Genomic DNA, 60,616 nt, shown 5'->3' with positions numbered 1-60,616 from the left:
GGTGAGTAGAACCATCCATCACATCAGCAACTTTTTTCTTTTTGCTGCTCCTCGGCTTTGTGTTTTGCACATCTTTGGATGGTACATTCTCCATGTTATGGTCAGTAAAACCATCCATTGCATCTGCAACTTTTTTCTTTCTGCTGCTCCTGGGCTTTGTGTTTTCCACATCTTTGGATGGTACATTCTCCTTCTCATGGTAAGTAGAACCATCCATCACATCAGCAACTTTTTTCTTTTTGCTGCTCCTCGGCTTTATTTTTTGCGCATCTTCCGATATGTCCTTGAAGGAACCTTTGCAAAATGATCCAACTTCATTTGCTGTACCATCCTTATTAGCACTCTGGACATCCTTATCCGCCATTGCCTTGCCAGCATTTGTGGAGCACTCTGCAGCCCTCTTTATTGTGTCAACTTCAGCTTCAGATGGGAAGACACCACCAGTGTTGCAAGGTTCACTACCAGATACATACTGTTGTGTGGCAGAAATTTTCCTCTTCGCAACTGCTTTGCGCACTCTGTTCTTTGGCACTCTATCAGGAGCGCATGTTTCATGATTATCAGCACTTGCAGTGCTTGAAAGCTTTTCAGTGGAAGCTTGGGGAACTGCATCACAAAAATTCGACTTTAAAGATACTGCCTCGGCTTTATCAGCGGTTGATGCATCAGCCATCTTTACGTCAGCAGGCTGGGAAACTTCTGGAACAGCACTCCTTGCTATGGCATATGCCCCCTTCTCAGATGAACCTCTTTGAAATTGATCATCAGTTGTGCCGCCTGGAAGTTTTTCAGGGTTACTTCCCTTTGAAATCACATTAGCAAACTCCATCTTTGAAGCCGCTAGCACATCATTCATCTCACTGTTGGCATTCAGTGAGTTCTTGGCAATTGTGTCTGCTCTACTTCTCAGGATTTCTTCAGGAAAGGATGTTCCACATTCAGCAGCATTCACACTGGTACAATTATTTCCTTTTTCTGCTTCTACGTTTTCATGAGAAAGAACTGCCTCGATACCATGCTTAGACTTGGACTCACTTTTAGAACATGCAGATGATGGGAGTCTACCATTTGTAGCACTCCGAAGCCTCTTAGCACCAGCGTTCTTCACTCTAGAAGTCGATACTTTCCTAGCACCTGCTTCCATGGTTGCATGAGAAACCTCCTTGTCATGCTGCGAGTCCGTAGCTACCGCTTCAATGCTATTAGCCTGTGATGCATTGCTCACTGCTACATTCTGATCTTGACGAGAGAAACTTGAAATTGTTTTTTCAACTTCAATAGAAGGGCTTATGGCACGTTCCTTCTCTGCTGCTGCTTCATGCTGTGTCAGTTCCTTTGCTTTGGCTGGTAACTCTACCTTCGTCTCATTATCAAAAATTTCAGGAAGTTTTTCTGCTTCAGAAGACCTTGCAAGCTTCAAAGAAGTCCTCCTATAGCTCAACAGCTTCTTTCTAGAAGAGTCAGACTTCTGCCTCTCCGTAAGGTTCACAATAACATCACTGTTTACTTTACCATTAGCTTTAATGGGTCGAGATCCAGTGGAATTTTCCCCCAGATCAGAAACTGTTGCTGCATCAGATGCGATTCCCCTGCTTGAGAAAGGACTATTTGCAGTTCCAGTTGCTGAGTCTGTGCCTCCATTTAGCAGTTTTGGACTGGCTGAAGAAAGCCTGCGCTTCGTCTGAGCAACTACAGAGTCTGGTCTATTCACATGTTTTATTGCTTCGTCTCTCAGGCTTTTGGCATCAGCAAGCTCGCTAATTTTATCATTGCTCTTCATTGATGCAGAGATATTAAACTCGACATTTGGTGTATTTCTCTCAAAACTTTGGGGAGATGCTGTTTGGTCAACCGAATTTAAATTAGTTCCCGGTGAAACTGACTTCCGAGAACGCTTTCTGGAGTAGCTTAAGATCGGTGTAGTCTTCGACGCAGAATTGCCAGGTGATACCAAATTAGCCTTAAGCAAGGCTGCAGTTCCTTCTATGTTTGCTTGACCAACTTTGGCAGTAAGATCAGCTACAGGTCCATCATCCTTATGATTGACGTTTCCACTCATACGTGACGAGTGCAATGTTTTCTTCAAGAGACTCTCTGCAGAAGATGTTAGTAAACTAACATTGTTGCCAGTGAACTGACAGGGATTGTCCAAATATTCTCCATCAATGTTGTGTTTGTTGATTACTGAAATAGGTGATACCATAGTTGCTTGATGTACAAGATGATCAGCACAATCTGTGAGCCCATTTGTGTTGAGAGTAGAAGCAGCAAGTGGCCTTTTATCACCATCTTTTGTTTCATCTCTGGTAATGTGATCTCCAGGAGCCTTTTCATTGCCACTGGAGTTAATAGGAGGAAGGATAGAATCATGTGCCTCAGGATCAGCAGAATTTGTCACACCATTTGTGTTATGAGTGCTTTGTATGTCAGCTCTAACATCAAGGGGCCTTATGCATACATCTTCACTACCCTGTTCTGAAGTGCCCAGGTGTCTTCCTTCAGTAATCTCGGTATTGCCAGGGGAGACAGTAATACCGTGAACGGATGCGCGGACATCAGGATCAACATGAGTTCCCATTCTGATCCCTGTAACAGAAACACTTCTGGCAATGCTTCTGCTGTGAGATAAACCTCTGCCAGCATCTTCTGCTTCATCTTCGGAGTCCTGAACTTGTACCTCCATCATCTCTTGTTCCCAACCACTGCATAAATAAGTGACCAAATTACTGGATTTAGTACCCACGAAGTGCATGATATACATTGCATATTCTTATGAGAAAATTAACCAGGCATATAAACCCGATGGCTAAAATGAAAGGGGGGAAACATTAAAGAGAATAGCAAGGTGGTTTGGTGCCACACTCACCTTCTGTTATAATTATCAATTGGAAGAATTTCCCAGGCCTTTAAGCTGCAGTAAAATCATATCTGGTGTTTCAGCAGAAATAACCATGACATGACACAATAACTTATTTACAAGACTGGTTAGTAAATACACATACCAATCTTCCAACCATTGGTGATTAACAAGATTGATATTCACCATTTTTGCAAGTTCATACTTCTCACCTGATAGAAAAAGGGATGAGAAAAACTGAGAGTGAACACTAACTGTAAAAAGTGTAAACTGTATGGAAATTTATGAAGAAAACAACATACCTTCAAATTTGTAGCAAATGAGATGGGTGACTTTGTGTGCTATCAAAGGCTTAGAAAACTGTGCTCCCATTAAAGTGACCATTTTCTATATTCAGTAGTGAAATCAATGGTCAGAAACATGTTTCCGCAAACACACATCGTTGTATATTAGAAGACTAACATCAAAGAAGGCGTCAAGTACAAACCAAACCAAATGGTGCAAAAGCTCCAAACCAAACAGCAATAGCCAAGCTTTTTTTTTTTGAACCGGGCGGATCCCCTTTCCATTACTTGAACAAGCAATAGCCAAGCTAAACTAACATAGCTAAAAACTGACAAAAAAGACTAAGCTGCCTAAGCAGCTACAGCTTTAGGATGAGAACTCCAAAAACAAAATGAAGCGTTCAAACCCAAGTGTGAGAAACTACAAGTCCTTACAAGGAAGGAGGTGAAAATGTGTTAACTGCTAAAGGTGGATCTATGTCGGTAGCATTCTGAATCTTGGCTATGCAGAAGAAATGTTGGTTTCTAACATGTTTGGTGTTCGCAAACTGATTCAGCTGTTTAAGTGTATATAACTAACAGCAAACTTGGCACAACAACAAAAAACAATTTGCTGGAATCAAAGGTATGACAATAAGCTATCCAAACCAGGAACCAAAACTTAAAAACCAAGTATCATCAGTCTATCAACTGAAGGAAACATAACTGTCCTGATCGATAACAAAATGATATTGTCCATATACTATATGTTATTGGCTTTATGAATTAACAATCATAGACCTCTAGGCTAGGAGGTATACAGATAAAAGCAGCAGTATTACCATGATGTCTTCACGCCCATTCTTTTGGTACCCTGTCAGGCAAATGTTCAGCGATTGACTGCCCGGTATGCCATCCAGATCTCTCACTGGCTTATACAATACCTAATCAAATCAAACGGAGTTCAAGTCACCAACTAATCAGCAGAAATAAGATAGCTTCAAAGGGGACTAACTAAAGGGTACTCGGTTAAGACAACGGCTCGCTGAACTTATTTAGAACACACATCTTAATTCGGGTACAGTTAGTACAGTAGCAGAACTGACCCGGTCGGCATCGGCAATCACTCCGGCATCCAGGCTATCGTCCACCCACAGCTCATTCACAACCTTCTTCCCGCCCTCCCGCGCCGCCACGCACACTGGATCATCCTGCATACATTTCGGTTCAAGCACAAGCACAACTGTATTAAGCCACAGGAGAAACGCACCCGACGAAACCACTGGAAGAGCAGAGGAAGCGGAAACTCACGTAGACGAGGCCGAAGACGACGACGTGGGTGCACCCCGCCGCGCCGTGCCCGCCGGCGTCGGCGCCGCCGCGCCGCACCATCTCGGACCGGTACTGCCAAACGCAGAGCCCTCATCCGGTGAGACGGGCCGAATCGGGCCAACCAGAACGGAACCGAAAAGGGGAGTGTGGGAACCGCGTCGAGGCGGCCGGGCGCACCTGGGACTCGGAGGCGGGGTCGAAGCCGACGAGCGCGAAGCGGACGCCCGCCAAGAGGCGGTCGTCGCCGTCGCCGTCGCCGACGCCATCGTCGTCGCCGTCGTGCGGGAGCATGGAGGGGGGTCCGGGTCGGAGGGACGGGACGGCGGGTAGGGTTCGAGGATTTGGGATTGGGACGGCGGACGGGACGGCGCGCGAGGTTGGAATGGGGAGGACGAGAGAGGGGAGAGGGGGGAATTTTGTTGCCTTTGGTCCGGGAGGGAAAGTTCGAGATCGTAATTTGGTTTCCGCCGGGTACGCGCGGTTTGCAAGGGGAATGGGTCGTACGGGCCAGTTTGAGAAATTTGGATTCGGCTTGCCAGCTCCCTTCTTGTGCTTCCATTTATGCTCCCACTTAATTTTATGGTTGTTTTTTTTTCTTTTTTCTTTTTAATTTAATCATCTCTTCTCCTGATTTTAAAAGGGTGGGGTCGGGCTTTATTTTGTTCTAATCAAATCAAGCCACGTAGATAGAAGCACGGACAGGCACACGATGGAGGAGCAGGCAAGTTTCGTCCAGTTTAAGAGTAGGAGCCGAGAGTCTTTTTGCCCATGACCCATGAGCTGTTTGTCTCAAAAAAAATCTATCTGCATCAACCGTTTTCTCAAAAAAAAAAAAACTCATCTACATCTACCTAAAAAAACATATCTATATCTACCTCAAAAAAATCTATCTACATCTACATCTCTACTTCTCTCTCTATAAAAAAAATTACTAGCAAATATGCCCGTGCGTTGCAACGGGAAGCAAAAAATTATACGCAAGCTAAATAAGTATGACTCAATACCCTGACATATAAGCGTCTTTTTTTAACACGGTGGCTCACCATGTTGCCACTTATTTTTCTTCCTGCCCTCGCTGATGATGTCGCGATGTCTATGTGATCACAATGCGTCCGGCGTGCTAAATCCTCAGGCTGTGAGCTTGCCACTGCACGCCACATTTGTCATTATGTTGCGCAAGGGAATGTTTAAAACTTTAGAAACAAATCTCATCGACCACTAACTACTCCCAACGCCCAGACATATAAAGACTTTCAAAAAATCAATCAAATCCTGGACATAAAAGACTTTTGAATCGGTGACAGTTTTTCGAATCGACCAGCTTTTTTTGAAAATTTTGATTTACTCAAAAAATTCATGAACATTATTTTTGTTTACGAACATTTTTTGAAATGCATGAACAGTTTTCGAATTCATGAGCAATTTTTTACTCAACAAACATTTTTTGAAACTATGAGGCTTTTTTAAAATTAGGGAATAAATTTTAAAATTTTAAATTTCTGTGAACATTTTTTCTGATTACCGAATATATTTTGAATACACAGCCATTTTTTCAAAATCATGAACATGATTTTATTTCCCAACCATTTTTTCCAAATCATGAATATTTTTTATAATTCACGAACAGCTTTGCAAAACCACCAACATTTTTTGAATCCGCGAAAAAATTATGATTTCCTAAACATTTTATGATTTCTCGAACATGTTTTTCAAAACTCACTACTTATAAAACTGAAAATCCCGAATTGGTTTAAAGAAGGAAGAAAACATAATGAGAAAGGAAAATACAAAAAATAAAATGAAAAAAAATAGAGGAGTCAAGCCCCACACATGGGCCAGCCCATAAACGCATACGTGGGGGAGAGTACTTGCGATAGAAAAGGGAGGGGGAAATGAGGATGTTGGGTGGCTAGTAGAGCTAGGCGTTAGCCACTGTGTTGCTTTGTGCGTCTGTTATTTCTATTGGTATCACATCTATAAAACATGAAATGCGACGGCGACTTTGGAAAGAAAAAATGAATTGTTTTCTTCACTTATGGGTGGCATAGTGGGTAATTTATAGCAACTTCGGGGGTGTTTTTTTGAATGGACGGGCGGAAGCAATAACCCCTTTATTATTAGGTAGAGATATATATTTTTAAAATTTTGTAAGTTTTCATATTTCACTTTTCTTCTCACCATCTTTCAGCAAACCTTCCTCGGATGATAATCAATCACATTAGTTTATTTACCTTCTAAATTAATTTCACTTTACTTTACTTACCAAACTTTTCATCAAAATATAAGGTAAATCACGGATGGAATTTGATAATCATTTATTTACACATTCTCATTAATATAGACAGGTAAAACACAAACTAACATATTAGTAAAATACAATATTTAGTAGGACAATGCATGTGCGTTGCAACAGGCGACATACAAGTAAATAAATCATATAGATGATTATGCAATATGTTAAAGTACTTTGAATATACATATATTATAGTGATTGCCCATACATTGCAAGGGAGCCATATATACTTCGGCGATTCAACAAAAATCGCGTCTAACATATACTCCATCTATTTCTTTACGTAAGGTGCACATTTTTTCGCCACGGTCTCCAATGCATGGAATTATATAGAATTTGGGACAAAATAACAATTGGCTAATCCGTTGTTTACCGGCAAAGTAAATCGATTAAGATGGAAAAGAAAGAGATTCAGCCAATCGAGAGAGAGATATACTTTTCTTTTATGTCTATAGGAGATATGCATGCACTCACGAAAGATATAATTTCATATTTTTTCTGGATGGCTGAAAAAAGAATTACGAGGAACTAAAAGACACACAACGATCTCACAGTAGATCAACCTGTAACCGCTACTCCAATGAAATCAATACTATCAAAGTAGGATGTAGGGTAATATCTTTTCGTGAGAGCCCGAATCTGGGTAAATCACAGTGTCCCCTGTTACCGTCGCACCAAGGCTACCTGTTAGGGGCCCCTATCCGACATGTGCTAGATTTGACTCGATCAGGTGGAGGAAGAGGGCGAACGCGGATGAGGGAGAAGAGATGAGTGGAAAAGTGCTCGTCGGGCATGCGCCTGGATTTCCTCATATTCGCCCACATATATGTTGGATATATGAGTGCTGATCAGCCCAGACGTATTAGGCTGGTTTGAGATACCGTATGGGTCATGATTTCCGCTCGAACATATACGGGATGTTTGAGGTGCCTGGCTCTAAATGCTCTTAGGTCCCATGGGTTTTGTCTCAGGTGATTTTTTTTTTAATTAGTAGTGAACACTGATTTTGTAGGCTTTGATTTAGCGGTTTTGCTTTGTGCTTCAAGAAGTTTCACGTCCATCCCTTCTTTAAAAAAAAAACTTGTTTTAGGCCAGAAACATGCTAGCTTTATGAATTGGTTCCTTCCAGATTTGCTTGTCGGATGAACGAAACGAAAATCTATCTTATAGAAAATTGCTTTGTTAGACCATACATGAATCAAACTAGAAGGTTTGTATGCGCTTTGCTGCGCCGTTGGTGCTGTTGGGTTTTTTAGAAAAATTACTCACTCATTTTCAAAATATAAGATGTATGAAAAGTCAAACCTTTTAAGTTTGATCAAATTTGTAGAGAAATATATCAAAATTCATAATGTAAAATCAGTATGATATAGATTCATCATCAAATGGATTTTCATACATTTTATTTAATATTATGGATGTCCATGTTTTTTGCTCTGAATTTGGTCAAAGTTATAGAAATTTGACTTTTCAAAAAACTAATACTCCTTATATTTTGAAGTTGTTAGAATATTTAGTTTGGCGGATGGGGAAGATGATGGAGTGTGCTTTATTTTAATTTATAATGCGGTGATTTGGTGGGCCTTTCGAGGTGTGATTATGTGTTATCCGCAACCAACCTATATTTATGGGGGATTTTTTTTCATCGGTGGCTGCATGTACTATATTGATGCTACAGTGCCACATGGTGGCACTTCTTTTTTCTAGGTGGTGGTAGGGTGCCAGTGGGGGAGGTGATATGTTTTTTTCATTGTAGTTATCATCATTGAAATGATGCACAACTTTCAATCCCTATGAATCTATCTAGCAATCATGGAATCAATATTCTATTTACTGGATGGCATTAAATTCTAGGGAACTCCACATACTCCCCCGTCCTTTTTAGTCTGCATATTGTTAGATTGGATTGGTAAAGCGTTCCTACTCCTCCGTAGAGGAGCCGTGGGTATATATTGATTCGGGGCAGGAATAACCCCTGCCGTGGTTTACAAGGAATCCACCGATCGCTAGGATACAGCGGGATAACGATAGGAAGTTAAACGGGAGAGGATAGAGCAAGTAGTTAAGATTACATGAGAGCAAATATCTCTAAGTCTAACACCCTCCCTTAATCTGAACTACCTATCCTAAATTAAGATTATTCTTGAATGCTTCAAATGGCTTGTATGGTAGAGCTTTAGTGAACCCATCAGCCACTTGATCTCTGGAAGGAATAAACCTTATCTCCAATTTCTTCTCTGCAACTCTTTCTCGTACAAAGTGAAAGTCTATCTCAATATGCTTGGTTCTGGCATGGAAAACAGGATTAGCACTTAAATAAGTAGCACCCAAGTTATCACACCATAAACATGAAACACGATGTTGCTTCACACCCAATTCCTCTAGCAACGATTCAAGCCAAATAATTTCAGCAGTAGCATTTGCCAATGATTTGTACTCAGCTTCAGTACTTGACCTTGACACTATTGCTTGTTTCCTGGCACTCCATGAAATAAGATTAGAGCCAAAGAAAACAGCAAAACCACCTGTTGATTTTCTATCATCACTGCAGCCTGCCTAGTCTGCATCAGAGAAGGCACTAACAAGTGTAGAACTGGAACGTCTAAACTGTAGTCCCAAACCAATAGTGTGCTTGACATACCGTATGATCCTTTTTACAGCTGTCCAATGAGCAGAAGTAGGAGCATGCAAATATTGACATACCTTATTAACAGCAAATGAAATATCTGGTCGTGTCAAGGTTAAGTATTGCAAAGCTCCAACAGCACTTCTGTATCTAGTACTTTCTTCCTCCTTAAGTGGCTCCCCTTCATATGCTGGCAATTGTTCTGATGAGGATAATGGTGTGGGTGAAGGCTTGCAATCCTTCATTCCCATCCGAGCCAAGAGTTCAGTGGCATATTTTTCCTGTTTCAACACTATACCATCCTGAACCTTCTTAACTTCAATGCCTAAAAGAAACTCAGATCACCAAGATCCTTCAAGGCAAATTCTGAGCTTAGATCATGCAGAAGGGCATCAGTAGCATTCTGAGAAGAACTTGCAACTATAATGTCATCAACATAAATGAGCACAAAGATAACAGTGTTTGCTTTATTGTATATGAAGAGGGATGTATCAGCCTTTGATGCAGTAAACCCAAGACGTTTCAACTGCATACTTAACCTGGAGTACCATGCTCTAGGTGCTTGTTTCAAACCATAAAGAGCCTTGTCAAGTTTGCACACATGATAAGTTTTTTGTTTGTTTTCATAACCTGGTGGTTGCCTCATATAGACCTCCTCTTCCAGAACACCATGCAAAAACGCGTTCTGTACGTCTAGCTGTCTTAGGCTCCATCCCCTAGACACAGCAATAGCTAGCACGAGTCTTATGGTTGCAGCTTTTACCACAGGACTAAATGTATCCTCATAATCGATGCCATAGCGTTGCTTGAAACCTTTATCCACAAGACGTGCTTTATACCTGTCAATGGAGCCATCTGCCCTTTTTTGATTCTATACACCCACTTACAATCAATGATATTTTTACCTTTCCGATTTGGCACCAAGTGCCATGTTTTATTTCTCATTAGAGCCGTATATTCCTCATCCATAGCCTTTTTCCACTTCTGATCTCCAAGTGCATCATCCAATTTTGTTGGCTCCCCTGAAATACACAGCATGTCGTGCGATATAGTGCCATCAGTTCTTATTTTTGGATTCTTAATACCTTTTTCGTAGCCGCGTTGTAACCCTTGATGTGGCTGGTGGAGGTTGCTGTACACGCGGACGCACGGCATCGCTGGTTGCAGAAGATCCCGGAGAGGAGCCAGGAGATGCCACATCAGATCCAGTGGCCGCGGATGTGGCTTGCTCATTCACGGCCACACCGTCCATTGCCACAGTCGATCCTGCGCCAGGCAAGCCTGTTGGCCGTATGCGCGAGCCACGCCTCGTAGTTGGTTGCTTGCGCGGGCCGGCACTCGAGGAGGATTCCCCGTGTGGGGACGTGGTGGTCGCTGGTTGCGTCGCCCGATCCTGGCCGACCGGCTCGCGATCCGGGGCGAATATTCGCGCCCGATCCGAGGAGGATTGACGCGAAGGTGTGCCAGGCGCCGCCAGATCATCTTCGTGTTGGAAATATGCCCTAGAGGCAATAATAAATTAGTTATTATTATATTTCCTTGTTCATTATAATCGTTTATTATCCATGCTATAATTGTATTGATAGGAAACTCAGATACATGTGTGGATACATAGACAACACCATGTCCCTAGTAAGCCTCTAGTTGACTAGCTCGTTGATCAATAGATGGTTACGGTTTCCTGACCATGGACATTGGATGTCATTGATAACGAGATCACATCATTAGGGGAATGATGTGATGGACAAGACCCAATCCTAAGCCTAGCACAAGATCATGTAGTTCGTATGCTAAAACTTTTCTAATGTCAAGTATCATTTCCTTAGACCATGAGATTGTGCAACTCCCGGATACCGTAGGAGTGCTTTGGGTGTGCCAAACGTCACAACGTAACTGGGTGGCTATAAAGGTACACTACGGGTATCTCCGAAAGTGTCTGTTGGGTTGGCACGAATCGAGACTGGGATTTGTCACTCCGTGTGACGGAGAGGTATCTCTGGGCCCACTCGGTAGGACATCATCATAATGTGCACAATGTGATCAAGGAGTTGATCACGGGATGATGTGTTGCGGAACGAGTAAAGAGACTTGCCGGTAACGAGATTGAACAAGGTATAGGGATACCGACGATCGAATCTCTGGCAAGTACAATACCGCTAGACAAAGGGAATTGTATACGGGATTGATTAAGTCCTTGACATCGTGGTTCATCCAATGAGATCATCGTGGAACATGTGGGAGCCAACATGGGTATCCAGATCCCGCTGTTAGTTATTGACCGAAGAACGTCTCGGTCATGTCTGCATGCTTCCCGAACCCGTAGGGTCTACACACTTAAGGTTCAGTGACGCTAGGGTTATAGAGATATTAGTATGCGGTAACCCGAAAGTTGTTCGGAGTCCCGGATGAGATCCCGGACGTCACGAGGAGTTCCGGAATGGTCCGGAGGTAAAGAATTATATATAGGAAGTGCTATTTCGGCCATCGGAACAAGTTTCGGGGTCACCGGTATTGTACCGGGACCACCGGAAGGGTCCCGGGGGTCCACCGGGTGGGGCCACCTTCCCCGGGGGGCCACATGGGCTGTAGGGGGTGTGCCTTGGCCTATATGGGCCAAGGGCACCAGCCCCAAGAGGCCCATGCGCCAAGAGAGAGAAAAAGGGGAGAGTCCTAAAGGGGGAAGGCACCTCCGAGGTGCCTTGGGGAGGATGGACTCCTCCCCACCCTTGGCCGCACCCTTCCTTGGAGGAAGGGGCAAGGGCTGCGCCTCCCCCTCTCCCTTGGCCCTATATATAGTGGGGAAAAGGAGGAGCAACGATACCTAAGGCCTGGCGCCTCCCTCTCCCTCCCGTGACACATCTCCCTCCTCCCGCAGCGCTTAGCGAAGCCCTGTTGGAATCCCGCTACTTCCACCACGCCGTCGTGCTGCTGGATCTCCATCAACCTCCCCCTCCTCCTTGCTGGATCAAGGCGTGGGAGACGTCTCCGTTCCGTACGTGTGTTGAACGTGGAGGTGCCGTCCGTTCGGCGCTAGGATCATCGGTGATTTGAATCACGACGAGTACGACTCCATCAACCCCGTTCACTTGAACGCTTCCGCTTAGCGATCTACAAGGGTATGTAGATGCAACTCTCCTTCCCCTCGTTGCTGGTCTCTCCATAGATAGATCTTGGTGACACGTAGGAAAATTTTGAATTTCTGCTACGTTCCCAACAGTGGTATCAGAGCCAGGTCTATTGCGTAGATTCTATGCACGAGTAGAACACAAAGTAGTTGTGGGTGTTGATTTTGTTCAATATGCTTGCCGTTACTAGTCTTATCTTGATTCGGCGGCATCGTGGGATGAAGCGGCCCGGACCAACCTTACACATACTCTTACGTGAGACCGGTTCCACCGACAAACATGCACTAGTTGCATAAGGTGGCTGGCGGGTGTCTGTCTCTCCCACTTTAGTCGGATCGGATTCGATGAAAAGGGTCCTTATGAAGGGTAAATAGCAATTGGCATATCACGTTGTGGTTTTGCGTAGGTAAGAAACGTTCTTGCTAGAAACCCATAGCAGCCACGTAAAACATGCAACAACAATTAGAGGACGTCTAACTTGTTTTTGCAGGGTATGCTATGTGATGTCATATGGCCAAAGGATGTGATGAATGATATATGAGATGTATGAGATTGATCATGTTCTTGTAATAGGAATCACGACTTGCATGTCGATGAGTATGACAACCGGCAGGAGCCATAGGAGTTGTCTTAATTTATTTATGACCTGTGTGTCAACATAAACGTCATGTAATTACTTTACTTTATTGCTAACCGTTAGCTGTAGTAGTAGAAGTAATAGATGACGTGACAACTTCATGGAGACACGATGATGGAGATCATGGTGTCATGCCGGTGACGATGATGATCATGGAGCCCCAAGATGGAGATCAAAGGAGCTATATGATATTGGCCATATCATGTCACTATTATTTGATTGCATGTGATGTTTATCATGTTTATACATCTTATTTGCTTAGAACGACGGTAGTAAATAAGATGATCTCTCATTAAAATTTCAAGAAGTGTTCTCCCCTAACTGTGCACCGTTGCTACAGTTCGTCGTTTCTAAGCACGCCGTGATGATCGGGTGTGATGGATCCTTACGTTCACATACAACGGGTGTTGACGAGCCTAGCATGTACAGACATGGCCTCGGAACACATGCAAAACACTTAGGGTTAACTTGACGAGCCTAGCATGTACAGACATGGCCTCGGAGCACAGAAGACCGAAAGGTCGAGCATGAGTCGTATAGAAGATACGATCAACATAAAGATGTTCACCGATGTTGACTAGTCCGTCTCACGTGATGATCGGACACGGCCTAGTTGACTCGGATCATGTAATCACTTAGATGACTAGAGGGATGTCTATCTAAGTGGGAGTTCATAAGATGAACTTAATTATCCTGAACATAGTCAAAAGGATTTTGCAAATTATGTCGTAGCTCATGCTATAGTTCTACTGTTTAGATATGTTCCTAGAGAAAAAATTAGTTGAAAGTTGATAGTAGCAATTATGCGGACTAGGTCCGTAAACTGAGGATTGTCCCCATTGCTTCTTAGAAGGCTTATGTCCTTAATGCACCGCTCAGTGTGCTGAACCTCGAACGTTGTCTGTGGATGTTGCGAACATCTGACATACACGTTTTGATAACTACGTGATAGTTCAGTTAAACGGTTTAGAGTTGAGGCACCGAAGACGTTTTTTGAAACGTCGCGAAACATATGAGATGTTTCGAGGGCTGAAATTGGGATTTCAGGCTCGTGCCCACGTCAAGAGGTATAAGACCTCCGACGATTTTCTTAGCCTGCAAACTAAGGGAGAAAAGCTCAATTGTTGAGCTTGTGCTCAGATTGTCTGAGTACAACAATCATTTGAATCAAGTGGGAGTTGATCTTCCAGATGAGATAGTGATGTTTCTCCGAAGTCATTACCACCAAGCTGCTAGAGCTTCGTGATGAACTATAATATATCAGGGACATATATGATGATCCTTGAGCTATTCGCAATGTTTGACACCACGAAAGTAGAAATCAAGAAGGAGCATCAATTGTTGATGGTTGGTGAAACCACTAGTTTCAAGAAGGGCAAGGGCAAGAAGGGATACTTCATGAAACGGCAATTCAGCTGCTGCTCTAGTGAAGAAACCCAAGGTTGAACCCAAACCCGAGACTAAGTGCTTCTGTAATAAGGGGAACAGCCACTGGAGCAGAATTACCCTAGATACTTGGTAGATGAGAAGGCTGGCAAGGTCGATAGAAGTATATTGGATATACATTGTGTTGATGTGTACTTTACTAGTACTCCTAGTAGCACCAGGGTATTAGATACCGGTTCGGTTGCTAAGTGTTAGTAACTCGAAATAAACGGAGACTAGCTAAAGGTGAGCTGACGATATGTGTTGGAAGTGTTTCCAATGTTGATATGATCAAGCATCGCACGCTCCCTCTACCATCGAGATTGGTGTTTGCGTTGAGCATAGACATGATTGGATTATGTCTATCGCAATACGGTTATTCATTTAAGGAGAATGACGGTTACTCTGTTTATTTGAATAATACCTTCAAATGGTCTTACACCTGAAATGAATGGTTTATTGAATCTCGATCGTAGTGATACACATGTTCATGCCAAAAGATATAGGATAGTAATGATAGTACCACCTACTTGTGGCACTGCCACGTAAGTCATATCGGTATAAAACGCATGAAGAAGCTCCATGTTGATGGATCTTTGGGCTCACTCATTTTTGAAAGGTTTGAGACATGCGAACCATGTCTATTGGTGTATATGCATGAAGAAACTCCATGCAAATGGACCGTTTGAAATCACTTGATTTTGAATCACTTGAGACATGCTAATCATACCACATGGGCAAGATGACTGAAAGCCTCGGTTTCAGTAAAGTGGAACAAGAAAGCAATTTGCTGGAAGTAATACATTTTGATGTGTGTAGTCCATTGAGTGCTGAGGCATGTAGTGGATATCGTTATGTTCTTACTTCACAGATGATTTGAGTAGATGTTGAGTACATTTATTTGATAAATCACGAGTCTGAATTATTGAAAGGTTCAAGTAATTTCAGGGTGAAGTTGAAAGATCGTCATGACAAGAGGATAAAAGATCTATGATATGATCATAGAGATGAATATCTGAATTACGAGTTTGGCACAGAATTAAGACATTGTGGAAATTGTTTCACAACTAATACAGCCTGGAACACCATAGTGTGATGGTGTGTCCGAACATCATAACTGCACCCTATTGGATATGATGCATACCATGATGTCTCTTATCGAATTACCACAATAGTTTATGGGTTAGGCATTAGAGACAACCACATTCACTTTAAAAAGGGGCACCACGTAATTCCGATGAGGTGACACCGTATGAACTATGGTTTAGAGAAACCTAAGCTGTCATTTCTTAAAAGTTTGGGGCTGCGACGCTTATATGAAAAAGTTTCAGGCCGATAAGCTCGAACCCAAAGCGGATAAATGCATCTTCATAGGACAACCCAAAAAACGGTTGGGTATACCTCCTGTCTCAGATCCGAAAGCAATAAGGGATTGTTTCTAGAATCGGGTCCTTTCTCGAGGAAAAGTTTCTCTCGAAAGAATTGAGTGGGAGGATGGTGGAGACTTGATGAGGTTTTTGAACCGTCTCTTCAACTAGTGTGTGGCAGGGCACAGGAAGTTGTTCCTGTGGCACCTACACCAATTGAAGTGGAAGCTTATGATAGTGATCATGAAACTTCAGATCAAGTCACTACCAAACCTCTTGGGATGACAAGGATGCGTACTACTTCAGAGTGGTACGTAATCCTGTCTTGGAAGTCATGTTGCTAGACAACAATGAACCTACGAGCTATGAAGAAGCGATGATGGGCCCGGATTCCGATAAATGGCTTGAGGCCATATAATCCGAGAGAGGATCCATGTATGAAAACAAAGTGTAGACTTTGGAAGAACTACTTGATGGTCGTAAGGCTGTTGAGTGTAGATGGATTTTAAAAGGAAGATGGACAATGATGGTAAATGTCACCATTAAGAAAGCTCGACTTGTCGTTAAGATGTTTTCTGACAAGTTCAAGGAGTTGACTACGGTGAGATTTTCTCACTCATAGCGATGCTAAGAGTCTGTTGAAATTATATTAGCAGTCACTGCATTATTTATGAAATCTTGCAGATAGGATGTCAAAACATTGTTTCCTCGACGATTTTCTTGAGGAAAGGTTGTATGTGATACAACCGGAAGGTTTTGTCAATCCTAAAAGATGCTAATAAGTATGCAAAGCTCCAGCTGTCCTTCTAAGGACTGGAGTAAGCATCTCGGAGTTGGAATGTATGCTTTGATGATGATCAAAGATTTTGGGTTTATACAAAGTTTATGAGAAACTTGTATTTCCAAAGAAGTGAGTGGGAGCACTATAGAATTTCTGATAAGTATATGTTTTAACATATTGTTGATCGGAAATGACGTAGAATTTCTGGAAAGCATATAGGGTTATTTGGAAAGTGTTTTCAATGGAAAACCTGGATTAAGCTACTTGAGCATTGAGCATCAAGATCTATAAGGATAGATCAAAACGCTTAATGGTACTTTCAAATGAGCACATACCTTGACATGATCTTGAAGTTGTTCGAGGTGGATCTGTCAAAGAAGGAGTTCTTGCCTGAGTTGTAAGGTATGAAGTTAAGACTTAAAGCTCGACCACGACAGAATAGAGAGAAAGGACGAAGGTCGTCCCCTATGCTTAAGACATAGGCTCTACAGTATGCTATGCTGTGTGCCGCACCTGAAGTGTGCCTTGCCATGAGTCAGTCAAGGGGTACAAGAGTGATCCAAGAACGGATCAGAGGACAGTGGTCAAAGTTATCCTTAGTAACTAGTGGACTAAGGAATTTTCTCGATTATGGAGGTGATAAAGAGTTCGTCGTAAAGGGTTACGCCGATGCAAACTTTGACACTAATCCAGATTATTCTAAGTAGTAAACTGGATTCGTATAGTAGAACAGTTATTTGGAATAGCTCCAAATAGAGCGTGGTAACTGCATCTAGGAGATGACATAGAGATTTGTAAAGCACACACGGATCTGAAAGGTTCAGACCCGTTGACTAAAACCTCTCTCACAAGCAACATGATCAAACCCAGAACTCATTGAGTGTTAATCACATAGTGATGTGAACTAGATTATTGACTCTAGTAAACTCTTTGGATGTTGGTTACATGGCGATGTGACCTGTGAGTATTAATCACATGGCGATGTGAACTAGATTATTGACTCTAGTGCAAGTGGGAGACTATTGGAAATATGCCCTAGAGGCAATAATAAATTAGTTATTATTATATTTCCTTGTTCATGATAATCGTTTATTATCCATGCTATAATTGTATTGATAGGAAACTCAGATACATGTGTGGATACATAGACAACACCATGTCCCTAGTAAGCCTCTAGTTGACTAGCTCGTTGATCAATAGATGGTTACGGTTTCCTGACCATGGACATTGGATGTCATTGATAACGAGATCACATCATTAGGGGAATGATGTGATGGACAAGACCCAATCCTAAGCCTAGCACAAGATCATGTAGTTCGTATGCTAAAGCTTTTCTAATGTCAAGTATCATTTCCTTAGACCATGAGATTGTGCAACTCCCGGATATCGTAGGAGTGCTTTTGGTGTGCCAAACGTCACAACGTAACTAGGTGGCTATAAAGGTACACTACGGGTATCTCCGAAAGTGTCTGTTGGGTTGGCACGAATCGAGACTGGGATTTGTCACTCCGTGTGACGGAGAGGTATCTCTGGGCCCACTCGGTAGGACATCATCATAATGTGCACAATGTGATCAAGGAGTTGATCACGGGATGATGTGTTGCGGAACGAGTAAAGAGACTTGCCGGTAACGAGATTGAACAAGGTATAGGGATACCGACGATCGAATCTCGGACAAGTACAATACCGCTAGACAAAGGGAATTGTATACGGGATTGATTAAGTCCTTGACATCGTGGTTCATCCAATGAGATCATCGTGGAACATGTGGGAGCCAACATGGGTATCCAGATCCCGCTGTTAGTTATTGACCGGAGAACGTCTCGGTCATGTCTGCATGCTTCCCGAACCCGTAGGGTCTACACACTTAAGGTTCGGTGACGCTAGGGTTATAGAGATATTAGTATGCGGTAACCCGAAAGTTGTTCGGAGTCCCGGATGAGATCCCGGACGTCACGAGGAGTTCCGGAATGGTCCGGAGGTAAAGAATTATATATAGGAAGTGCTATTTCGGCCATCGGAACAAGTTTCGGGGTCACCGGTATTGTACCGGGACCACCGGAAGGGTCCCGGGGGTCCACCGGGTGGGGCCACCTTCCCCGGGGGGGCACATGGGCTGTAGGGGGTGTGCCTTGGCCTATATGGGCCAAGGGCACCAGCCCCAAGAGGCCCATGCGCCAAGAGAGAGAAAAAGGGGAGAGTCCTAAAGGGGGAAGGCACCTCCGAGGTGCCTTGGGGAGGATGGACTCCTCCCCACCCTTGGCCGCACCCTTCCTTGGAGGAAGGGGCAAGGGCTGCGCCTCCCCCTCTCCCTTGGCCCTATATATAGTGGGGAAAAGGAGGAGCAACGATACCTAAGGCCTGGTGCCTCCCTCTCCCTCCCGTGACACATCTCCCTCCTCCCGCAGCGCTTAGCGAAGCCCTGTTGGAATCCCGCTACTTCCACCACGCCGTCGTGCTGCTGGATCTCCATCAACCTCCCCCTCCTCCTTGCTGGATCAAGGCGTGGGAGACGTCTCCGTTCCGTACGTGTGTTGAACGCGGAGGTGCCGTCCGTTCGGCGCTAGGATCATCGGTGATTTGAATCACGACGAGTACGACTCCATCAACCCCGTTCACTTGAACGCTTCCGCTTAGCGATCTACAAGGGTATGTAGATGCAACTCTCCTTCCCCTCGTTGCTGGTCTCTCCATAGATAGATCTTGGTGACACGTAGGAAAATTTTGAATTTCTGCTACGTTCCCCAACACTTCGTACGTCGCGCCAACTTCATCTTCTTCTTCCACATGCAATATAGCTTCGTTTTGAACGGGATTTTGATCGTTTTGAACTCCATTTTCTTCAGAAACCTGCACACACGGAAACAAGGACTGGTTCCAGTAGGAGTATTATCATCATGTTGGTTAGTGAAATTGTTTCCCCCGTGATCAAAATCTCGAAGTGTAGATGGAAGAAGAAGAATCTCTTTACGGAGAAGAGCACCGGCATTAGGATGAAGAGATTCAAAAGGGAAAACTGATTCATCAAACACAACATCTCAAGAGATATAGACTCGGCATGTGGGAACATCGTGGCACTTAACTCCTTTGTGCATGGGGCTATATCCCAAAAACACACATTTTTTTGAACGAAATGCAAGTTTGCGTGTGTTGTATGGTCTTAGGTTTGGCCAACATGCACAACCAAAAACTCGAAGAGATTTGAAGTCTGGTTTGGTGCCAAAGAGACGTGTGATGGGACTCTCGAATTTGATAACTTTGCTTGGTCAAATATTTATGAGGTATGTGGCAGTGAGAAAGGCTTCATCCCAGAATTTGAAGGGCATGGAAGCGTTGGCTAACAAAGCTAGTCCTACCTCAGCAACATGGCGATGTTTGCGTTCAGCCGACCCGTTTTTTTGGTGAGCATAGGGGCAAGAGACATGGTGAGAAATTCCAATTTTTTGGAAAAGGGAATTTAGTTTTTCATACTCACCACCCCAGTCGGTTTGCATAGCAAGAATCTTTGAGTCTAGTTGGCGTTCTACGAGGTTTTGGAAGTTAAGAAACACTTGAAAGACATCAGATCGTTTCTTTAGCAGACAAATCCAAGTGAACTTGCTATAATCATCAATGAAACTAACATAATAAGAAAATCTGCCCACTGATGTGGGAGCTGGTCCCCATACATCTGAAAAAACTAACTGCAATGGAGCAGTGGATACACTCGTAGATATAGGATAAGGTAGCTGATGACTCTTAGCTTGCTGGCAAGCATCACAAATTGACTCAACACTAGACTCATAGGGAAGATTATTCTTGCTAAGAACATGTTGAACTATAACTGAAGAAGGATGACCGAGACGACTATGCCACCTTGCCGAGGAAGGTTTGGTGACACTCCAAGCTTGCTTATTCGACCATGATGGAGATGTAGATGATATGAGTGGATACAAGCCTCCCTCACACTTTCCTCTAAGGATGACTCTCCTCGTTGCCAAGTCCTTAATCACAAAAGAGTAGGTATAAAAGATTATGAGAACATTGTTGTCAAGTGCAAAATGATGAATAGAAACAAGATTCTTGGAAGCATGTGGAACATGTAAGACATTATTGAGGTGTAAATCTTTTACGGGGTTTTTAACAATTGATTTGCCAACATGAGTAATGTCCATACTGATGAAGCTATGTACCTAGGGTAGGGCCATGGACCTGTCCAAACTGACCTACCCAAGGACACCTCCAGAAGAAATCACATTTCAATGGACTTGGCGGTGTTTCACTCGACGGACTCGAAGACACTCGACCAAGAAGCAACCACTCGACCAAGATCCAACCACCCGACGGCCAGGAGACCTAAAGTCACTCCGCACGCTAACGGTCGGTCATTAAGTAGATTTTATGGTCATCATAGCACTTTATTAGGGGCGTTACCAGTAACGCCCGACCTTAATGTACTTAAAACCCTGCATAACTGAGGGCCGGAGGGGTCTAGCGGACTCTATATAAGCCACCCCCTCCTCAGTGTAAAGGGTTCGCACCCCTGTAATTCATACTCTCATAATCCAGTCGACCGCCTCCGGGCTCCGAGACGTAGGGCTATTACTTCCTCTGAGAAGGGCCTGAACTCGTAAACCTTGCGTTCTTACAACTTCTCCATAGCTAAGATCTTGCCTCTCCATACTTACCCCCCTACACTACTGTCAGACTTGGAACCACGACAGTTGGCGCCCACCGTGGGGTTGGTGTTTTAGCATTTGTTGGAGGAGTTGCGACCTTTTCCGACCTGAATCATCATGGTTTTCGGCGGAGTTTTGGTGGAGGGCCGCGAGATCCGTCTCGGTGCGCTCACGTTCATCGTCGACGACTCTGCTTGGCTCCAGGAGGCTCCGCTCGACGTGGATGCACTCCCTGTTCGCAGGGCAACGCACTTTAGCGCGTGCGTCCACGGCGTTCTCCTGCGGCAACCATCGACCCCCTACCGATCGGCTCCTGTGTTGTCCTCCCTCCCCGTTTCCCACCGGCGCAAGCGCTCCGGTCGGTCGAGACTTCAGCGGTGGGTGAGACACGCGGTGGCACGTCAGTCGGCCACCCCGCAAGTCGCGGCGATCGAGCCCGACGAATCCCTCTACGGCCTGTTCGACCTGTCGACTGGCTCCGCAGAGACCGCATCCGAGTGCGATAGCAGCGATCCGGCGGCGGAGGTTCTGATGGTCGATGGACCGCCCAGTCCTCCCGGTTTTCCCCGCACCGACGGAGGCACGGGTGGAGGCGACCCGTCACGTCCCCATGAGGAGTATCTTCCCGAGCCTCTCACGTCGCTACAGAGAGAAGAACTTCACCGTCGGAACGTGGATGCACTGCACACTCCTATCGTTGGAGAAACCCCCGAGGCTCGCGCCTTGGAAGACGCGCGCCTGGCAAACTTGGCCGAGCGCACTCGACTGGAGAACCTCCAGCGAGCACTTGACGAGCGTGCGCGACAACGGGTTCCCGAATCCAGTCGACGTCAGCTCTTCCCGCCCCCACAGGTATATCGAACTCCGATTCAGAATTTAGCAGCTGCGGCCCGTATAGCGGAGTCGATTCAGCCTTCCCAGTCGGAGGCTGGCAGAGGCTTGCTGCAGATCAGAGCGTTACTCCGGGTAGCAGGAGACCAGAATCCCGCTGTTTCTCAGACGCGGAACAGGATTCACAGCAGATCCGTTGCAGCGGACACAGTCGAGTCGGCTCATAGCCCGAGATCGCCCCCGAGGCGTGAGGGACGTGGAGACCGGCGTGACCAGTATGGGAACCATGAGCAGTATGATCACCGAGTCGATCGTGACGGTCGACGTCGAGTGCCCACGCCTCCCCCGAGGAGCGGGTCGTATGTGCCTCGCCAGCAGGATGATAGGCGCCCTCATAGTGGTGGGCGAAGGATTCTAGTCGACCCCAGAGTGCCAGGCTTTGATGCGAGATCCATTCTCGTCCAAGGTTTGGTCAACATGAACATGGCTTACCGAGAAGGTCACGACAGAGATGCACCTACCAGCAGCAGAGTACATGTTTCGGGGCCAGAGTGCTTTAGTAGAGCCATCAGGGCCGCTGTGATTCCTCCCAACTTCAGGTTGGCGACTAGAGTCAGTAAGTTCACTGGCGAGTCCAAGCCCGATACTTGGCTTGAGGACTACCGAGTGGCCGTCCAGATTGGCGGCGGCAAGGATGAAATGGCCATGAAGCACCTGCCTCTCATGTTGGAGGGCTCGGCCAGAGCATGGCTGAACCAGTTAGTGCCTAGCAGCATGTACACTTGGGAAGATCTCTCCCGAGTGTTCGTCACCACATTTGAAGGCACATGCAAGCGACCGGCAGGGCTGACGGAACTGCGGTCTTGCGTGCAGAAGCCGAATGAAACTTTGAGGGATTACATCCAGAGGTGGATCATGTTACATCACTCGGTGGAGAATGTGCCTGACCACCAAGCAGTTTGTACCTTCAAGGAAGGCGTCAAGTACAGAGAACTGAATTTGAAATTCGGTCGAACCGGAGATATGTCCCTGAATCGGATGATGGAGATTGTCACCAAGTACGCTAATGGTGAAGATGAGGATCGACTCAGGAGTGGCAAGCTCAAGTCAGTCGCCCAAGAAACTGGAGGAAATTCCAATCGGAAACAGAAGCGGAAAGCCAAGCCAGCGGCTCCCGGGGAAGCCTTGGCTTTAACCCAAGGAAAGTTTAAAGGGAAACCTAAAGGACCTTGGAACCCCAAAAAGGTTAAAGACCAGGACGGAAATGATGTGTTGGACTTACCATGTCTCGTCCACACAAAGAAAGATGAAGAGGGTAATTTCATTTACCCGAAACATACCACTCGACAGTGTCGACTCTTGATCCAGCAGTTCCAGGGCAAGCAGTCCAAAGGTAAGGAAAAGGAGTCAGACAAGGTCGAGGACAAAGAACACAGTGACGACGGATACCCTCAGGTCAATTCCACTCTGATGATTTTTGCCGATGTTGAAAGCAAAAGTCGACTGAAAGTTATTAACCGAGAGGTGAATATGGCCGCTCCGGCGACACCTAGTTACCTGAAATGGTCTCAGACTGCCATAACATTCGACCAGTCTGACCACCCAACGCACATCGCCACCCCTGGGAGGCAAGCTTTGGTGGTCGACCCAGTTGTTGAAGGCACTCGACTGACCAAAGTCCTGATGGATGGTGGCAGTGGTTTGAACATATTGTATGCTGAGACGTTGAAAGGGATGGGCATTCCAATGTCCAGACTCAGTGCCAGCAACATGAGTTTCCATGGAGTCATTCCTGGGAAGAAGGCTGAATCACTCGGCCAGATTGCTCTTGATGTGGTTTTCGGTGATTCCAAAAATTACCGCAAAGAAAAGTTGACATTCGAAGTTGTAGACTTCCAGAGTGCCTACCACGCTATTTTGGGGAGGCCGGCTTATGCACGCTTCATGGCCCAACCATGTTACGTGTACCTCAAATTGAAGATGTCTGGCCCCAAAGGGGTGTGATTGCTATTACGGGCAATCGGAAGAAAGCGGAAGAATGTTTTCAGAAAGGTTCGAAGATCGCTGATGCTCAGATGGCAGTAGTGGAGTTGCAGGAATACCAGAACACTGCAGACCTGAGTGATTTGTTGCGAGCCAAGAAGCCCGCTACAGAGTCAGCTTTTCAGTCGACTGGCGATACGAAGACAGCTCACATCCACCCGACCGACCCCAGCACTGCTCCAACTCATATCTCGACAACACTCGACTCCAAATAGGAAGAAGCGCTCATCCAGTTCCTCCGTGAGAACTGGGACATTTTTGCATGGAAGCCCTCTGACATGCCGGGTGTTCCCAGGGAGCTGGCTGAGCACCGCCTAAGAGTCGACTCAAAAGTAAAACCTGTCAAGGAACATCTCCGACGGTCCGCCGTCCAGAAGAGAAAGGCCATTGGCGAAGAGGTGGCTCGGCTCTTAGCGGCGGAGTTCATCCGAGAAATCTACCACTCCGAGTGGCTCGCCAATGTTGTCATGGTTCCCAAGAAGGACAAGTCACTTCGCATGTGCATTGACTTTAAACATATCAATCGGGCCTGCCCGAAAGATCATTTTCCTCTCCCCCGCATCGACCAGATAGTCGACTCGACTGCGGGATATGAGCGACTGTCTTTTTTAGATGCCTATTCCGGGTACCATCAGATCCGTCTGTATGGACCTGACTAGATCAAAACAGCTTTCATCACTCCATTCGGGTGCTTCTGTTATGTTACCATGCCATTCGGCCTCAAGAATGCCGGAGCCACATTCATGAGGATGATTCAGAAGTGTTTGCTCACCCAAATCAGTCAGAATGTGGAGGCGTACATGGATGATATTGTGGTCAAGTCACGGAAGGGCTCCGACCTGCTGACTGACCTTGCTGAAACCTTTGCCAACCTCAGAAGGTTTGATATCAAGCTTAATCCATCAAAATGCACATTCGGGGTTCCTGGCGGAAAGTTACTCGGTTTTCTCGTTTCCGAACGGGGAATCGACGCCAATCTAGAAAAAGTCGGTACTATACTCCGAATGAAAAGTCCTGTGCGAGTGCATGATGTTCAGAAGCTTACTGGTTGCTTGGCCGCCCTAAGTCGATTCATATCTCGTCTCGGTGAAAAGGCATTGCCTCTTTACCGATTGATGAAGAAGTCTGACAAGTTCGAGTAGACTCCTGAAGCTGACGCAACGTTCGCAGAGCTCAAAGCTCTGCTCTCCACCTAGCCGGTGCTTGCTGCCCCAATCAGCAAGGAGCCTTTGCTGCTTTACATTGCAGCCACAGGACAAGTCGTCAGTACGGTACTTACGGTCGAGTGGGAAGAAGAAGGGAAAACCTTCAAAGTTCAGCGCCCAGTGTATTATATTTCTGAAGTCTTGACCCCATCGAAGCAAAGATATCCTCATTATCAGAAGCTCGTATATGGGATTTATATGACCACAAAGAAAGTTGCCCACTACTTCTCTGATCATTCCATTACAGTCGTCAGCGACGCTCCGTTGTTAGAGATCTTGCATAACAGGGACGCAACTGGTCGAGTGGCAAAATGGGCGATTGAACTCCTTCCTCTAGATATCAAGTTTGAGGCAAAGAAAGCTATCAAGTCCCAGGCAATCGCGGATTTCGTCGTCGAGTGGATTGAACAGCAACTGCCGACTCAGGTTCACTCAAAGCATTGGACCATGTTCTTCGACGGTTCCAAGATGCTAAATGGTTCCGGCGCCGGAGTGGTGTTGGTCTCCCCCGGAGGAGATAAACTCAGATATGTTCTTCAAATCCACTTTGATTCCTCTAACAACGAGGTAGAATACGAAGCACTTTTATATGGGTTGCGCATGGCCATTTCACTCGGCGTCCGTCGCCTCATGGTCTATGGCGACTCAGATTTGGTGGTTAATCAAGTGATGAAGGAATGGGACGTCAGAAGTCCAGCCATGACTGGTTATTGCAATGCAGTGAGAACGCTGGAGAAGAAATTCGAGGGGTTAGAGCTTCATCACATACCCCGACTGAAAAATCAAGCAGCTGATGATCTGGCAAAAATAGGTTCCAAAAGAGAAGCCATTCCCAGCAATGTGTTTTTGGAACACATCCACACACCATCAGTCCAGGAGGATCCCTTCACTGAAGAGGCCCCGCAGCCAAAAAGCGCCACGGATCCGACTGAAGTTGAAGTTCCAGCTGTGGTCGACCTGATCATGGAAGTCTTGGTTATCACTCCTGTCTGGACAGAACTGTAAATCGCGTACATACTAAGGAAAGAACTCCCAGAAGACGAAGAAGAGGCTCGACAGATCGTCCGTCGATCCAAAGCCTTTACAGTCATAAAGGGACAGTTATATAGAGAAAGCGCGACTGGGGTCGGCCAGAAGTGTATTACACCAGAAGAAGGTCAGATGATCCTTAACAATATCCACTCGGGGACCTGTGGTCATCATGCGTCCTCTCGGACCATTGTGGCTAAAGCATACCGAGCGGGGTTCTACTGGCCAAGAGCCAATGAGATGGCAAAAGAGATAGTCAACAAATGTGAAGGATGTCAGTATTACTCCAATATGCCGCACAAGCCCGCGTCAGCCCTGAAAACCATTCCACTCATCTGGCCCTTCGCTGTTTGGGGGCTGGACATGGTTGGACCACTGAGAACAGGCAGGAGCGGCTTCACTCATGTGCTGGTAGCAGTCGACAAGTTCACCAAATGGATTGAAGCCAAGCCTATCAAGAATCTTGATGCTTGCACCGCTATCAGTTTCATCAGAGAGTTGATATTCAGATATGGAGTTCCACACGGCATCATCACCGACAACGGGTCAAACTTCGATTCCGACAAATTCAGGGCCTTTTGCGCCTCTCAGGGCACTCGAGTCGACTATGCTTCGGTCGCTCACCCCCAGTCGAATGGGCAAGCAGAAAGGGCGAATGGCCTGATTCTCAAAGGACTGAAACCCCGATTGATGCGCGATCTCAAGCACGCAGCAGGTGCATGGGTCGACGAGCTTCCATCAGTCCTTTGGGGATTAAGAACAACCCCAAATCGATCGACCGGAAGAACCCCATTCTTTCTGGTCTACGGAGCCGAGGCAGTCTTACCGAGTGACCTGCTTCACAACGCTCCCTGAGTCGAGCTCTACTCTGAAGATGAAGCAGAACAAGCCCGACAGGACGCAGTCGACCTCCTAGAAGAAGAAAGAGAAATGGCCTTGATTCGATCGACCATCTATCAGCAAGACTTGCGTCGATTCCATGCCAGAAACGTGAAGAGCCGAGCCTTCCAAGAAGGAGACTTAGTCCTCCGAGTGGATCAGCAGAAACCACACAAGCTCGCTCCTACTTGGGAAGGCCCCTTCATAGTCACCAGAGTCCTACACAATGGAGCATACCACCTCTACAATGTCGATCGCCAGATTGATGAGCCACGAGCCTAGAATGTGGAGCTACTCCGCCCCTTTTATACTTGAGTTATCATTCAGATAAGATGTAATAAGAAAAAACTCCTGTAGTTTATTTATCAAAGACAAGAACATTATAATTTTCCCAGTGATTATTATTGTTTTTGTTTACGTAAGAAATCCCCCAGTGGGTGGCTTAGCTGCGAATCCGCTTCGCCTAAGTTTATAAAAACGATTTCCTACCGAGTGGCGAGCCAGCCTCCCACTCGGAGTCTTAGCTGCGAATCCGTTTCGCCTAAGTTTGAAAAAAAATCCTACCGAGTGGAGAGCAGCCCTCCCACTCGGGGGCTTAGCTGCAGTCCAGTACTCGCCTAAGTTCTCTCGCTTGAGGACTTAGCTGCAGTCAGGCACTCGCCTAAGTTTGAAAAAATCCTACCGAGTGGAGAGCAGCCCTCCCACTCGGGGGCTTAGCTGCAGTCCAGTACTCGCCTAAGTTCTCTCGCTTGAGGACTTAGCTGCAGTCAGGCACTCGCCTAAGTTTGAAAAAAATCCTACCAAGTGGAGAGCAGCCCTCCCACTCGGGGGCTTAGCTGCAGTCCAGTACTCGCCTAAGTTCTCTCGCTTGAGGACTTAGCTGCAGTCAGGCACTCGCCTAAGTTTGAAAAAAATCCTACCGAGTGGAGAGCAGCCCTCCCACTCGGGGGCTTAGCTGCAGTCCAGTACTCGCCTAAGTTCTCTCGCTTGAGGACTTAGCTGCAGTCAGGCACTCGCCTAAGTTTGAAAAAATCCTACCGAGTGGAGAGCAGCCCTCCCACTCGGGGGCTTAGCTGCAGTCCAGTACTCTCCTAAGTTCTATCTCTTGAGGACTTAGCTGCAGTCAGGCACTCGCCTAAGTTTGAAAAAATCCTACCGAGTGGAGAGCATCCCTCCCACTCGGGGGCTTAGCTGCAGTCCAGTACTCGCCTAAGTTCTCTCTCTTGAGGACTCAGCTGCAGTCAGACACTCGCCTAAGTTTGAAAAACAAAAAATCCTACCGAGTGGAGAGCAGCCCTCCCACTCGGAGGCTTAGCTGCAGTCCAGTACTCGCCTAAGTTCTCTCGCTTGAGGACTTAGCTGCAGTCACGCACTCACCTAAGTTTGAAAAATCCTACCGAGTGGAGAGCAGTCCTCCCACTTGGGGGCTTAGCTGTAGTCCGGTACTTGCCTAAGTTTTCTCGTTTGAAGACTTAGCTGCGGTCGGGTACTCGCCTAAGTACGAAACACATCCCGCTCTGCAGTAACAAGCTGCACATCGACGGCCACCTCCTCCTTGGAGAGCTTCGCCACAAATACAACATGCACTCCATCCTGCTCTGCAGTAACAAGGTGCAGGTCGACTGCTACCTTCCCCTTCGGAGCCGCGCCACAAGTACAAAAAAGTTGTCTCGAAAGAAGAACTATTTCCACTCGACGGGGGATTCATAAAGATATTCAACGATAAACCGAGTTCAGATAAATCCTAAAGGGTCCGGACCACAGGTCAAAGTGCTCAGGCATTCAGCCCGAAAGAGTTTAACGGTTACAAAAACCACTCGGCATTCCGAGGCAAATTTAAGGTGGGGCATAAAAGTTTGTTCACTCCGCAGGAGGAGGGCTGGCAGGCTCGACGAACTCGTCCAGGTCGACGCCATCGACAATCCGAGTGGCGGCAGCAATGAAAGTCTCCATAAAAGTTTGGAAGTCGTGCTTTTGGGTGTTGGCGACCTTGATTGCGGCCAGCTTATCTTGTCGCACCTCCTTGCAGTGGACACGAACCAAAGACAGAGCCACATCAGCGCCACACCGAGCAGAAGACTTCTTCCACTCCTGCACTCGGTCAGGGATTCCGTTAAGTCGAGTCATTAGAGACTCAAGATCGTTTTGGAGTGTGGCCTCTGGCCAAAGTGCCGGGTCGATCCGTGACATGGCGACCTTCAGTCGAGCCAAGTAGTCCACGACACCATCGATGCGAGATTCCAGTCGGAGCAGATTCATGGCAGTTTCATCTTTCACGGGAGAGTTGATTGGATCTAAACCTGGTTCGATCCGCCCAGTCTCCTCTTCAAAGTTCTGGCAAAACTCTGCATTCATGATCCGAGGATAAGTCAATTTTCGTACACTGAGTCAACACCAAAAAAAAATCAGTCGGAACAGAATGTGCACCTTCAAGCTTGATGAACAACTTCTTGGCAAGACTTCTCAGATAGCTCTCCAGATCATCCCTCCTGCGAGCAATGCTTTCCATTTTCTCGCCCTGGACGAGATTCGCCTTCTTCCAGTGCGAGCACTCCTTGTTGGAGTCATTCAGAGCAGACTTCAGCCTGGTATTCTCTTCTTCCAACTGGCCGACCGAAGCCAGCTTCTGTTCGGCCAGAGCGACTCTATCGTCAGCTTCCTTTCAGGCAGCAGCCAGATCCTGGTCCTTCTTTGCCAGAGCTTCTCTCAGCTTTTCTGCGAAGAAATGGTGCTTGATTCAGAAAGAGCAGAAGGGTACTCAAGCCCAAGGCAAACCAGTCGACAAACTCGTCTTACCATTGGCACCATCCTTAGCCTTTTGCAGCTCTGTCTTGGCCAGCTCCAAGTCAAGGTTCAGCTGGATCTGCTGTTTCTCCAAATCAGCAAAGCGAGCTCCCAGATCACAAGATTTCTGCAATCAAAGAGGAGAAATTATTTTACAGTGAAAAACAACAAAGGCAATAAATACTAAGACTACAATCGACTGCCCGCAGTCCACCATAGTCTCGGGGACTACACCCAGTGGGTGCACTTTGCGTGCCCCCACCGGTTCTGATCCCACTCGATCGGCCCGCCGAAGTCGAGTCCAGGAAGTAAAAAAAAGGCAGAAAGAGAGAAAGTAGAACTCAGACTACAGTCGACTGCCAGCAGTCCACCGTAGTCTCGGGGACTACACCCAGTGGGTGCACTTTGCGTGCCCCCACCGGTTCTGATCCCACTCAACCAGACCGAGTGGAAGAGACAAACTACTAGTTTGGTTTATACATTCGAAAAAATACAACGACTACAGTCGACTGCCAGCAGTCCACCGTAGTCTCGGGGACTACACCCGGTGGGTGCACTCAGCGTGCCCCCACCGGTTCAAAAATTTCAATCGACGCACCTAGTGGGTGTACAGATGCAAAGATTTTCGGAAAAGAGTCTTCAGATAACATATCCTAACAAAACAAGCAGTGACCAATTAACCTGAACATTGCTTTGGAGGGCCGAGCTGGCGTCGTAGGCAGCCTGACTGGCGTCCCGCACCATCCTCATCTTCTCCATCATGATGCCCGCCTGACGTATGGCTTCCTTGGCAGCATTCGCTTCGTCCTCTGGGACATGATGGGTCGCAAAAACTGAAGGTGGGTCGACGGGAGCCTGAGAAGTCGACGAAGAGGGCAAGGCACTCGACAGTGGCACAGCAAAGGTAACAGAACCCCAATTGGCGTCGCCAGTGTCCTGAACGACTGGTTCCATCCTTGGCGTCGACTGTGGCGCCTCGCTTGTAGGAGCCTGCCTATTTTTCCTTGTCAAAGGCCTCTTGGGCTCTTCATCATCATCAGGGAGGTCAATAACGTTGGGAGCTATGCAAAGTTCAATCGTCAAAATCACATCACCCAATGGTACACGTTGCAGCTGAATCGACCAAAATAAAGACAGTATGGCAGGAGTCATACCCAGTTTTGACGTGACCGCATCCTCCATCACCTCATCATCATCCCTGTAAGCTGAGGTCCTAGAAGTGGCAGCGCTGGCAGTTCCAAAGTTCGTCCGGTTAAAACAAGAAAAACAAACGGCGCTGAGCGTCGAGTGTATACAGAGGAAGACACTTACGCAGAAGCGACGGGGATGTCAATCTTAATCTTCGGCAACGCCTTCCGGATTTTCGGCTCTGCAACTTGTTGGAAATATGCCCTAGAGGCAATAATAAATTAGTTATTATTATATTTCCTTGTTCATGATAATCGTTTATTATCCATGCTAGAATTGTACTGATAGGAAACTCAGATACATGTGTGGATACATAGACAACACCATGTCCCTAGTAAGCCTCTAGTTGACTAGCTCGTTGATCAATAGATGGTTACGGTTTCCTGACCATGGACATTGGATGTCATTGATAACGGGATCACATCATTAGGAGAATGATGTGATGGACAAGACCCAATCCTAAGCCTAGCACAAGATCATGTAGTTCGTATGCTAAAGTTTTTCTAATGTCAAGTATCATTTCCTTAGACCATGAGATTGTGCAACTCCCGGATACCGTAGGAGTGCTTTGGGTGTGCCAAATGTCACAACGTAACTGGGTGACTATAAAGGTGCACTACGGGTATCTCTGAAAGTGTCTGTTGGGTTGGCACGAATCGAGACTGGGATTTGTCACTCCGTGTAAACGGAGAGGTATCTCTGGGCCCACTCGGTAGGACATCATCATAATGTGCACAATGTGATCAAGGAGTTGATCACGGGATGATGTGTTGCGGAACGAGTAAAGAGACTTGCCGGTAACGAGATTGAACAAGGTATCGGATACCGACGATCGAATCTCGGGCAAGTACAATACCGCTAGACAAAGGGAATTGTATACGGGATTGATTAAGTCCTTGACATCGTGGTTCATCCGATGAGATCATCGTGGAACATGTGGGAGCCAACATGGGTATCCAGATCCCGCTGTTGGTTATTGACCGGAGAGTCATCTCGGTCATGTCTGCATGTCTCCTGAACCCGTAGGGTCTACACACTTAAGGTTCGGTGACGCTAGGGTTATAGAGATATTAGTATGCGGTAACCCGAAAGTTGTTCGGAGTCCCGGATGAGATCGCGGACGTCACGAGGAGTTCCGGAATGGTCCGGAGGTAAAGAATTATATATAGGAAGTGCTATTTCGGCCATCGGGACAAGTTTCGGGGTCACCGGTATTGTACCGGGACCACCGGAAGGGTCCCGGGGGTCCACCGGGTGGGGCCACCTGCCCCGGGGGGCCATATGGGCTGTAGGGGGTGCGCCTTGGCCTATATGGGCCAAGGGCACCAGCCCCAAGAGGCCCATGCGCCAAGAGAAGAGGGAAAGGAAGAGTCCTAAAGGGGGAAGGCACCTCCGAGGTGCCTTGGGGAGGAGGGACTCCTCCCCTGGCCGCACCCTTCCTTGGAGGAAGGGCCAAGGCTGCGCCTCCCCCCTCTCCCTTGGCCCTATATATAGTAGGGGGAAGGGAGGGCAGCAAAACCAGAGCCCTGGCGCCTCCCTCTCCCTCCCATGACACATCTCCCTCCTCCCGCAGCGCTTGGCGAAGCCCTGTTGGTATCCCGCTACTTCCACCACCATGCCGTCGTGCTGCTGGATCTCCATCAACCTCTCCTTTCCCCTTGCTGGATCAAGAAGGAGGAGACGTTGCTGCTCCGTACGTGTGTTGAACGCAGAGGTGCCGTCCGTTCGGCGCTAGGATCATCGGTGATTTGGATCACGACGAGTACGACTCCATCAACCCCGTTCTCTTGAACGCTTCCGCGCGCGATCTACAAGGGTATGTAGATCCACTCCTCCCTCGTTGCTAGATGACTCCATAGATAGATCTTGGTGACACGTAGGAAAATTTTGAATTTATGCTACGTTCCCCAACAGTGGCATCATGAGCTAGGTCTATGCGTAGTTTCTATGCACGAGTAGAACACAAAGTAGTTGTGGGCGTTGATTTTGTTCAATATACTTACCGTTACTAGTCCAATCTTGATTCGGCGGCATTGTGGGATGAAGCGGCCTGGACCGACCTTACACGTACTCTTACGTGAGACTGCTTCCACCGACTGACATGCACTAGTTGCATAAGGTGGCTAGCGGGTGTCTGTCTCTCCCACTTTAGTCGGATCGGATTCGATGAAAAGGGTCCTTATGAAGGGTAAATAGCAATTGGCATATCACGTTGTGGTTTTTGCGTAGGTAAGAAACGTTCTTGCTAGAAACCCATAGCAGCCACGTAAAACATGCAAACAACAATTAGAGGACGTCTAACTTGTTTTTGCAGGGTATGCTATGTGATGTGATATGGCCAAAAGGATGTGATGAATGATATATGTGATGTATGAGATGATCATGTTCTTGTAATAGGAATCACGACTTGCATGTCGATGAGTATGACAACCGGCAGGAGCCATAGGAGTTGTCTTAATTTATTTATGACCTGTGTGTCAACATAAACGTCATGTAATTACTTTACTTTATTGCTAACCGTTAGCTGTAGTAGTAGAAGTAATAGTTGACGAGACAACTTCATGGAGACACGATGATGGAGATCATGATGATGGAGATCATGGTGTCATGCCGGTGACGATGATGATCATGGAGCCTCGAAGATGGAGATCAAAAGGAGCAAAGTGTTATTGGCCATATCGTGTCACTATTTGATTGCATGTGATGTTTATCATGTTTATGCATCTTGTTTGCTTAGAACGACGGTAGTAAATAAGATGATCCCTCATTAAAATTTCAAGAAAGTGTTCCCCCTAACTGTGCACCGTTGTGAAAGTTTGTCGTTTCGAAGCACCACGTGATGATCGGGTGTGATAGATTCTTACGTTCACATACAACGGGTGTAAGACAGATTTACACACGCAAAACACTTAGGTTGACTTGACGAGCCTAGCATGTACAGACATGGCCTCGGAACACAAGAGACCGAAAGGTCAAGCATGAGTCGTATGGTAGATACAATCAACATGAAGATGTTCACCGATGTTGACTAGTCCGTCTCACGTGATGATCGGACACGGCCTAGTTGACTCGGATCATGTAATCACTTAGATGACTAGAGGGATGTCTATCTGAGTGGGAGTTCATAAGATGAACTTAATTATCCTGAACATAGTCAAAAGGTCTTCGCAAATCATGTCGTAGCTCGCGCTTCAGTTCTACTGTTTAGTTATGTTCCTAGAGAAAATTTAGTTGAAAGTTGATAGTAGCAATTATGCGGACTAGGTCCGTAAACTGAGGATTGTCCTCATTGCTTCATAGAAGGCTTATGTCCTTAATGCACCGCTCAGTGTGCTGAACCTCGAACGTTGTCTGTGGATGTTGCGAACATCTGACATACACATTTTGATCACTACGTGATAGTTCAGTTAAACGGCTTAGAGTTGAGGCACCGAAGACGTTTTGAAACGTCGCGAAACATATGAGATGTTTCGAGGGCTGAAATTGGGATTTCAGGCTCGTGCCCACGTCAAGAGGTATAAGACCTCCGACGATTTTCTTAGCCTGCAAACTAAGGGAGAAAAGCTCAATTGTTGAACTTGTGCTCAGATTGTCTGAGTACAACAATCGCTTGAATCGAGTGGGAGTTGATCTTCCAGATGAAATAGTGATGGTTCTCCGAAGTCATTACCACCAAGCTGCTTGAGCTTCGTGATGAACTATAATATATCAGGGACATATATGATGATCCTTGAGATATTCGCGATGTTTGACACCACAAAAGTAGAGATCAAGAAGGAGCATCAATTGTTGATGGTTGGTGAAACCACTAGTTTCAAGAAGGGCAAGGGCAAAAAAAAGGGATGCTTCATGAAACGGCAAATCAGCTGCTGCTCTAGTGAAGAAACCCAAGGTTGAACCCAAACCCGAGACTAAGTGCTTCTGTAATAAGGGGAACAGCCACTGGAGCAGAATTACCCTAGATACTTGGTAGATGAGAAGGCTGGCAAGGTCGATAGGAGTATATTGGATATACATTGTGTTGATGTGTACTTTACTAGTACTCCTAGTAGCACCAGGGTATTAGATACCGGTTCGGTTGCTAAGTGTTAGTAACTCGAAATAAAAGCTATGGAATAAACGGGGACTAGCTAAAGGTGAGATGACGATATGTGTTGGAAGTATTTCCAAGGTTGATCAAATATCATACGCTCCCTCTACCATCGAGATTGGTGTTTGCGTTGAGCATAGACATGATTGGATTATGTCTATCGCAATACGGTTATTCATTTAAGGAGAGAGTAATGGTTACTCTATTTATTTGAATAATACCTTCAATGGTCTTACACCTAAAATGAATGGTTTATTGAATCTCGATCATAGTGATGCACATGTTCATGCCAAAAGATATAAGATAGTAATGATAGTACCACCTACTTGTGCACTGCCACTTAAGTCATATCGGTATAAAACGCATGAAGAAGCTCCATGTTGATGGATCTTTGGACTCACTCATTTTTGAAAGGATTGAGACATGCGAACCATGTTTGTTGGTAGATATGCATGAAGAAACTCTGATCGTTTGGACTCACTTGATTTTGAATCACTTGAGACATGCAAATCATACCACATGTGCAAGATGACTGAAAGCCTCGTTTTCAGTAAAATGGAACTAGAAAGCAACTTGTTGGAAGTAATACATTTTGATGTGTGCAATCCAATGAGTGCTGAGGCATGTAGTGGATATCGTTATGTTCTTACTTCACAGATGATTTGAGTAGATGTTGAGTATATTTACTTGATGAATCACGAGTCTGAATTATTGAAAGGTTCAAGTAATTTCAGGGTGAAGTTGAAAGATCGTCGTGACAAGAGGAAAAAATATCTATGATATGATCATAGAGATGAATATCTGAATTACGAGTTTGGCACAGAATTAAGACATAGTGGAAATTGTTTCACAACTAATACAGCCTGGAACACCATAGTGTGATGGTGTGTCCGAACATCATAACTGCACCCTATTGGATATGATGCATACCATGATGTCTCTTATCGAATTATCACGATAGTTTATGGGTTAGGCCTTAGAGACAACCACATTCACTTTAAATAGGGCACCATGTAATTCCGATGAGATGACACCATATGAACTATGGTTTAGAGAAACCTAAGCTGTCATTTCTTAAAAGTTTGGGGCTGCGACGCTTATGTGAAAAAGTTTCAGGCTGATAAGCTCGAACCCAAAGCGGACAAATGCATCTTCATAGGACACCCAAAACAGTTGGGTATACCTCCTGTCTCAGATCCAAAAGCAATAAGGGATTGTTTCTGAAATCGGGTCCTTTCTCGAGGAAAAGTTTCTCTCGAAAGAATTGAGTGGGAGGATGGTGGAGACTTGATGAGGTTATTGAACCGTCTCTTCAACTAGTGTGTGGCAGGGCACAGGAAGTTGTTCCTGTGGCACCTACACCAATTGAAGTGGAAGCTTATGATAGTGATCATGAAACTTCAGATCAAGTCACTACCAAACCTCGTGGGATGACAAGGTTGCGTACTACTTCAGAGTGGTACGTAATCTTGTCTTGGAAGTCATGTTGCTAGACAACAATGAACCTACGAGCTATGGAGAAGCGACGGTGGGCCTGGATTCCGATAAATGGCTCGAGGCCATAAAATCCGAGAAAGGATCCATGTATGAAAACAAAGTGTAGACTTTGGCAGAACAACTCGATGGTCGTAAGGCTGTTGAGTGCAGATGGATTTGAAAAGGAAGACGGACAATGATGGTAGGTAACACCATTAAGAAAGCTCGACTTGTCGTTAAGATGTTTTCTGACAAGTTCAAGGAGTTGACTACGGTGAGATTTTCTCACTCGTAGCGATGCTAAGAGTCTGTTGAAATTATATTAGCAGTCACTGCATTATTTATGAAATCTTGCAGATAGGATGTCAAAACCATTGTTTCCTCGACGATTATTGAGGAAAGGTTGTATGTGATACAACCGGAAGGTTTTGTTAATCCTGAAAGATGCTAATAAGTATGCAAAGCTCCAGCAATCCTTCTAAGGACTTGAGTAAGCATCTCGGAGTTGGAATGTATGCTTTGATAAGATGATCAAAGTTTTGGGTGTATACAAAGTTTATGAGAAACCTGTATTTCCAAAGAAGTGAGTGTGAGCACTATAGAATTTCTGATAAATATATGTTGACATATTGTTGATCAGAAATGACGTAGAATTTCTGGAAAGCATATAGGGTTATTTGGAAAGTGTTTTCAATGGAAAACCTGGATTAAGCTACTTGAGCATTGAGCATCAAGATCTATAAGGATAGATCAAAACGCTTAATGGTACTTTCAAATGAGCACATACCTTGACATGATCTTGAAGGTGTTCAAGATGGATCAGTTAAAGAAGGAGTTCTTGCCTGAGTTGTAAGGTATGAAGTTAAGACTTAAAGCTCGACCACGGCAGAATAGAGAGAAAGGACGAAGGTCGTCCCCTATGCTTAAGACATAGGATCTACAGTATGCTATGCTGTGTACCGCACCTGAAATGTGCCTTGCCATGAGTCAGTCAAGGGGTACAATAGTGATCTAAGAATGGACCATAGGACAGCGGTCAAAGTTATCCTTAGTAACTAGTGGACTAAGGAATTTTCTCGATTATGGAGGTGGTAAAAGAGTTTGTCGTAAAGGGTTACGCCGATGCAAACTTTGACACTAATCCAGATTGTTCTAAGTAGTAAACTGGATTTGTATAGTAGAACAGTTATTTGGAATAGCTCCAAATATAGCGTAGTAGCTGCATCTACAAGATGACATAGAGATTTGCGAAGTACATACGGATCTGAAAGATTCAGACCCGTTGACTATAACATCTCTCACAAGCATAACATGTTCAAACCCAGAACTCATCGAGTGTTAATCACATGGTAATGTGAACTAGATTATTGACTCTAGTAAACTCTTTGGGTGTTAGTCACATGGGGATGTGACCTTGAGTGTTAATCACATATCGATGTGAACTGGATTATTGACTCTAGTGCAAGTGGGAGACTGTTGGAAATATGCCCTAGAGGCAATAATAAATTAGTTATTATTATATTTCCTTGTTCATGATAATCGTTTATTATCCATGCTAGAATTGTACTGATAGGAAACTCAGATACATGTGTGGATACATAGACAACACCATGTCCCTAGTAAGCCTCTAGTTGACTAGCTCGTTGATCAATAGATGGTTACGGTTTCCTGACCATGGACATTGGATGTCATTGATAACGGGGTCACATCATTAGGAGAATGATGTGATGGACAAGACCCAATCCTAAGCCTAGCACAAGATCATGTAGTTCGTATGCTAAAGCTTTTCTAATGTCAAGTATCATTTCCTTAGACCATGAGATTGTGCAACTCCCGGATACCGTAGGAGTGCTTTGGGTGTGCCAAACGTCACAACGTAAATGGGTGACTATAAAGGTGCACTACGGGTATCTCCGAAAGTGTCTGTTGGGTTGGCACGAATCGAGACTGGGATTTGTCACTCCGTGTAAACGGAGAGGTATCTCTGGGCCCACTCGGTAGGACATCATCATAATGTGCACAATGTGATCAAGGAGTTGATCACAGGATGATGTGTTGCGGAACGAGTAAAGAGACTTGCCGGTAACGAGATTGAACAAGGTATCGGATACCGACGATCGAATCTCGGGCAAGTACAATACCGCTAGACAAAGGGAATTGTATACGGGATTGATTAAGTCCTTGACATCGTGGTTCATCCGATGAGATCATCGTGGAACATGTGGGAGCCAACATGGGTATCCAGATCCCGCGGTTGGTTATTGACCGGAGAGTCATCTCGGTCATGTCTGCATGTCTCCTGAACCCGTAGGGTCTACACACTTAAGGTTCGGTGACGCTAGGGTTATAGAGATATTAGTATGCGGTAACCCGAAAGTTGTTCGGAGTCCCGGATGAGATCGCGGACGTCACGAGGAGTTCCGGAATGGTCCAGAGGTAAATAATCATATATAGGAAGTGCTATTTCGGCCATCGGGACAAGTTTCGGGGTCACCGGTATTGTACCGGGACCACCGGAAGGGTCCCGGGGGTCCACCGGGTGGGGCCACCTGCCCCGGGGGGCCACATGGGCTGTAGGGGGTGCGCCTTGGCCTATATGGGCCAAGGACACCAGCCCCAAGAGGCCCATGAGCCAAGAGAAGAGGGAAAGGAAGAGTCCTAAAGGGGGAAGGCACCTCCGAGGTGCCTTGGGGAGGAGGGACTCCTCCCCTGGCCGCACCCTTCCTTGGAGGAAGGGCCAAGGCTGCGCCTCCCCCCTCTCCCTTGGCCCTATATATAGTAGGGGGAAGGGAGGGCAGCAAAACCAGAGCCCTGGCGCCTCCCTCTCCCTCCCATGACACATCTCCCTCCTCCCGCAGCGCTTGGCGAAGCCCTGTTGGTATCCCGCTACTTCCACCACCACGCCGTCGTGCTGCTGGATCTCCATCAACCTCTCCTTTCCCCTTGCTGGATCAAGAAGGAGGAGACGTCGCTGCTCCGTACGTGTGTTGAACGCGGAGGTGCCGTCCGTTCGGCGCTAGGATCATCGGTGATTTGGATCACGACGAGTACGACTCCATCAACCCCGTTCTCTTGAACGCTTCCGCGCGCGATCTACAAGGGTATGTAGATCCACTCCTCCCTCGTTGCTAGATGACTCCATAGATAGATCTTGGTGACACGTAGGAAAATTTTGAATTTATGCTACGTTCCCCAACACAACTTTGGGGTGCTTGGGCGCTTTCTCGGTCGGGGTTGGTGAAGAGATCCGAGGACGCTTCGAAGATTGACCAGCTTGAGCAGTCGCCTTTTCACGGACGCTCGGTCGTTCTTGGGCAAGTTTGGATCGCCTCTCCCTGCGAGGAGGCGACTCAACTTCTTCTTCGTCGCTTGAATCTTTGCTCTCTCCATCCTCATCACCATCAGAAGTCCACTCGCCACTGTCGCCGCCGCTCACCTCGCCTTCCAAGTCTTGCCCTTGCTCTCCATTGGGCATCGAGTACATTTTAATGAGGGCCTGAAAAAATAACAACCAAAAGACATTCAGTCGACCGCAAACGGGACATCACATGGAGAGTCGGAAAGTTACTTACAGAAACATACCTGCTCCGGCTGACGCGACTTGTCGAATGGAATCACCCTCCTGGATCCCCGAGGGTTATCTTTGTTGCCAGTGATTCCTCTCAACCAGCTCTCCAAGGTATCCTCACTGACCTCCTCCGGGTGGATCCGAGTGGTATCTTCGAGCCCAGAATACATCCACATCGGATGATCGCACGCCTGAAGGGGTTGGATGCGTCGACCGAGAAAGACCTACAGCAGATCCATCCCGGTCACTCCATCGCGGATGAGCTGGACGACCCGTTCGACCAGCTCCTTGACATGAGCCTTCTCTTCTGGAACTATCTTCAGGGGAGCAGGCTTCTCCACTCGAGCCAAGGAGAAAGGAGGAAGCCCAGTCGACTGGCCAGGGGTCGGCTGGTCCTTGCAGTAAAACCAAGTCGACTGCCAGCCCCGGACCGAGTCAGGAAGGATCATCGCTGGGAAGGTACTTTTGCTCCTCATCTGGATCCCCGGACCACCGCACATCTGGATCACCCAAGTCCTCTCGTCACTCGACTTGGTCTTTTTGACCGATTGGGAACGACAAGTGAAGATATGTTTGAAGAGCCCCCAGTGCGGTCGACAGCCCAAGAAGTTTTCGCACATAGACACGAAAGCGGCCAGATAGACTATGGTATTCGCAGTAAAATGGTGGAGCTGAGCCCCAAAGAAGTTCAAAAAAACCCGGAAGAAAGGGTGGGGAGGCAGCGAGAACCCACGATCTATGTGAGTTGCTAAGAGGACGCACTCACCCTCTCTGGGCTGCGGCTCAGTTTCGTCTCCCGCGAGCCGAGCCGACTTGTGGGGGATAAATCCCCCTTCCACCAGGTCGTCGAGGTCGTCCTGCGTGATTGCCGAGCGGATCCAGTCGCCCTGGATCCAGCCCGCCGGCAGGCCGGACCTCGACGAGGATCCGCCCCGGTTGGTCCGCTTGCCCTTCGCCTTCGCGGTTGCCTTCTTCGCACGTTCCAGCGCCGCCGTCTTGTCCTTCCCCATGGTGGCAGTTCGATCTCGAGCGAAGATCCGGCGACGAGACGGGAGCAAGGGTGGCGGAGAAATCGGGAGAAAACAGAGAGAGAATGGTGGCGTGCGGAACAGAGCCCCGGCCCAACACCTTATATGAGGCTGCTTCCGAGTGGCTGACTGGTAGGCCCGGACGGCCCTGCCAAATCCCGTGGCGATCGCGCGCATGATACGTGGCGAAAAAGGTGGCGCGTGGATTGAGGCGGCTCCGCGCTATCCCATCCGTTTACTGCGACCTCTCCCGTCCCGCGCGCTTCCCGAAATTTGGATCCCACGAAATCCGCGGGCAGCAGAACAACTCGTCGGACCGAAGATCTCCTCCGCACCGTCACTCAGAACTCTTCAAGTATAAGAACTCACTCGACAAAACCTAAGAATGGATCAAGGCGACTGGAAAGAAAGTTGTTGTCATCACTCTGGTCCATTGATCTGAAACAAGGTATGCTCACGACATGAAAAATGAGTCGGAGATGTGCTCAAACCCTTTCCCACTCAAACCTCGATCCATTCCAGGGCTAATGATGAAGCTATGTACATAGGGTAGGGCCATGGACCTGTCCAAACTGACCTACCCAAGGACACCTCCAGAAGAAATCACATTTCAATCGACTTGGCGGTGTTTCACTCGATGGACTCGAAGACACTCGACCAAGAAGCAACCACTCGACCAAGATCCAACCACCCGATGGCCAGGAGACCTAAAGTCACTCCGCACGCTAACGGTCGGTCATTAAGTAGCTTTTATGGTCATCATAGCACTTTATTAGGGGCGTTACCAGTAACGCCCGACCTTAATGTACTTAAAACCCTGCATAACTGAGGGCCGGAGGGGTCTGGCGGACTCTATATAAGCCACCCCCCTCCTCAGTGTAAAGGGTTCGCACCCCTGTAATTCATACTCTCATAATCCAGTCGACCGCCTCCGGGCTCCGAGACGTAGGGCTATTACTTCCTCCGAGAAGGGCCTGAACTCGTAAATCTTGCGTTCTTACAACTTCTCCATAGCTAAGATCTTGCCTCTCCATACTTACCCCCCTACACTACTGTCAGACTTGGAACCACGACACATACCGGTTCCGCTTGCCGTGTGTATCTGATCACCGCCATGATACCTTTCTCGCATCGTTAGCTTGTCAAGCTCCCCAGTGATGTGCTCGGTGGCGCCGGAGTCTGCGTACCAGTTGGTGTCGATACCGTAGTTGTTGGTGACGAGGTTGGCTGCTTTCTTCTCTTCATTATCATCATCGTACCGATGCCAGCTGGCTCTTACGCCGCCAGCATGAAACTTGTAGCAGATCTGGCACTCTGGATAGTCTCCTTCTTGCTGCTGCTGTTGTTGCGGTTGGGGACGGAGTCGTTGCTGTTTATAGCCGCCACCACCGCCGTGACTGGAGGAAGAAGAAGAAGACCGGTTCCCTCGACCGCGTCCTCCTCTGTTGCTTCGGCCACGACCTCCTCTGCCACGGGACTGCCCGCGCCCCCTGTAGACGGCGTTGGAAGAGGAGCGGAACCCTACTGGTCCATCCCCCAGCATCTCCATCCGCTGGTCGAACGTAGAGATCTGCGGAAGAGATCGTCGACGCTGATGGAGTTCTTGATGGCGCCAACCGCTACCACGATGGGATCATAGTCCCGATCAAGGCCAGCCAGGATGTAATCTACCATCTCTGGATCGGTTACTGGACGTCCAGCCACAGCTAGCTCGTCCCCGAGGTTCTTCATCTTGGCGATGAAGGCGTTGCTCGACATGTTGCCCTTCTTGGTGTTGGAGATGGCCATCCGCAGATTGGTTATGCGAGATTGCGACTGCGCAGCGAACAACGTGGTAAGAGCAGTGCACAGATCAAAGGTGTTGTCCTTACCGATGACTTGTGCAAGGATTTCCTGGGTGAGAGAATTCAGCAGGTAGCTCAGAACCTGCTGATCCTTCGACAACCACGGGCCGTAGAGATGATTGGGCTCAATGGCCGTGGTTTTGTCCGCCTTGGTGACTTCTACTGTCTTCGGCGGTGCGGCGTCGCTGCCGTCAAGAAGACCGGTCACTTGCGCGCCTCGCAGTGCCGGCATGACCTATGCCTTCCATAGGAGGTAGTTCCCCCTTGCGAGCTTCTCTGTTGGTGGAGCACCTAGGTTGAGGCCGGCGGCACTTGAGCTCGCAGCCATGGCGATGGAAGGGTGTTTAGGGTTTTGGTTTGGCTAGACGATAGGAAGAGACTTGGCTCTGATACCATGTTAGATTAGATTGGTAAAGCGTTCCTACTCCTTCATAGAGGAGCCGCGGGTATATATTGATTCGGGGCAGGAATAACCCCTGTCGTGGTTTACAAGGAATCCACCGATCGCTAGGATACAGCGGGATAATGATAGGAAGTTAAACGGGAGAGGATAGAGCAAGTAGTTAAGATTACATGAGAGCAAATATCTCTAAGTCTAACACATATAAGTTTTGTCTGAAGTCAAAACATCTCTACTTTGACCGAATTTATAGAAAAAAGTATTGACATTTACAATGCAAAATCAATTTTGGTAGATTCATGACGAAATGTAGTTTCATGGGATATATATTTGGTATGGTAGATATTGATATTTTTTAATATATATTTGGTTAAACTTTACAAAGTTTGACTTGACCCAAATCTAATATGCAAAGTAAAAAGGACCGGAGGGAGTACATATTCCATATGTGTATTTTATACATATGAATGGAGATCATTTTGGCAAAAATTCAAGTTTGCCAAGGGTGCAAATGAAATGAGGATGAATTGATAAAACATTCCTACAAAAAAAATCCCACTTATACTTTATGATATTCTAACGAGATTGGATGTTAAAGATTTTTCATTTTATCTCCTTTATATGAATGTAATAAATCCATAATACACTAGAAAGTTTGGCTTTAGTTCGATTTAGAATAGCGTGCTTACTTTTATTTCTAAAAATATATTGAGGATTTTTTTATTTCGGATCTGCGTAGTATAATTGCTAGAAAATTGAGTATTTCATTGTGAAATTCTAAAATTTTGATCCAAGTGGGGGCGATGGTTTTGCCCCTGTTTTTGTTTGTCAGTTTTGACGCTGGAACAGACCTGCAGCAACTGTTGTCAAGAAGAGTTTGTGGAAGTGCTAACAACAAAATATGTAAAGTTTTCTAAAGTCATGAACTTGTTTTTTTTTGTGAAGATTTTTTCAAATTTGTGATCATATTTCCAAGTTCCTGATTTTTCCCTAAATTCATGAAAAAAATCAAATCTGTGATTTATAAAAATTAATAATAGATAGCCGGTCTTTGTAATGGACAAGACTACAGCATAAAAAAAACAGAAGAAAAAGGCGAGCCAAGGCGATCGGGTGACACTAGTGCAGGAGGGAACATGATATTTTATGCCACGACGGAAACATTTCTCAAATACACATGAAAGCATTTTTTTGAATGATATGAATTTTTGAGGTACGCAACGTATTTTTACTCTGTATTCAAAAAATTTAAAAATACCACAAGCATATGTTTGAAAAGCGTGTGCACTTTTAAAATGCACAGTACATTTTTTTGAATCATATTGTTGTATTAGACAAACATTTTTGACATTGTAAAAACATTTTTTGAAACGTCACATACTTTTTTTTAAACTCGTGAACATTTTAAGCTATCATCATTTTTTTAAATGATGCTAATATTTATTTACAACTGTGTTTACATTTTCCAAATTCGCGGGTTATAAACCCTTGAGTGCATGTAAGTTTTGAAATTTATGTGTTTGGAACATTTTTGAAAATAGAAACAAAAGAGAAGAGAAACGTGTTAACCTGCTACGCTACTTGGGCCGGTCCATTCGTTGCGAGGCTGTGGCGAGACGGGCGTGTGTCTGGCTGGCTGCGGGGGAGACGCAGCGGGTCCCGTTGTTGCCGCAGACCAAACGCCGGTCACGCCCACAACTAGAACGAGATAGTGGAGTGGTTGAGGAAATAGGCGGGGAGACACGAAGAGCATGATTGGTTTCCAAATGTTGGCATTGCCAAACATTTGTAATAGCAAGACTTGTCAAACATTAGTAACTTGATAATCAATCAATTAGTAGCCAATATGCGAACCAACCCCTGGTTAGGTGGATAGCAGTATCCTCAACCCATCAGGGTTCAAATCCCGATGCTCGCATTTATTCTGGATTTATTTCATGAATTCCGACGATGCGCTTTCAGTGGCAGGAGACGTTTCCGTCGACTACGAGGCGCCTACGGTGACTTTGTAAAATCTCAAGATGATATGCCGGCTCGGTCTCTCGGATGTGCTCATAGAGATAGGGTGTGCGTGTGTACGTTTATAGGGGTGAGTGTATGCGTGTGTATATGAGCGCTTATGTTTGTACTGATGCTAAAAAAAACATTAGTAGCCAATATTTGGCACAGTCTTAAATATTGCTATTTCGCATGTCAATCCTTTCGCATCAAACCAATTATCCTCGAATTGCCAAGGCAAGGAAACACCTGCCCGTACCGTGTCGTGTCGCACTCTCCCAACCGGACGAGCTCAGCTCAGCTTCGGCCGCTTCAATCTATCTTGGCTGCCAGGTGCCAAGCACGGGACTGTGCTTTCACCGTCCAAATCTTGTTAGCTCAAGACTCGCTATTTCTCTCCATTGAAAACTGCTCTATAGTACTAGTATTAGTAACTCGACTGCAGAGAGTGACCTCGCGTCGGCGGGGCAAAACGCGCACGTCTCTCTGCTGCCAGCCCTGTTGACGTGTTGTTTTCATGGTAAACCGGCCACACCACGTACGTTATTATCGAGAAAAACGGTGACACCAACTGCTGCACCGGCCATGATCAATGTACGTACTAGCTTCCTGTTGGGTTCGTACAAAATGTTCGTTGGGATCTGGCCCGATTCTTCCACGCAGGCGGCCGGGGCGGACGATTTCATTCTCCTTTGCGTCGTGACACGTACGCACTGCTACCACTTTGCCGTGGATAATATTATTACTAGAGTGTGGTGTCAGATTCACAATGCACCGTCCAAGTTCCATCACCGTGTTCTGTTATCCGTCCGAGCTGATGACACAGTGCACTAGCAGCCAGCAATCCTTGTTTCGTTGTTTGATTTGACCACATCATGTGCTAATTAATTATCCCGCGATCTGTCGATGGCTCCATCCACATGGTTTCCTTTGCATGGGCCACACCGGGAGCTAGCTGAACCAAAGAGGTTACATCGGTCTCGTCTGTCTGCTGTAGAAACATTTTGTTGTGATGATGGATGCAGGGTGATTAGACAGAAATGGAAGGCGTGGAAAGGTCGGTTGGAGTAGCTAGACTTGCCGGGATTTTCACCTTTCTTTGTAAAAACCGACATACCTCCTGCCTCCGGCTTCAATTGAATTGGATTAGATTCAAATGAATCAACCAATATTATCCGGATTGGATAGATCATCGATTGATTTCCTCTTGCCAATGTACATGCCATTTATTACAGTAGCATATATATACCAACTCAAACAAGAATATGCCATCCGTTGACGAACCATACGTGGTAGAAATGCTCGGTAATTTAGTATCACACAAAAATAATACTACCTCTGTTCCTAAATATGAATCTTTTTAGAGATTTCACTACGGACTACATGCGGAGTAAAATGAGTGAATCTAAACTCTAAAACATGTCTATATACATCCGTACGTGGTTTGCAGTGGAATCTCTAAAATGACTTATAGAAGTATTTTGGAACGGAGGGAGTAACTTCTTACCATCTTTAATTAAGTCGCCAGTTACCATATAAGGAATGAGATATCTACGAGAAGATAATATTTGGTTTTGGTCACCTTAGGGCATGTAGAATGGTGCTATCTTAAAAGTGTCATGTAGGATAAATGATGAGGTGAAGGAGAGAGAACTCATAAGAGAAGGCTTGTCTTCTCTTATTTAAGATAAGACAAGAGATGATCTCTTAGCACAATATGTCTCATCATATTTTTAGGAATTGCTAATTATTAAAGATAAGGCTAAGAGATGACCCATTGTAAACATTTTTCTTTGTCATCTCTAAATTACATGCAAAATTTAAGATAAGGCTATTTTATCAACCATTGTACATGCCCTTATTATCCACCGAAACAAATCAACCAAGAATACTAAAGACCGGGGTGGCGCCACAAATCAGGGAGATTTTTTTTGCGAGATTTTCGTAATGATAATGATGGTCATGTGGCCCCTTTGATCAAAAAACAAAAAACAACGGTGGCAAAAAGGAGAAAACGAAAAATAATATCAAGGGGGTTCTTCTAATAAAGATTCACACCGGAGTAAAAGGAAACGAAATGAACGGGTCGAGAAAATAGCACCATCTCACACATTCCAATCCAGACACCTTTTTCTACGTTTTCCATTCCATTTCGTGGCGGATCTACTCGAACCACCCACGTCCCGTTGCCTATATAAACGCCAGCAGGCACCACCGTGAAGCATCATCAAACACAAACACGCACGAGTCCACAACACACAACGAACCCATCTCATCCATTCTTTGAAGCAAGACAAGAGAGATCGAGCGAGCAATGGCTCCCATGCCCAAGCGAATCGTGGAGGACGAGCCGAAGAAGGCGGCGTACGTGACTTTCCTCGCCGGCTCCGGCGACTACTGGATGGGCGTGGTGGGCCTGGCCAAGGGCCTCCGCGCCGTCAACTCCGCCTACCCGCTCGTGGTGGCCGTGCTCCCCGACGTCCCCATGGATCACCGCCGCAAGCTGGTCGAACAGGGCTGCCTCGTCCGCGAGATCGTGCCCGTGTACCCGCCGGATAGCCAGACCCAGTTCGCCATGGCGTACTACGTCATCAACTACTCCAAGCTCCGCATCTGGGAGGTACGATACCTACTGACTAACCCTCTAGCTCTCTTCTTCCATCTTGGATCGATAGATGTTGACTGATTCTGGTGTACGAACAGTTCGTGGAGTACGAGAGGATGGTGTACCTGGACGCAGACATCCAGGTGTTCGACAACATCGACCACCTCTTCGACCTCGACAAGGGCAGCTTCTACGCCGTCATGGACTGCTTCTGCGAGAAGACGTGGAGCCACACGCCGCAGTACAAGATCGGCTACTGCCAGCAGTGCCCGGACCGGGTGGCTTGGCCGGAGCGCGAGCTCGGCGTGCCCCCGCCTCCGCTCTACTTCAACGCCGGCATGTTCATGCACGAGCCCAGCCTCGCCACCGCCAAGGCCCTCCTCGACAGGCTCGTCGTCACCGACCCCACGCCCTTCGCCGAGCAGGACTTTCTCAACATGTTCTTCAGAGACGTGTACAAGCCCATCCCGCCGGTGTACAACCTGGTGCTGGCCATGCTCTGGAGGCACCCGGAGAACGTCGAGCTGGAGAAGGTCAAGGTCGTCCACTACTGCGCAGCGGTACGTCTTTGTCATCGATCTTCACACACATGATTCTTAAATTATGAAGTTACGATTGATGTTTCATGTCATGGACCTATGCAGGGCTCGAAGCCGTGGAGGTACACCGGCGAGGAGGCCAACATGGACAGGGACGACATCAAGATGCTTGTGAAGAAATGGTGGGACATCTACAACGACGAGGGCCTAGACTACAAGGCCGGCGAGGATACCGCCAACCTGCTACGTGGAGCTCTGGTTGAGGCCGGCGCCGTGAAGTACTTCCCGGCGCCCTCGGCCGCGTAGGCTCGCTGCATGCCGGCGTTAGCCCGGCTAGGTCGTCACAGAATGATTAATTAAGTGCTATCAGTAGGGGATTTCGGATTTTCGGTAAAGAACTATACTATAGTATCGAAGTATATGGATCAGCATCGATCTACACGTTTTTTTGGTATTGTAGATCAATCTAATCCGTGTCTTGTTTTCGTTTGCACGAAAAATATAGGCGTGTACACCATGTATATATCTAGTACTTGTTACGTAGTACTCCCTCCGTCCGGGAATAGTTGTCCCCGCAGGATTTTTACAAAAAAACCCTTCATGTTTGCCCGACCAAACCCGCACTCCCTCTCCATCTTCCTCCGACACCGGCCGACTCCAACGCCGCCCAGCTCCTCCGCGCCACCGCGCCGTGCAGCTCCCCTGCGCAACCGCGCTGCGCTGCCGCGCCGCTCCACCACACCGCGCCGCCGCGCAGCTCCCCCGCAGCTCAACCGCGCCGCGCCGCCACACCATCGTTCCACGCTCCCCTGCACAACCCCTAAAAATCCCCCATTTCCCTTGTTGCTCGAGCTCGACTCCTCCACGCCGGACGCCGCCTCGTCCAGACCGCCAGACGCCGCCCCGCCCTCACCGCCGGAGCTCCCCCGCCCCACGCCTCCGCCGTGTTGCTTCCGGCGGTCGGCGGATTAAGGCAGCGGCCTCGCTGGCCCATGGAACCCGCCAGAGTTCAAAGGTCTCCTTTTTCCCCTTCTGCTCCCTTTGATCTCTTGCAATTTTCTTCTTCATCTTCTTCGATTGGTCTACTGGAAACAGAACAGAGGTAAACAAAGCAATCTTTACTGAAAACATAACAGAGTTGCATGGTGGCGTTCGAGGTTGAACCTCTACTGAACAAAACAAGGCTGAGATGGATGGATGGATAGATTGTGTGAGATGAAATATGAGATCTTGCTTTGTGTCAATTTCAGTTATCCATCAAGTACTCCATTCACATTGCTGCTGCTCCATCTTTATTAATCCTGAAATAACATCAATGTTGTACTCCATTCAGACTGTTGTTATCTAACTGAATTTCAGTTGTCAATTTTTTTTGCACTCACATGCTTCTAACAGTGGTTATCTAACTGAATCTTGCTCATTTGTTTGTCACCTGTAGATGCCATGCTCAATTTTTTGGTAAAGCTACTCGAGTTGCCAGCAATGCATGCAAAGCGGCAACAGTTGGCTGCTCAGTTTTTCTTGTACTGCCAAGATGGAAGGTGAGCACCAATATTTCTGAAACTAGTGATTTGACACTAGTGAAAATTCAGTTACTGCTTGAGTGATTTGACATTGTTGAAAATTCAGTTACTGTCAATTCTACAGTACACAAGATTCAGTGTAAATCTTCAAAATGAATTGCTGTTAGTACACGATCAATTAACTAATTTGGCATTATTACTCCCTAGAGAACGGATTGTACAACACTGAAAATTCCTCTGAATGTACTCCAGTTGACTGTATATTCACTGAATGTACAACACCAAAAATTACTCCAATGACTGTACATTGACTGCATATATTTCATTGATGTCAAATTTTATTTATGTGTCAAGTCTGACATCAACTTGTAAGAAGAATAAGGGTGAGTCCAAGATCAGGTGATTGAGTGAGTGATGTGGTTGCTGAAGTTCAGACATGTTCAATGAGAACAACTACTATGGAGATTAAATTCAATGAGAATAAATTCAAATAAATCCAAATAAACCCATCATGTCAGGATTCTTGATCAAAGACCCACTTAGGAGTAGTTTGTCATTGTTAAACACAAGTTTAAAATGAATATGCTTCTTTTGCTGTGGTAATCCAAAATGCTTCTTTTGAGTACAGTAGCTGTAAAACTTAGTCTATCTGGAGCTTGAGCTTGTGAGCTTCTTTAGCAAGATCACTGAATACACTGAATTTGTCATTATAATTTATACTGTGAACTGAACACTAACACTTTTACAGTAAATTAGGACTATACAAACACTTTTACAATTCTGAACACTTTTCACAAGATGAAGCTCTTGATCTTACAGTAAAACTGTTCTGAACACTTTTCACAAGATGAAGCTCTTGATCTTACAGTAAAACTGTTCTGAACACTTTTCACAAGAGGAAGCTTGGTTTTTTTTTCGATCTACACTTTTAAAGTTCAAGATACTCTTGTAAATTAAATAAATCAAATGGTGTATAAATCCTCTTGGAAACTTTAGGTATGTTTGCAATTGGACATATGGTGTATAAATCCAAATAAATAAAATAAATTCAAATAATTCAAATAAATCCAAATAAATCCAAATGAATTCAAATAAATCCAAATACTTCTATCCTTTCTTTCCCTATCCTTTCTCATTAAACACATGACACAATACATACACATGACACATCAAATACTCCTATCCTTTCTTTTCTTTTTCCCTTTCCCTTTCTTTTTGAGCTTTCTCTATCTACTCATTTCCTTGTTCTATAATGGCCATCGTATCAGTAATTAGCTCAGGACTGCAGTATACACCGGTTATTTCTTCTCCCCCATTTTGTAGACGGTCCTTGTGTAGATGCGGCAGCTTATAGTTGTTTCCTCCTTGATCTTTCATCACTTCCACCATGACTGCTTGCAACGTCATAAAGCTTTTGAACAGCTTATGGGGATCGTAGTTCTCAAACTCCTCCTCTACACCCTGTACCAGTTCCTGTATATTCATAGGCGCTCTGCAGTCGGTTAGGGATTGGAGGGAGCAGTGGAAACAAAGATCCAGAACATTGAGCTCAGGGCTGTTTTGTGGGTGTTGCAATAATCGAATATCCAGATCTGTCTGTGCCACGGCTTCTAGAAAACCAGCATCATTAGGGAGGACATGCGGTGTTGCATTATCTTGTTGAATAAAGATCGTTGTGTCATCGTCACCGTCCGGCCATTTGTCTTGAATGGCAGGGATTACTTTATTGATCAAGTAATCTCTGCACACAGGTCTAGTAACTTTGACCGGCTTCAACTCTATTGTCCCCCTATCTCTATTCTGGCTTGTTCGTTGTGCCTCGGTCTGTACCACGAACGGCCAAATGCCAAGTTTCCCATCAAATATCATCTCCCCATCTTCATTGTAGCGAGGTTTGGCTACAGCTGTTAGAAACATTACCTTCCCAATGCTATGAGTATTATGCACAGTTCGGTTTGGTTCTTCTTCTCTAGGCAGTACGTAGTAGCTACTCTTCACTCGGGTCATGTCATACCATTTCTCGTCGATGTGGACCATATTTGTCACTGGCTTGAAACTGGGCCAAGGACTTGATATCCATCTTTCATCCATCATGGATAGGCAGAACTTTAGTCTCGCTATCTTGTTCTGTGGCTTGAGGGTGGGTTTGATGGTGCTTGTGATGCGTTTCAGCTCTTGCAATTGAAATCTGTCATGTAGGGTTGATCGGGGCACACCTAAACACCTTGCTAGAGACCGGATTATTCTTCTTTTGTTCAAGGGGATTGTGGCTGTTCTCGACAGATCTAGTTCTTTTCTCTTCCTACCACTTTTGTTCTTCTTGCTTGAAACATCAACTTATTGGCCTGCTGCAAGTTGTCGTTTGGCTAGATTCCATATTCTTGTAACTGTTCGCAGGTGAACATTCAGCATCGTCGCAATGAGCACCTTGTCATACACGTGAACCTGTCCATCTCTAAGCTCGATTACTCGCAGAGCAAAGTAAACACCATGTCTCTCCTTGTCTGTCAAGTCCTTGCCTCTTGGATTGCCATGTGCATCAGCTTCTTCCAATTCTGCATCTCCTTGTGCCTCTTGAGCTTCTTCCAATTCTGCATCTCCTTGTGCCTCTTGAGCTTCTTCCAATTCTGCATCTCCTTGTGCCTCTTGAGCTTCTTCCAATTCTGCATCTCCTTGTGCCTCTTCAGCTTCTTCCTCTTCAGGAAACCAATTCAATTCAATGTCTTCATCCTCATCTTCCGGCATCAAGTTCAAATCAATAGCATCACCCTGTTGAGCTTGTTCTTCTTGTTGAGCTTCGTCCTCATCTTCCGGCATCAAGTTCAAATCAATAGCATCACCCTGCTGAGCTTGTTCTTCTTCTTGAGCTTCGTCCTCCTTTTCCGGCATCAAATTCAAATCCATAGTTGTGTGCTCCTATCTGATCTCATAACAAGAGTATACAAAAGATGAATGGTGAGCATATAATCATAACAAGAAAACCATGAAGAATCCTAGACAAAAAGCAAAGAAACCAAGAAAGAGAAAAGTAGATATTAAAAGTACTCCTTGTTCATAAGCAACTACAGGTCCTACTACATCTCTCTTTTTTGCAGGGACCAGGGCAGGAATTAAAAAGCAAACAAAAGCAGGGGCCATGAGTACATCTCAACTTTTACTGTATTTCTTGTTGACAACTAGTGCAGGTACACATTTTGAATATTGAAATTATCTTCTGTTAGTAGACCATGGCAGTAGTTATAGAACTATGAATATCTATTACTCCCTCTACAACATCAGAAAAGTTAATAACATCCTCTACAACATTTTCTGTAGAATAGAGTAGGCTTCAATTTGTCAAAACTGAATTTTACTCACTGAAAATATGACAGTGGAGTACTATCCAAACTGTATTCACTGTCTAAATTTCATTGATGTCAAATTTTATTTATGTGTCAAGTTTGACATCAACTTGACTGAACATCAACTTGACAGATCAAAACCTGACAGAAATTGACAGGTTTTGGAACAAAATGACAGGATCTGAACATCAACTTGACTGAATAATATAGTGTCAATTCTTAATAGCAGAATAATACAGTTAATAGCAGAGTAATGGAGTGAGAAATCTTACTATAAATTCAGTTAAGGTAGTTACTGAAACTTCACTGTAATTATGCAAATGAAATTATTATTCTGTAAATTCAGTTAACAATCAGAATTATGTAATGGAGTGAGAAATCTTAGTGTAAATTAGGTTAACAAGAAATCTTAGTGTAAATTCAGTTAATAGTGTGTTCCTAAATAATCTGAGATTTATTGTCAAGTCTGAGATTTTGACAGAAATGTTGTGACATGTTCAGACTAGGACTAATCAAAGTTCAAAGAATTAGTAGAAGAAGCTTGTATTTTCAGCTTATAAATTTTAGGACTATGTGAATAAAATGCTTTCAACTAAGAAGATAATCTGTCTTCCCATCTCACTGCTCACTGCTAGCAAGAGTAGAAGAAGAAGAATTCCAAATAATGTTTCCAATTTGGCTAAATCTGGCCTGAATTTGCTGTAATTTAGTACATGATTTTTTCCTTCTTTTGTCAATGATTCTGACCTCTATAACCTTTCTCATCATCTCATGATTCTGCCCATGACTTATTTTTTACTGCCATGAATGATTCTGCCCCTCTGTAACATTTTTTTGGCAGTACTAAAGATTGGTCCATCAGAAATCAACATCAATGTTAACTGAATTTTTTCAAATTACAAAGCAAGCAAGCAAGCAATGTACACAGATCATTTATGTTTTAAATTACAGAGCAAGCAAGCAAGGCACTGGAGATGAACAAATTACAGAACCCTGTACTTGTTCTCACCAGCAGCAGCGCGAATAGGGGACCTCAAGCGGCAGCACACGAGAAGGGGATCTCCGGGCGGCAGCACGAGCAGGGGAGGAGCAGCAAGTTGCGGAGAAGCAGCAGAAGGGGCTCCAGCTTGAGGTCCAGGATCGCAAAAGGGCTTGAGGATGAGCTTGAGGGAGCTCGTGGTCCAGGCGCGGCGGGAGCTCGTGGTCCAGGCGCGCGGGGGTCCTGGCCGGCGGCGGCGCATGCCCTGCGAGGAAGGAGGGGATATCGTCGACGTAGGTCCTGGGCGGCGGAGGAGCACGTCTTGTGCGGTGACGGAGCAAGCAGGGCGGCGCAGGTCCTTGGCAGCGGAGGAGCAAGCAGGGCGGCGCGGGTCCTGGGCCGCGGAGGAGCACGTCCTGTGCGGCAACGGAGCAAGTAGGGCGGCGCGGGTCCTGGGTCGCGGAGGAGCACGTCCAGTGCGGCGGCGGAGCAAGCAATTGGGCGGCGCAGGTCTTGGGCTGACGACTGGCCCTGGCGACGCGCGCCGGCGACAGGCGGAGGAAGAAGGAAGAAGACGCGACCTGTATGGTAACCTGTTTGTAACAAATTTGAAGTTATAAGGGTGTTTTTGAAAAATTGACATTACACTACGCTGTGGACAACTTTTTCCGGACGGAGGGAGTACGTATATTGTTGAAATATTTTTCAAATTTGCAATCAATGAAATATTTTGCATGCTAATAAATCAAAGCTATTGCAAATTATTGTGCATGTTCTTGTGAATGCCACAGCGCTCTGTCGCTTTTGTGTGAGATAACGCCGTATGAGTTTTTTGCGAGCTACGACGCGCCCGATTAGCATCGAAAAAAGTATCAAAAAACGTCGATACGGAGGGAGTAGCACTACAAAGATTTGAATTAGTACTAGTAGCCAGAGCCAAATCCGAGGCCACTCATCCAAAATGGATCTGTGCTTTGATCCGCCCGCGTGTCCTCGTCGTTTTCGACAGACAATTCGTAGCCTGTAACGACGCCACGGCTGTGCTTTGCGCCTTTGTCCACGACCATAACCGCTCGGGCCCGGACGGTGCTTCTCTACTCTGGCCGGCATCGCGATCGGCGTGTCTGAATCGTACCGGTGGCGCGTCCACGTCCGTCCGGCCGGTGCTGGCCAACGTTCGCCGAGACGTTTACGGGCTAAATTTCATGTTTTGATCCTTTTTCGAAACCTATTCGAGATCTGACCCTAATTTGGAAAAAATTCGAAATCTAACCCTTTTGCTACCGCCAGAGAACCCTGGTGGTAGGGTTGCATGCCCTACCGCCCAAACCCGTCTGAGTTTTGAACACAGTGCGTGCTCGTGCCTACCGCCAAGCACCTTGGTGGTAGGGTTGTGCAGACTACCGCCAGCCCATTTGGCGGTAGAGATGTCTCTGATAAGAAAATAGGCAGTTTTTTGATTAAATTAATCCATGAATAAATCATGAGCATGACATTGACAGCATTGATAACACACTGGTTACGATCTAACAGAGCATGTACTACGCATATAGTAGAAACATCTACGTATATCGCTAGTACTGCTACAACAGAAAGAAACATGAGAGGGATAAACGATGTATACCCTCCAATCGGCCATGCGGCGGCGGTGGCGGCAGCAGTAGCCGCGGCATCCTCGACGGCCTTCTTGTCGGCCTCGGCCTTCTCAGCGGTGGCACGGTCGGCGTCGGTCGACATGGTGATGACGAAGATGATGTGGACGTAGATGAACAGAAGCGAGCAGTCGCGTAGTCTCTACCCAAAAATCTAATCGCCCCTCTCCCGTACAGGATCCGAAGAGGCGGGGTTTCGAAGGCCTGCTCTCCTGTCAACCATGTACGCGGTGAACGGGGCGGAGTCGCCGGCGGCAGCAGCAGCAGAGGAACGACGCGGGCGTGAAGGCGGAGATGCGTTCTGTTTCGTGGCGGCTAGGGTTGGCAGCGCCCCACATATATATGTGCGGCTGCGCATGGAGAGACGTGGGCTGAACCCACGTCCAAGTCGGTAGCCCACGATCCGACGTCTCAGATCGTGGCCCCACCTGTCAAAGACTCCGTTCCTGACCGGCAAAAAGAAGCGCATAGGAGTGAGCTCGGCTCGGCTCGGCTCAATCCCGCAACCCGCGGCGCGTCGTGACGAGGCGTGGCGAGGCGAGCGGAGGAGGAGGAGTGCGCGAGGGCCTCATCTCTTCTCAAGCTCCAATAGCATGAGGAAAAGAATCCCTTATAAACCACTCCAACTCTTCTTCCACTTCCGGGGTGGGACTAAACTTCTCACCACCTTGTCATGCCACCTACATGGGCCCTTAGAGATCAAATCTGAAATTGTCATATGGGCTCTAGGCCCATCTCATATTTCAACAATCCCGCACCAGATCTCAGGGGCCCAGTTTGTCCTTTGTTTCAAACGCTGTTTTGATATACCAGCATCTCAGTGGAGATCGATTAAGGTTGAGCTCCACCTAGACCAAGTATTTACACTCCTTCACAACTGAACAATGGACTATATCTTGAATTGTCAGTTTGGCGTCAAGAAGTTTCACCACAAGTCTCACTGATACGAGGCTGCCGAAGGCCGACCCCTCGGGTGGAGCATATTAGTCACACTCCTGGCCTGTTCATGAGCTTGCTAGAGATCACCCTAATCTCATAGACTGTGACCAGCAGTCGGGCTCATATAGGTGTGTTCCTCCAAAGATCGCTCTGTAGGATAGCATCTTGCTTATGCATATAAGCCTTGAAACACATTGAGACAGTAGTCATCCTTCCATACAGTTTCTGAGAGTATTGCATCTCCAACGGAGTGGGTTAGTAAAGTTACTCTCCTCAGTTCACCACTGGCTTGTTTTCCCAGGTCCTATTTCACGGGATCTCCAATCACATAGGTTGGGTTACTACCATGGCAACTCATGTGGGTCTCATACCCATCTCCCTTGATGCGTTATCTATCACAACACGTGATGGCCCTTTAGTAAAGGGATCTGCCAGATTCTTAGCCGTTTGAATATAATCCAACGCTATCACTCCAGAGTTCCTCAATTTTCTGACAGCTTTCAATCTCATTTTTATGTGTTTGTTGGACTTCATGTTGTCCTTTGAACTCTTCACCTTGACAATAACTGTTTGATTGTCACAGTTCATAAGGATAGCCGGAACCGGCTTCTCAACCACTGGCAAGTCCATCAACAGATCTCGAAGCCATTCTGCTTCGCCACCCGATGTGTCTAATGTTGTTAATTCTGCTTCCATTGCCGATCTTGTTAAGATCGTTTGCTTGCAAGACTTCCAGGAAACAACACCATCTCCAAGAGTAAATATATACCCAGTTGTGGCCTTCATCTCATCAGCATCAGAGATCCAATTCGCATCACTATACCCTTCAAGTACCGACAGGTATCCAGTATAGTGAAGTCCATAGTTCATAGTACCTTTCAGATAGCGCATAACTCTCTCAAAAGCACGCCAATGTACATCACCCGGTTTGGAAACAAATCGGCTCAGTTTGCTAATAGAAAATTCGATGTCAGGCCTCGTTGCGCTCGCTAGATACTGTAGTGAACCAACAATCTGAGAGTATCTCAATTGATCTATAGCTGTGCCTTTAGACTTTCGAATCAGCACACTAGAATCATATGGTGTTTGAGATGGTTTGCAGTCCGAATATCCAAAACGACTCAACACCTTCTCAACATAATGGGATTGCAAAAGTGTAATCCCACCCTCATCATCTCTTAATAGCTTGATGTTCAAGATAACATCAGCCACTCCAAGGTCCTTCATCTCAAAGTTCTGAGGTAGGAAAGACTTAACCTCCTTGATTAACTTGAGATTAGTCCCAAATATCAGTATGTCATCAACAAACAAACACAGTATAACTCCTTCGCCCCCACCATAGCGATAGTATATACATTTGTCAGCCTCATTAACAACAAAGCCAACAGATGTCAACGTTTCATTAAACTTGTCATGCCATTGCTTAGGCGCTTGTCTCAGGCCATACAAAGATTTCACCAACTTACACACTTTTCCTTCCTGACCATCCATCACAAAGCCATCAGGCTGTTGCATATAGATTTCCTCCTTTAGCTCTCCGTTCAGGAAAGCCGTCTTAACATCCATCTGATGAATGAGAAGACCATGCGAGGCCGCCAACGAGAGTAATACTCGAATGGTGGTCAGTCTGGCCACAGGTGAATAAGTGTCGAAGAAATCTTCTTCTTCTTTCTGGGCGTAGCCCTTGGCCACAAGCCTAGCCTTGTACTTTTCTATCGTACCATCGGGTCTAAGCTTCTTCTTGAACACCCACTTGCATCCCAATGGTTTGCAACCATAAGGACGTCCAGTAAGCTCCCAAGTCCCGTTAGCCATGATGGAATCCATCTCGCTACGGACCGCATCCTTCCAGTAGTCAGCTTCTGGAGATGCATACGCTTCTGAAATAGAAGTGGGATTATCCTCCACGAGGTATATGAAGAAATCATCACCAAAGGTCTTTACAGTCCTTTGTCTCTTTCCCCTACCAAGGGATTCCTCATTATCCTCCTCGGGATTTTCATCATGTGTTTGATTATAATATTCCATCGGAATGGCAGGTTCAAGAGTCTCCTCAGATTCCTGTCTAGAAGTGCTTTGTACATCTCTCATGGGAAAAATGTCCTCAAAGAATGTAGCATCTTTAGACTCCATAATTGTACCGACTTTCATGTCAGGTACCTCAGATTTCACTACTAGAAATCTATAGCCAACACTATTCGTAGCGTAGCCCAAATTAACGCAATCCACAGTCTTTGGTCCAAGCTTACGCTTTTTGGGGATCGGCACATTAACTTTCGCCAAGCAGCCCCAGGTACGTAAGTACGAGAGTGTTGTCCTTCTCTTGGTCCACTTCTCGTAAGGAGTGATCTCGTTATCCTTTGTCGGAACTTTATTCAGGACATGACAGGATGTCATTATAGCCTCCCCCCACCATGCCTTGGATAAACCCGACGTATTTAACATGGCGTTAACCAAATCAGTTAGAGTACGGTTTTTCCGCTCGGCAACCCCGTTTGACTGGGGTGAGTAGAGAGGCGTCCTCTCGTGAATAATGCCGTGTTCCGCACAAAAGGCATCAAACTCTTTCGAGAAGTACTCTCCACCACGATCTGACCGGACTCATTTAATTTTCTTTTCAAGTTGATTCTCAACTTCTGCCTTATAGATTTTGAAGTAGTGTAGAGCCTCATCTTTAGTATTTAACAGATACACATTGCAATATCTAGTGGAATCATCTATCAAAGTCATGAAATATTTATTTCCACCTTTAGTCAACACACCATTCATCTCACAAAGATCAGAATGTATGAGTTCCAGTGGCGCCAAGTGTCTCTCCTCTGCTGCCTTGTGAGGCTTGCGAGGTTGCTTAGATTGCACACACGAATGGCACTTAGAACCTTTGGCAAAAGTGAAACTCGGGATTAAATTCGATTTTGCTAGCCGCGTCATAACACCAAAACTAATGTGACATAGACGTGAATGCCATACTTCAGATTCATTAACACTCAAATGAATATTGTTCATGACTTTATTACATAGATCTGCAAGAGAAAGGCGGAACATGCCTCCGCATTCATAACCCTTTCCAACAAATAGTCCATATTTCATAACAACTAATTTATTAGACTCGAATACCAACTTAAACCCTTCTCTACATAGAAGGGAGCCACTAACGAGGTTCTTCTTGATGGCGGGGACATGATGTACGTTCTTCAGCTGCACGATCCTTCCCGAAGTAAACTTCAGATCGACCGTGCCAACACCAAGAACAGAAGCACTCGCGCCATTCCCCATCAGTACGGACCCGTGACCTGTGGCCTGGTAAGAAG

General features: G+C 46.1%; 4 protein-coding genes across 6 annotated transcripts in view; 2 read left to right on the top strand and 2 right to left on the bottom strand.

Annotated features, from left to right (window-relative positions):
* The window catches only part of LOC125535525 (BRCT domain-containing protein At4g02110), a 6,775-nt gene extending 1,878 nt beyond the window's left edge, over nucleotides 1-4,897 (bottom strand). Inside the window, exons 1-8 of one of the 2 annotated variants that reach the window (XM_087543062.1) lie at nucleotides 4,630-4,897; nucleotides 4,432-4,524; nucleotides 4,227-4,331; nucleotides 3,963-4,064; nucleotides 3,160-3,244; nucleotides 3,003-3,069; nucleotides 2,867-2,911; nucleotides 1-2,702 (exon numbers count right to left, since the gene is read on the bottom strand). The exon at nucleotides 1-2,702 is cut by the window's left edge and continues 349 nt beyond it. In XM_087543062.1, the coding sequence (XP_087399188.1) occupies nucleotides 1-2,702; nucleotides 2,867-2,911; nucleotides 3,003-3,069; nucleotides 3,160-3,244; nucleotides 3,963-4,064; nucleotides 4,227-4,331; nucleotides 4,432-4,524; nucleotides 4,630-4,743 (3,313 nt within the window). In that variant the 5' untranslated portion in view covers nucleotides 4,744-4,897. The remainder of the gene's footprint in view (nucleotides 2,703-2,866; nucleotides 2,912-3,002; nucleotides 3,070-3,159; nucleotides 3,245-3,962; nucleotides 4,065-4,226; nucleotides 4,332-4,431; nucleotides 4,525-4,629) is intronic. The other variant, XM_048698590.2, reaches the window with a different exon arrangement.
* A 43,049-nt stretch (nucleotides 4,898-47,946) lies between these two features.
* LOC125535523 (galactinol synthase 2) lies at nucleotides 47,947-49,330 on the top strand. The gene is made up of 3 exons (XM_048698586.2): nucleotides 47,947-48,347; nucleotides 48,431-48,892; nucleotides 48,977-49,330. The coding sequence occupies exons 1-3, from the start codon at nucleotides 48,042-48,044 to the stop codon at nucleotides 49,175-49,177; spliced, it is 969 nt and encodes a 322-aa protein (XP_048554543.1). The 5' UTR covers nucleotides 47,947-48,041; the 3' UTR covers nucleotides 49,178-49,330.
* A 129-nt stretch (nucleotides 49,331-49,459) lies between these two features.
* On the top strand, nucleotides 49,460-55,431 carry LOC125535524 (uncharacterized). 2 transcript variants are annotated; one of them, XM_048698588.2, is made up of 4 exons: nucleotides 49,460-49,886; nucleotides 50,310-50,412; nucleotides 53,490-53,579; nucleotides 54,687-55,431. In XM_048698588.2, exons 2-4 carry the CDS (start codon nucleotides 50,358-50,360, stop codon nucleotides 55,151-55,153), a joined length of 612 nt encoding a protein of 203 aa, XP_048554545.1. In that variant the 5' UTR covers nucleotides 49,460-49,886; nucleotides 50,310-50,357; the 3' UTR covers nucleotides 55,154-55,431. The 2 variants fall into 2 exon arrangements, 1 of the variants encoding a protein (XP_048554545.1); XR_015615713.1 differs by lacking the exons at nucleotides 49,460-49,886; nucleotides 50,310-50,412; nucleotides 54,687-55,431 and adding an exon at nucleotides 54,577-54,635 and having other exon boundaries at nucleotides 53,477-53,579.
* LOC147983705 (uncharacterized) lies at nucleotides 51,555-52,691 on the bottom strand. The gene has a single exon (XM_087543061.1). It carries the CDS (start codon nucleotides 52,486-52,488, stop codon nucleotides 51,625-51,627), a length of 864 nt encoding a protein of 287 aa, XP_087399187.1. The 5' UTR covers nucleotides 52,489-52,691; the 3' UTR covers nucleotides 51,555-51,624.
* Nucleotides 55,432-60,616: the final 5,185 nt, after the last annotated feature.

This window comes from Triticum urartu, chromosome 2A (genome assembly GCF_056163025.1).
Source record: "Triticum urartu cultivar PI428250 chromosome 2A, HENAU_Tu73, whole genome shotgun sequence".
In the NCBI taxonomy this organism is placed as follows: domain Eukaryota; kingdom Viridiplantae; phylum Streptophyta; class Magnoliopsida; order Poales; family Poaceae; genus Triticum; species Triticum urartu.
The sequence above is the reverse complement of the archived record's forward strand: the minus strand, read 5'-3'. Positions and strand labels throughout refer to the sequence as shown.

Coding starts and splice junctions, on each gene's coding strand:
- LOC125535523 (XM_048698586.2), top strand. CDS start 48,042: ATGGCTCCCATGCCCAAGCGAATCGTGGAGGACGAGCCGAAGAAGGCG. Junction 48,348..48,430: donor CCAAGCTCCGCATCTGGGAG/GTACGATACCTA, acceptor GTGTACGAACAG/TTCGTGGAGTACGAGAGGAT. Junction 48,893..48,976: donor TCGTCCACTACTGCGCAGCG/GTACGTCTTTGT, acceptor GGACCTATGCAG/GGCTCGAAGCCGTGGAGGTA.
- LOC125535524 (XM_048698588.2), top strand. CDS start 50,358: ATGCAAAGCGGCAACAGTTGGCTGCTCAGTTTTTCTTGTACTGCCAAG. Junction 50,413..53,489: donor TTGTACTGCCAAGATGGAAG/GTGAGCACCAAT, acceptor TCTTTTTTGCAG/GGACCAGGGCAGGAATTAAA. Junction 53,580..54,686: donor CTTGTTGACAACTAGTGCAG/GTACACATTTTG, acceptor TTTAAATTACAG/AGCAAGCAAGCAAGGCACTG.
- LOC147983705 (XM_087543061.1), bottom strand. CDS start 52,488: ATGATGGATGAAAGATGGATATCAAGTCCTTGGCCCAGTTTCAAGCCA.